Genomic DNA, 65,220 nt, shown 5'->3' on the forward strand with positions numbered 1-65,220 from the left:
GAAAGCAGAGGCTTTCACAGTTGAGAGGAGTTCTTTGCAAGGTATTTTTTTTTTCTATTTGCTGAATCTGGTAAGGCCTCAGACTCTGCCTCTCCTGACTGCATGTAACTGATATGCTTGTGGCTTAGCACATGTGCAGTGCAATTCAAACTGCTATTTGGGCCTGCCTTGCGCCAGCCCAGGAGGGTCGCAAACATGCTGTAAGGCAAGTTTGTACCGCCTCATGTGTCGGCTAGGCAGGCACGCAGAGGCTGACATAAGCCTCTGCGCCGAAGGAGGCACTGAGCCTTGCGCTGGCCGAGGTGGTGGGCAGAGAGGAAGCGGGAGGGAGGTGTTCCGGGGTGGGGGGAAGGTGGGGGGAAGGTGAGCGGTGGGTGGCCCTGGGTCTGGGTGGGTGGGGAGCGGGAGGCAGGACTGGGACCCAGCAGTTATGCTGGATCTGGACCCCCGTTCCTGAATAGCGTGGAGTGGCTTCAAGCCTCTTTGCTCTCTTTGGACTTGTGTCACCTCAGGAGGTGGCGCAAGTCTGAGGAGACCCATTGGGGCCAGGGTAGCTTACCCAGAGGTAAGGGGAAAAATTTCTCCTTACCTTTGGCTGAGCCACTTTGGGCACCTATCCTGCAATGGATACAGCACAAGCCTCTTGGCTTGCGTGTACCAGCACAAGATAGGATTGTGCCCTTATGGTAGCGTAAACTTCCATGTATAAAGTCTTCTCCATGAGATGCATGAAGTGAATGATCAGTAGGCCTGTGTGTCTGTAGATAAAGATGGGGGGGGGGGGTTTGAAAGCAGCAGAAACAAATGTCAGAGTAAATGCCAAAGAACTAGATTTGTGATGACCCTGAAGTAGAGCAAAATGAGCATGCTGACAATTCACTATTAGTGATACTAACCTCCTGGCAATGATAAATTAATTTAAATATGATAAAAATCCATTATCTTAAGTGAGACATGCAGCAATGGTACTGCTATAAATTCTAATTCCACTGATTCTTGCTCTAAATGTCCTTTGATATTTTTCTGTTGAAGAATGCCACTTTAAGGTCTGCACAGAAAGTCCTGGTTGAGTTAAAATGTTCTCTTACCAGTTTCCAGATGTTGCCATCTCTGAAAATATTTGTCTGTTAAGGAACTGCAAACTTGCACAGGTGTTTACAAGATCAGAACAAAAGAAAACAAAGATGAAGATTCCTAAATGTATGTTCCTGTATGCATCCAATAAATACAAACTGAAATTTTTTTTAAATCCTGACAAAGATGAAGTAGGAAGGGTGGGGAAAACTACTTGTTTGGAAAGAGCTGCAAAATAATCCCTGTGACCTTTGCTAGTGTCAGATGACAATGCTGTAAGGGCAGTATCTGTTTTGTGTGGTGCTTGTGATGTTTTACGCTAAAAACAACACCATCCTTTGTGATAGTAAGGGACACATTTAACAAGGACAATCCCTGTATTTTGCTACCGACCTCTGTTTAACCATTGCCCCTGTTTTGCCTTTTGGGGAAATGCTGAGGGTGCCTTCAAAAAAATCATGACAGTAAAAATATACAGATCAAGCTTTTGCAACAGTAAAAAACATTTTTAAAGTAAGTAAATGTGGTTCCTGCCATTAAAAAAAAAAAAAGGCAATTCAGTATTTTATAGCACCAATACTAAAAGTCTTCATTCAAGCATGTATTTCCAGCCAGCATCATACAAATCCAATGGGTTATGAAAGATATATAAAACACATCACTGAAATTAACTGAAATTAAAGCCCAATCCTATGTAGCACTGGTGGAACAAGCATTCCGCTACTGCTACCTGCCTTATGGCAGTTGTAAAACACTTCCAGCAGTGTGCAAAGTAATGTGCTGCTTGAGTGCTGGCATGAAGGCCAGAGCATTCGGCCACCCACCAAAGCAGGTAAGACAATGTTGGAGGCAGGACAGGGTGGGGGAGGCAGATCAGTGCAGCAGTGGGATGGCGGAAGGGTGGATCGGGTCCAGGAAGGGGACAGGTTTGGTGGCAGTGGCAGAAAACAAACCCTAGCCCCCTTCACAGACCCAATCCTGTGGCACAGATCTGCTCAGATCTGTGCCAGTGAATTCTCTAGCACATGTCCAAGCAGACCCCTCCATGCTATGTAGGCTTACCTTCAGGTAATGAATGTTTGATCATTTATAGTTCACTAGCTTATACACCAAGATAATAAGCCTTTCAAGAATTTTGTAACTAAATTGCTGTAGGTGTCATTTTTCAAGTTCCCTTCCCTCAGGGTATCTGGAATTTAAATTTCAAACAGCACTTGGAAGTGAGACATATGGCACTTCTGGCTAGAGGAGTCTGCATAGGATTGCAGCCTAAGTAGGGGAGAGGGTGGGGGAGCTGTTTCTTATCTCTAGTACCTTGTATGTAAATGTGTAGCTCATAAACACTAAGAATGCATTCCTAAGCATGCCTACCTGGAAGTAAGCCACACTGAAATATTAACAGGAGTTGCTTCTGAGTAAATTCAGGATTGCACTGTATGAAACTACCTAGTGCAAAACCAACCACTTTATATGCTGCTCCATTAGATGATGTTGCCTCATATGCAACACCTTATATGGAGTTGAGTTAATTTTGAATATTTGATACCATAGTTTACAAGAACTATTTTTGGTCATTTCTTCAGCCAAAAGAACAAACAGGCTTTTATGTGACTTTGAAATCTATCCAGGACAGGCTATTGGAGAGCAAATCAATACAGTAGGAAGAGCCTCCAGCAATGTCTCATTGTGGATATAGGGCTCACTAGAGATCCTTCGACTGTGAGAACATGTGCCCAGTGGCATAGCTAAGGGGGTGCAGGGGATACCAGTTGCTTTGGGCATCAAGCTTTGGGGGGGGGGGCAACAAGCTGAGCTTCACACTAGTGACCAAAATTGTAAAAATCTTGGTATGTATGAATAATACCATCATGTTATATATCATTGGAAAGGTAATTTAATGCAGAATGCAATGAAACAAATTTGGAATATTTGTATTCTATCAAAAGTTATGGCCAATTAACCAGAAAATGAAAACACCACTGCCTTATGGAACAAAAAGTGGATTTGCTTAACTCAAAACGGACCTATGAGACTGATTGTTCTGCATGCCAATAGGATGTTATTATGATACAGCATAGAACTAATAACTTTTTATTTGTTTACTTAATTAATTAAATTTGATTTTGTCATGGAGGGCAAGCTACAAAATCTTCTTTGACCCCAGGCAGCAGATAGATGCCTTAGCTATGTCACTGACCAGGGAGAGGCAGCAGAGCAAATGGGTGGTGAGCTGCTGGGGGGAGCAGGTGGGTTCCAATTTTCACTTTTTAAAAAGCCGGGCTTGACGTCACTTCTGGTTGTGACATCATTTCCGGGACAACATTTTGAGCTTGGCACCGGGCTACACGATCACTAGCTACACCCCTGCATGTGCCCAATCCTATCAAACTTCCCAGTGCTGGTGCAGCCATGCCAACAGGGTTTGCACTGCATCCTGCAGTTGGGGGGTAGTCACGAAGGCCTCCTCAAGGTAAGGAAAGTTTTTTCCCTTGCTCAGGGCTGCATTGAAGCTGCATCAAGCTGGAAATTTGGATAGGATTGGGCCTTCAAAGTGTTACAAGTATATGAAAGCCTCCCTTTTTTCAACAGTGAAATAACAAAGTATGGACTTGTATTCTGTCGTATATGGTTAATATCTTTCACATCATATATATTTGGTCACTATGGGCATACTCTGACTTAGAGATGAAATTGCTCCCTGCTTTGAAATATTTGGGAGTCTCGACTCCTCTATCATAAGATGGCTCAAGATATTTTGTCACACTAGGCACGTGAAAATGTTGCCACTCTCTCCAACCTCCAAAGGCATAGAAATGATTCATTTAATTATTGAGAATAACAAGTATGTAGTGCACGTACAAGAAGCAATTTTCTATTTAAAAATGAAAGCATCAATGTGTCTGACTCGGGTTCTAAGCTTTTTGCTTGTTCAAAACGGGAAGGGCCATAGCTCAGTGGCAGAGCACATCAGAGGTTTCAAATTAAATCCCTGGCCAGTTGGGTCTCCTCACAGGTGTGTGTTTTAAGTTTTAATAGACAATGGGAGATCAGTCACATATTTTTTTCTATCACATGTAGTTTGTCAAACTCTGCAACATTTACAGCGCAGTATTCACTACCACAAGACTAAGCATGTGCAATAGGTTTGAAAGCCTACACAGATTGCACATTAAAGCTTGTTTTCTGATTGACACCCTTCGTACATGCTTTTATTAAAACTCATGATTAATCTTCCTTCATCACTTACGCACCTCCATAATCTGTATGAAATTAGGAATAACTGCCTGTGCATTTAGCAGTTACTAAAGTGAGTTGGACTAGTAGGAACCCCCACTTCTCCAGTAATGGGCATTAATGGGCACATCTAGGAGAGAGTTCATTATTTCAGATTCTGACTGTGGGCCAGATGAGACAGTCATTTGTTCATGTGTCTCATCCATTAATGTGCAAAGCAAGGACATGTAATTTTACCATCAATAGGGGTATGTGAATGAGGCACCATCTTTCTTTTCATGCTTTTCATCTGAGCAGTCTGTCAGCTGAACTCCTTTGTTTCCTCAGCCTGGCTCTGATACCAGAAATGAGCAAGACTAGGGTATGAGTGCCTGGAGCAATGGAGCATGTGGAGGCAAACTGGTGAGGGTTCCATTCCCCACATCCCTTGCATCTTGTTAGATGCACACTCAGTAGATGAACAAGGCAGACGTATGTGAATGAACAGAAATGGCTGCCAATGTCATGTCTAATTTAGCCCACAGTATAACAGTGTGTGGCTAGGGATATGAAACAATCTAGACCAGTGGTTCCCAAACTGGTGGGTCGCGTCCCGCCACTTCGTGTAACACTTCCCCCATCCCTTTAAGGGGCGGAGGAAGGGGAGGGAGGAAGCAACACGATCCCCAGGATCGCATTGCTTAGGGGGGGTGACGGGGGGGTGCTTGCGCCTTATTTTGCATGATGCTGGGCTGCAGCAACAACAACAACAACAACAACAGTATTTATATACCGCTTTTCAACAAAAAGTTCACAAAGCGGTTTACAGAGAAAATCAAATATCTAATGGCCCCCTGTCCCAAAAGGGCTCACAATCTAAAAAGATGCAACACCAGCAGGCAGCCACTAGAAAAGACACTGCTGGGGTGAGGTGGGCAAGTTACTCTCCCCCTGCTAAATAAAAGAGGAGCACCCACTTCAAAAAGTGCCTCTTACCCAGTTAGCAGGGCTTGGAACCTGCAAAAGAAGCAGGCACAAAGCACTTCCGTTTTGTAGGAGGTGCTTTGCGCCCACTTCTTTTGCAGGTTCCAAGTGTCAGGGAGAACTGTGAAGGGCTGCCTGCACCTCCTGCAGCCTGCTGCAGCCCAGCATCATGCAAAGTAAGGCACAAGCACCCCCCTCACCCCCCCTTCGCGACTCGATCCTGGGGATTGCGTTGCTGCCCTAGCCCCTCCCACACAAGAACTTACTGAGGGAGTAAAGCTCCCTCAAAGTTTGAGAAACCCTGATCTAGACTAAAACCTCTTGGCTTGAGATTTAGTGCTCATTCCACATGAACTTCCATTAAGGGCCAAAGTGTGCATTGCATTAGCTCTTTGTGTTTGGAGCTCCGTATGTAAGTTTGTTTTACAAAAAGCAGTCACAGGATGCAGTATTTTAGAGCAAAGCCAATGAAGTGAGGGGGGATCCATTCCTTTCCTTTTGCATCGCAGACTCAATCAAGATCCTCCAATCTGCCACTGAAGGAAAAACATATAGGCAAATTTCAGCCCATACATTAAGCAGGAGGTAATCTCTGGAGGGTGGGGTGACACCTTGCCTGAAGAAGCTAAGCAGGATCAATTGCTTGAATGGGAGACCAAGAGGTCACTGGTTTGTCTGTGAAGAGGGGTGGAGGAATAAGGTGACCCAAAAAATGGATAACATCCATGAGAAGCTGGTCTGAAGCTTGGTTGCAGCTGCCTGCAAGTGCTTAGAAAGAACAAGAACTGGCAGCCAAGATGATGACTGCACTATGAAGGGAAACACTTGGACAAATTGGGGTTCTATGAGATTGTCTCAAGGAATTGTAAAAATCTCATAAAAATTGACTTATGTTCAGCCTGCTTATGTGAACCACCTGGAGTCTATTGAGAAAGGCGATATATAAATAATGTGATAAATAAATGTATTGGCCCCTCTGCATTTTAGCAGCTTCAGGGGGACGGTTTGGATCAGGTCAGTGGCACAGGGGAAAGGATTCATCTCCCCTTCTCCTTGCACTGTGGCCCTGGTTGAAATCTGGCTCCCCATGGCTGTTCTTTGAAGAAAAGATGTATGGTGGGAGTTCCAAACATGAAGCTTCAAAATAACATGTAGTTTGGTCCTAAGGAATAGCTAAGCTACTTGATGTGATCTGGAGCATGCAACCGATTATCACAGCTCATCATCAATTCCTTTGCCTCCCGAACTCCATGGCTCATAACATATGGGGGGAAGAGAGCCCATTCTCCCTAATAGTAATCCTCAGGAAGTATTTGAATTAGCAGAGGCATCAGTCCCTCCATCCTTTCCAATTTCCAGGAAAAAAAGGGAAGAGCAGAATAATACCTTATTCCTGGTAACCCTGTAAAATAGCTGCGGAACTTATTTTCCCTAGGATGATGATGATGGGATTGGAGAGAGTCAATTACTGCACACATTTTTACTTAAAAATTGTTCTTCTCTGCTTTTCCATTCATATGTCTGCGGGGGGGGGGGGATTTCTTGCAGGGCCAGCTGCCACCAATGGCGTCGCTAGGGGGTGCAGGGGGTGCGGGCCGCACCGGGTGAATCGCAAGGGGGGTGACACGCACTGGGAGGGTGTGCTAAAATCGCCGTGGTTAGGAGTAATACCATCATGTTATATACTGTTGGATGCAGAATTTCCAGCAGAATGCAATGCAAAAGTGGGAGTGAAATATCTCCTTTCTATCAAAAGTTATTGGCAAAAAACCAGAAAACAAAAAATGCATGGAGCCCAATAGAAAGTGAAACCAAGCCTATTGCGCATTTACTCATGAGTAGGTGAAGGTGCCTTAGTCTGTCTGAAAGGGCAGGCTGAGAGGAATCCAAAACACCAGAATGGTTCTGATCCAATGAATGTAGCCCCCAAAAAGCACCTCCCTCCCTCCAAGCTGACAAATGTATTGAGCCCTATGGAAAGCGAAACTAAGCCACATAGTTGCATTTACTCACGAGTAAGCAAATGTGCCTTGGCTCCTGGGCAGGTCAGGCAAAGGGAAATGTGAGGCCACCAGAATAGTCCTGATTTGATGCAACTGGAGCTCAACAAATGCTCCAGAAGGCACCCCCCCCCCCCCCCGCAAAAAAGAATGAAACAGAAGCTTGACAGGGTAGGGTGAATTTTTTTCTGTTTTAGACTGCAATCCTATCTACACTTTCCTGGAAGTAAGCCCCACTGACTATAATGGGACTTACTTCTGAGTTGACAGGCATAGGATTGGGCTTTCAGACTTATAAAACCAGGTGGGTCCTGATAATGATATGCTTGAAATATAAGAACTTAAATTGAACTGGGTACAGGGTAGGGGTGAAAATCTTACTGATTCTTTTGGGGGGGGGTGTTATTGCAGGCAGGCTACAGAGAAAATTCACTTGGTGGAACAGGGTTGGCTTTCCCTTATTTATTGATTTTACTTTAATTTATTTATATTTATTTATTTTAATTTGCTTTATGATGGGTCCTGGACAGATTGTCATTCTAAGAAGTGGGTCCCAGTGCTAAAAGTTTGAGAACTGCTCCAATAAGATGTTAGTAAGTTGACACCCTGGGGGGGGGGGAGGTGACACCACTAGTGACCAAAATCATTAAAATCAGAGTTTGGAGGAATAATACCATCATGTTATATATCAATCAATGTGTAATTTCATGCAGAATGAGATGAAATGAACTACGTTGAAATATCTTTATTCTATCAAAAGGTACAGCCAAAAAACCAGTGGGAGCGGGGCAATGGTAGATCACCACACCCACCACCTGGAGTGTTGCCCCGCCTACTGCATGGGGGTGACGTGCTGGCCTCCTGCACCAGGTGACATGAATCCTAGTGACGCCACTGGCTACCACCCTCCTTCCTTCCATTCACCAGTTCTAGGCCACTACCATCCTATGTTCCTCTGCATACCATCCCAAATGCTTTCAGTTATGACTGGTGGGGTCTGAGGGAGGGTTTCTTTCAGGGTCAGACAGTTTCCTCAGTTCATCCACTCCAGCCCTCAATCTCTTCCCCTCCCCCCAGCTTCTCTGTACATCTAAGCTGGAGGGAGATTGTAGGCTAGAACCTACAGCCCCTTCTTCCTAGTGCACAGAATGGAGGCTTGGCGCAAACACATGCCCTGAATTGCAAGGACTGTATAGGAATCATCAAGTCAGCTCAGCTGAGACTTTGTGACTTGATGCCTCCTGGTGATATTGCCAAGCTGGTATTGGGGTGTCCCCCTCCCTTGATTTTCAGGATCTGGAAGGTCTTGTTGCAAAACAAGACAAGTGTGTGCATTACTGTCACATCTTCCATAATGAATAAAATACTACATCCTTTACAAAGGGAAAGAATGTGCAGTGTAGTCATAGGGCGAAAATGGCAGCAGTGTGTGTGGATGTTCTCCTTGTATGGAATACTATGAAATGGTTCCAAGTTTCATTCAACTTGGGACCTCCAGTACTGAATAGTTTGTTGATACAGGTGGGATCTTGGTTTCCGCAGGGGTCCGTTCTCGGACCCCCTGCATATGCAGAATTTCTCAGATAATCAAATCCACAATCGCCCTCTTAAGTCCTCTGAAGGAGACTGAAGTTGTGCTCCGGTCCCCTCTGGAGGGCTTTTTGAAGCCCACAGAGGCAGCATACATCCGCCCGCTACCTCTGCGTGCTTCAGAATGGCTGTTTCTGGCCAAAAGATGCTACTTCTTGTTTCCCAAGGGAAACTAACGTGACGTTTTTATGCTATATAAGGCATTCGGAGACCCAGGGTAGCCCCTGGAAGCACAAACATCCAGTTTCCTTCGGGAAACCGGAAGTAGCATTTTTTGGTCAGAATCGGCCATTCTGAAGCCCACAGAGGCAGCGGGCAGATGCCTGCTGCCTCTGCTGGCTTCTGCAAGCCCTTTGGACGCAACAGGAGTGCAGTTCCAATTGTCTCTGGAGGGCTCAGGTGGAGCCAAATCTGGCTCCATGCAGATCTGGGGGACCCGCATTGAATCAGATCCGCGGATGCAAAATCCACAGATATGGAGGCCCCACCTGTAGTTCCTTAACATTGCCCCAACATCTCAATTTTTAATTTTTTTCATCTCACGGCATACTGACAAGGCACTAAAATTGTCAAGGCACACCATCAGTCTTTTGACAATTGACAAGGCACACTGTGCTTCTAGTGGGGGGCTCACATTCCCCAAAGCCCCTACTAATAAATGACCCTTGCCCAAATGGCAGTGGCACACCTGCAGACCATTCATGGCACACCATGACACAGTAATTGAAAAACACTTCCCTATCATGTGACTGACAGCCTGATTAGGGTTTAGCTTGTTCAGTATCTTCCCATTTGCTGGCAGCTTTTTTGCTCCATCAATCTCAGCAGGTCTGTAGCAAACAGCGGGTGAATAGCACATCACCCAGACTGTCTCTGGGATGTAATGGATGAGGAACCCAAGAAGCCATTGGCACTACAGGTTTGGGGAAGATAAATAACAGAAAAATAGTGGCTATCCATCACAACTGGCACTCAAGGACACGCGGTAGCTACCAAAGTAGAGGAACAAGATCCTTCAGGGCAGAAAACAAATAAGCAACAAGGTAAATTCTTACCCTGGTCCAAGGAGGATCAATCACACCTTCATTAGACAGGGGGCTGTAGTGTAGCAGTTCTGGAACTTTCTAGGAAAACATAGCCTCAGATTTGAAAACTCTGCCCTCTCAATCTAGATTTGGCAGACCGACTTTGACCAGAGGATGCTATCTGAGACCAAGTCATCGATCCATTCTCAGTACTGTCAAACACAGTAATGTTTACTCTAACAGAAGCTCTCCAGGATTTTCAGGCATGGGACCTTTCCCACCCCTAGCCGCGGCTGCTAAGAAACAAATTGGGAACCTTCTACATGCAACAAGACAGGCTATCTGCCACTGATCTATAGTCCAACACCCAGATTCCCCTCAGTCAAATTTGGGCTTTCCTGGAGCCTCCTGAAAATGGTAGCTGGGGGAAGGAGACCAACAAAAAAGAAAAGAGGCTGGCATGCCTTTGCCCCCTCCCCTGTAGTTCAAGCATTGGTGGGGCTGTCAACTGCTTGAATTGCTTTTTGTTTAACCCATTTCTGCCCAGCCCACAGGTGTACACATTGGACCCCTGTTGCATATACACAACGGTGGGCAGAAATGGCTTTAAAAATTGTTTACATTCATATGCTGCCACAGACAATGATCAGGGTGCCCTTTGGGGAGGATCAAAAAAGAAGATGGTCAGAATTAAGTGTGGGATAGTGCTTAATAAGCAAAATTTACCACCCATTGCTAGAAAGTAGCAACATCTTTAAAAGGTGCTTCTTCCATCACGTTCTGGAATGTTGAATGTGGGATAGGCCCTTTGATAATAATTTCCAAACTTTTGATGCGTCACCCTGCTGTGTTGCTAGAAATAAACGAATTATGAGTTTGCTTTATACTGAGGCAGACACTTTGCCAGTTGTACACAACTCTGCAGAATTTCAGGCTGGGGTTCTTCCCTGTTCTAAGCGGAGATATCAGGGACCTTCCCTGTATAAAGTATGCACTCTACCAGAATGCTACAGATCATGAACATGCTACAGTTCAAGAGGACTGTGAGTCCCAAGTACCTACCCTACAGAGGTGCATACCTGTTGCATCTCTGCTCCAGTAGCCTTCCCTCTTTCCTCTTAGACTGCTGGAAGTGGATTATTCTGTCATGCATCAGATGCATTTAAATCATTCAGTTTAGAGACACAGCAGAATTGCTTGACTTGAGAGGAGGATGCCTGCTGCATGACTCACTTTAAGCTCACCTTTTAATGTGCGTGTACACTAAGAACTGTAACTCATGTGGAAGCAAAGGGAGTCGGCTTCTCTGAGATTAGGTAATACACTTTCACAGTTTAAATTTAAACCCCTTGAGAAGTGAGATGGTGGTGTGCCCCTATTCAGGGGAAGTCCATCCATGTGGTGAGGTGATGTGAGTTGAATCAGCAGCAGATTAGGGGGGGGGGCCAGAGGGCAGTAGATTCTGTGTGTCCCTCATCTTGAGTCTGCTATTGCTGAGTTAGAACCTAATCCTGAGCTCTTACTGCTGGTCCTCCACTGGCACTAAGTGTCGCAAACGTGTCTTAAGGCATGTCTGCAGCCCTCAGTGTCAGTCCAGCACCAGTGCTAACACAGCGCTGGTGGAACACCACTGCTTCACTGCTCTGTAACCACCCAAACTGCCGGGTGACAGAGAGGTAGGTGGGAGCGTGGGGGGAGGAGGTGTTCTGGGGCAGGAGGAGGGCAGGGAGGTAGCTTGCCAGGGGGAGGGGGCAAGGTGAGTGGGAGGGGACAGGAGGAGCTCCACTCTGCTGCATCCAGCACCTCCATGTCAGGCTATGGGCCCAACATGGAGGTTCTTGATTCTATGGCAGCCCAAGGGTTGCTGCAGAATCAAGTAGTAGTAGTAGTAGTAGTAGTAGTAGTAGTAGTAGTAGTAGTAGTAATAAACTTTATTTGTATCCCGCCCTTCTCCCTAAAAGGGACCCAGGGCGGCTCACAACATATAAAAACAGTTTTAAAAGCATGATTTAACAAGATAAAAACATATTAAAAACACATTAACAGAGGCCATAAAAACAGTAGTCAGAATAAAGTCAGAATAAAAAGAGCATAAAACAGCAAGTCATAGAGGAATCCAGCCTGTAAACAGAAACTAAAAGTAGCCATTGTGGGGCTACTTGCCTTACCTGGGGGAAAGGGACAAAAGTCCCCTTCCACCGAGGAGCCAGCGGTGGCTACTCTGTTGCATGCAGGATGCTGCAGCTGCTGTTTTGGTGCCGCAGCAGTCTAAGCGCAACGGACAGCTCAGGATTCGGCTGTGAGATGCTTAAGATCCTGCCACACATATCTGTATTTTAGCCAAGAAGATATGCATACCTTATTTTTACATGTCCTTGTTTTTCATGACCTAATTTAGGTAAGTGTCCTGCCAACTCTTCACATACCTCATTTCTTCACTCCATTTAATACTATAGAAAGCAAGGGATAGAGGTAAAGTGGTTTGTAGTTGAAGAATGAAATAATGCTTGAATGAAATCATTTTCATTTTATTGTGGTTTGGCTTCCATTAAGCAAATATTATAGATACATTCTTCTGCTTGTGACCAGTACTTCAATTTTCAAGGTGAATCCTCCATGCTGTGTTCATTTAATTAGGACCAATTTGAAGAGGCAGGAGAAAGAATATGTACCTATGGAAAGCTTTGAGTGACTGTTGAAATTGGATACTAACCTTATCGAAATAAAGTAATATAATTGACACATGGTATTGAGAATAAAAAATGTCTCTAATGGAGTTTAAAAACTTACTGGTACTCATTTCTCTAGTACTTCTCGCTGAAGAAACTCACGATTCCAAGTTTATCCATCTACACTCTCTGTGGTTCAAGTTATTTTTCATGTGTTCAGGCAGTGCAAGCCCAGAGGCGTAGTCTTGTTCAGGAGCCTAAAACATTAAAGAACTGTGTGACATCTGCACCAAATGTGAAAATAATGCGTAGAATTTCTATGGTGCTTTTGATTGTTTAAAGCACTTCATATGTGCTATCTTGCAGTTCTTACAACACCCATGCAAGGTAGGTAAATAGTAGTACCATAACTCTATTTTGCAAGGGGGGAGGGTAGACAGATATAAATATGGACTTTCCTGATATTTCCTAGTTCATAGCTATTTAGCTGGTGCAAATCCGGAAAGCCCAGTGTAACACCAGGAAGGCCAGGAAGGGTGTTAGGATATGGCAGAGGAGGTCTCCACTGATTCCACCTCTCCTGGGCCAAATCTGTGCATCTCAGCCTTCCTCAGCCCAGAAATGCCCTCTCCCTGCCACCCTACCCTGTCCCTGCATCACCTAGCGCAAGCCTACCTGCTCTGGCTGACACTGCTCCTAGATGCAGCACTGGCAGGCTGGTGCAGGCCTTTGAGCCAGTGATGCTGGCTCACGAGTACTATAGTTGCAAATGTTCTTTACGGCACATTTGTGACACTCAGCTGGCACAGCAACAGCTGTGCCAGCTCAGGCCAACGTTAGGATCGCGCTATCAGCCACTATATCAGTCTGGAATCAGGATATGGTTCTGACAACCAGATCCTTAGCATCTTCCTCTTTGTGCCACTGTAGCAACTCATCAGTATAAGGAGGTTCTGGTCTTGGATACTACTACTATAGCTGACCAGAAGCAGGTACTGCAGCTTGGTGACTCAGTGGCTGATACATAACAGAAAGGACCAATGAGGTTTCACCTCATCCTGGCCATCCCCAGATTCTGCCCCATTTTCTTCAGTCTGAAGAAAGAAAGAATACTGGAAGCTGTTGGGGGAGACATTTACATGGAATATCATACCATACACCCATTTTTGCTACCTTGGAATTTGTGAAGGAAGAGCAAGGTATAAATGTTAAAAAGAAATGGAAGAAATCCATCCCTGTGCAAAGAAAGAAAATGAACAAAACCTTTGTAAATCCAGAGGTGTGTGTTTTTCTTGCTTTTGTCAATTTACATAGCATAATGACAGTATGGATTTTTCTCGTGCAAAGTGTGAAGGAACATCCTCCATTCATGGGCACAGTGGATCCTGTCAACTGACAGGGACAAAGTTGATTAATTGGGCAATTAGCTGTAGAAGGAAACCTTTTAATCTAACTGTCTCCAGTACTGCATATTAATTGCAGCATGAACATCTCTAAGTCAAGGTAGCAGAAGCTGCCTAGAAGTCCCCAGCGCTCTTATAAGAGGAAGCAACTTCATAGGATGGGAATAAAGGAGCAAAGTGTTAAAGAGATTGTGCGGCTGCTTTTTGATCTTGCAAATAATGTATTTTCATCTTAAGGCATGTCTGCAGACATCTTAAGGCATGTCTGCAGCCCTCAGTGTCAGTCCAGCACCAGTACTACCACAGCGCCGGTGGAACGCCACTGCTTCACTGCTCTGTAGCCGTAAACGACCGTATACTGCTCTGTAGCATAAACAAGAGCAGAAGAAGCACTCTAAAAATGAAGCCAGTTTTTGTCTGAGTTTAGAACTGACTTGGACTCTAGAACTGATTTGGGGAGAAAGGAGTAACGTTTCTTTTCTAGGAGTGGAACATATATTTCCTGCATTCAGAGACCCAAGTTCAGTCTGAGGCATTCCCAATTTAAAACTGGGCCAATGGTATGAAGCAAATTTCTGTGTTCTACAACCCCGTTATGCACGCTCAATATATACATTAATTTGTTCTGTGATTCATTCCATGAAAGGAAAGGGATTTGTGTGTTTGAATTTTTATGAAGGATGGATGGAATGGCAAATTTGATACCAAAAGAAAATACCACCTTCTGCCAGTATGCTCATGCATACATCATTTCAACAGTTAGGGGGAAAAAAGATACAGAAATAGTTGCACCAACCTTATGTTACCAATAGCTGTTGAATCAAGAGCATGAATGGGAAGTGGATAAACCACTTCTGAAATGGATCCTGCCTACGTACAGGCTGTACTTGAACAAGACATAGCCAAATATATTTTTAAAGTGAATCTATCAAGATTGTTATTAGACCATGTCCTCTTTTGCTCCCATTGCTGTGACCTGCTTGCATGCAGAGAAATTTACAGCGCCTGTAGGACAAAGAGGTCAATGGAAAACCCAAAACATTCGTTTCAACCCTTAGATTGAATTCCACATGAACCCAGTTTGTTCAGATTGGGTTCAGATTGGTCAGATTGGGGTCAGTATGAAGGAGCTGCAGAAGCATGGATGGGAGTGCCTACATGCAAAGAAGTTACCACTTGGGGATCCCTACGGGATAATACATGAGGTTAATAGATGAGGATTTTTCCCCCTAGGGTTTTTCCCATGAATAGAATGTGTAGCAGCCATTATATATTCGTCCTTCTGTGAATGCAACTGATGGCTTTTGATGTTTCTAAATGGCCTGGGATGTTTTGCCTGTTACTTTCAACCACCTTCTGGTGGGGTGGGGTAGGACTGATATTGTGTGGGAGGAGACAGAGTATTCCACAGTGAAGGGCAGGGATGGGAAAGAAGGCAAATAGGAGTTGGAGAATGCCTCCAGAGTTTCAAACCTCAACTTTGATCCCCCTGGCTGAACGCCCCATGATTTGCTCGGTTAAGAGGTAGAAAATCTACACTCATATTGCATTTGCTGGATTGGGCCTTATGTCTTGTTGCTCAAATAGCAGAGTCCTGCAGCACCAAAGCATGGCATAACTTAGAAACCTCATTGAATTATAGCAGCTGGATGTGATGTGTGAGGCTTAAAAAAAAAAAACAACCCAAACAAAATGCAAGAAACAGCAAGGGATGGACAACATATTATATAAAGCATATTATAGGTCCTTGCACATGGTTTCCCCAGGCTCTGAACCAGCTGGGACCATGATGTCTTGGGTCAAAGAGGGGTTTCCTGCTTCTGGTCAGGGCTAATGGAGGAGCCACTGCTCAACAGTATTGTTGGGAGAGCTGTGGAGAGAATCTTAGCTCCTGACAATATTTGTGTTTCGGGGGAACAGCCATAAACTGCAAGGAAAAAGTTTATGGCAGACAAGGCATCAGGACCCTGGACAGAACACAATGAAGCGGGTGATAAGGCTACAGCCAACAAACAGGTTATTTAGAGCAGTATGCTTCAACCCTCCAATAGGGGGTTGCAAAGCCTCATTAGGGGAGTCAACCTTTCAAAGCCTGTGCAAGAGAGGGCTTCGATCCAGTCCGGTAATGGCACTGCCTTATCAAAACTGAGTTCTTGATATAATTCTGCACGGCTTCTTTTTGCTGTCTTCCTCCATAGCTCCTACGGCTAACCCTGCTCAGGCTGCTACCTCACAGGGTTGTTGTGCAGGCACAAGAGGTAGGGGGGAAAGGGGCAGGCAGGGGCGGGGAGGGTGGCTTGGGTCCCAGGAGGGAGGTGGGTTCACCTCTGGGTCCTCAGTCTAATACTTTGTTTATTTGTTGGGGTTCTGGCGCAAAAAGGTTGAAGACCATTGGTTTAGAGCAGCGTTTCTCAAACTGTGGGTCAGGACCCACTAGGTGGGTCGCGATGTCTTGTTGGTCACCATTGGTCACCATTTCCAATGGTGGGACCCCATTCATTTCAATAGTTTATTTTTCATATCTTAGACTTGATGCTACCGTGATATGGGACTGCATTTGGAGAAATGTTACAGACCTGTACTTTTAAGAAGCTACTATGTATATTCTTTTAACAATGATAGTCAATGGGACTTACTCCTGGGTAAGTGTGGGTAGGATTGCAGACTAAGATTGTTAAAAATTTTTCCTGCTTGATGATGTCCCTTCCAGGCAGGACATCATTTCCAGTGGGTCCTGACAGATTCTCATTCTAAAAAGTGGGTACTGGTGCTAATTGTGTAAGAACTAGTAGTTTGGAGCTTTGCTCTAACTGTGGTTACAAGCCTCATGGGAACTGAAACACTACTATAGAATGTGTAGTCTCGATCTTGCCTCCTTGGAAATCATCTCTGACTGGGTAGCATTTTGATTCTAAGGTATGTGCCAGTGATGCTAGTACCATGATGTACCCGACATTGTCACTGGCATGCAAGGATGTTGTCAGAGAGACACTCCCAAGATTGAGTGACAAAGTGTGGTCATTAGGCATTCCCCCCAATCATCTGTGGTAGTTTTAGCGTGAAAAATTTCCTTACCCGCTGTTTTCTGAGATGACCCAGAGAGAGTTTCCACCAGTCTTAGGGTTCTCAGTCTCCCATCCAGGACTCCTCCATGCAAAAATTTTTGACTTAGGTGTACTCCAGACCAGCACCACTGCAATGCCAGATGCAAGCCCCAAACCTGCTCAACTAATCCCAAATTGTGTTCAGTTAGCAAATCTTGTTGATGCTTCTGAAGGCAATAGTATCAAGTTGCCATGCTCAATATTTCATATTCTGTTTTTCTGAACTTAACAATGTAACATTTTTTCTTTGTTTGAATCAGCCCTGAATTTTTGCAAGAAAAGAAGCTATTAGAATTTGCTCCCCCAAATTAATTTCTGCTCTAAGGGCTCTGTTTTCTGTACTGGCTGCCATCAGAGACAGGGCTTAGAAGGCAACTGGTCTGCTTCCTTTTCACTGTTATTATGTTTGTGTGAGGCTGATAGAGACTAGGATGGCAACAGGCATTCAAATGGAGATAATCATAAAGAGAGTTTTGAATTCCCACCTCCAAAGTGGGTGAATGGTTTCAAGTGGGATGAAGTTCAGAGATGCAATTTTCTTGGATGTGATAGCTTTTTGGAGAACTGCCTATTCTAGGGCATGCCGGAGGAGAGGCTGCTGTTTTCAACTTGGTCTTAAGTAATTTTCAGGAGCTAATTCCAGAAGCCTTCAGAAATGACTCATTTAATATCAGAGACCACAGATTAATCAGGTTCAACATTCCAGAGGGAGGGAAGGAACTGTGAAGCAACATCATTAAACAGTAGGGCACGGGTGCTTTCTGAAAAGGTGGCAAGCCGTATGGCCCCTGATGTCAAAGAGAAGTGTGAAGCCCAGAAGATGCGTAGGAAGACCATCAAAATACATAGAATTCTGGAACAGACCAAAGGCCGTCATGTCCAAAATCACTGCCCCCTCCACCCACCAGCCCTGCGGTGGTTACCTTACACCAACCAAACCATACTATTTCATTAGCAGAGAGTAATTTGCCCTACAGAGAGGGTGCTGGCAAGGCAACAAATTTCAAAACAGACATTCCTGAACCCAAGCACGGCTGTCAGATTCTGAGACACTCATTCAAGGAGGACTACTTAAAATGTAACAAACATTTCTCCATGGGAAGCATTTTCCCATAGGAATTAGCGCAGCACACTCATGTAGATCATCATGTGTACCAATCCCATCCAAGTGTATATTGCTGTCTGTGAATGTGCTGTGCATTCCCAGAGAACAAGCATCCAGTTGTGACTCATTAGCCCTTTAAAGACATTTTTATCCTTGCATAATGAACACGCAGAGGGTGTAGGCAGCTCCCCCATCCCCATGTACTCAAAGTCATTGTACTATTTGAAAAGAGCCTCTTGTGCAATAAAAGCTACAAGCGTTTGCTTGCCAGTGCCCACTCGCATTTGGGGGCAGCAATAGGCCTTATCTTGAGGGTGCTGAGCAACTTAAAAAAAAGTTTCCTTCTTTTTTTTTTTTTTTTAATTTGCCACCACCTCTGACTGCAGGGATAGAAGTTTCATTTTCAGTGTCCTCTGGCCACCATCCTGGTTTTACAACAGTGCCCCCAGTGTAGTATTACTGCTGAATCATTCGCTGAGCATTGAAATCATTTTCCCTATTATTTGCCTGCTTTTCCCATTTTGGACCCTTTCGGACCCCAGGAGGCTTCTGAGATACCTCCGCATCCTGAGAAGGCTGTTCAGCCATCATGATGAAAGACCTGGTGCGCCCTGGGATACTTTCCTGAAATCCTTTTGAAATTGACACCATGGCAGAAAAACTACATGACCCAGCAACCAGGTGGTTTTGTGGATTTGCTTATGTTTTAAAAAAAAAAAAAAAAAAATTAAATAGCAGCCATGGGGTGATTTGGATTGGGATCACAGTGTGCAGGTCGGGGATTTTAGGTTTATCCACTCTGTTGTGGTCCCAATGGCACCCCCGACACTGCTGTTTGTTCAGCAAGGGAAGCTGCTATTAGTGCCAATGGCCTGAATACTTCTATCCCAGCCCTAATGCAGATTTGAGGGCATGATCTCTGTTGGGGCCATGGCATGGTATGCACTGCAGATCCAATCCTATTCAGGAGCCTCCTCAGCTGCTGTTGAACTTAAACACACAAATTATGCATTTAACATTAACATGCAGTTGGGCCCTTAGTTCTACCAGTATTGATATCATTGGACCGCATGGACCTCATAAGATCTGTGTTATCTATGCCCCTAGTTTTGCTCATTCTCCTCCGCTTTCTTTCTTGCAGGTCCCCATTGTAGTGCCTTAGTGGACCTGATTGGAACATGTTGGCCTCGCAGTGCTGCAGGGCAGCTGGTGGCTCGTCCCTGTCCTGAGTATTTCGCCGGAGTGCGATATAACACCACAAGTAAGTCAAGGGAGGGCTGAGGGACCTGGAGCAAGGTGGGTAGGGAAGAGTCTCTATCAGCCTCTCTGAATGAAAAGCCAAAGCTAACCAAAGGCTGATAGAGCCAGAATGACTGGAAGACAGGAACGTGTGCTGCATCAGGGTTTGAACAGGGAACTTTGTGGACAAACTTAGGGCACAATCCAAACCTGCGCTGGAGCAGGCAAACCAGGAGGCTTGCGCTGCATCCAACGCAGGTTTGTTGGATGCAGCGGCTCAGCCAGAGGCAAGGGGAAGCTCTACCCCTTACCCCTGGGTAAGGGCTGCTGGCCCCAATGGGTCTCCTTGGACCTGCACCACAGAGGTGGAGCAAGTCTGAGGAGAGTGGAGTGGCTTGAAGCTGCTCCATTCTCCCCAGGAAAGGGGGTTGGGATCCGGCATAACTGCTGGGTCCCAGCCCCGCCCCCAGCTCCCTGTGCACCCGCCCCCAGGGCCACCCATCACCCACCCTCCCTCACCCAGAAATGCCCCCTCCCACCTTCTCCACGCCCCCCCACGCCTACCTTCGCCGCTTGTGTCAGTGTGGGTGTGCTGACATAAGCGGTGGTGAGGAAGTGGTGGTGAGCTTTTGCTGGCCTCCGTGCATCGGCGCATCTAGATGCAGCTTCCTCCCACGGAGGCGCAAACATGCTTTACGACAGATTTGCGACCCTCCCGGGGCACCTATGGTGGCCTAAGTGCCAGTTAGGATTGCGCTCTTAGTGGATAAACTTAATTGGATAAACTCAGGGCTTTTTTTCTAATGGAACATGGGGGGACGGAGTTCCGGCACCTTTTTGCAGGGGCCCCTCCCCTTCAGAGGCATTCCGGGGGGGGGGGAGAAAAACAGAGGCATTCGCTGGGTAGGTGCTGGCACTGCCTCTACTGGGACTGACTTCTGAGGAGACAGCCATAGGCTTTGGCTCTGAGGCTGCAGTCCTCTCCACACCTTCCTGGGAGGAAGCCCCACTGCCTCTAATGGGACTGACTTCTGAGGAGACATGCATAGGATTGGGCCCTGAGGCTGCCATCCTATCCACAGTAAACCCTATTCACTAAAGTGGACTTCTGAGTAGACATGCATAGGATTGGGCTCTTAGGCTGCAATCCTAGGCACTTTCCTGGGAGTAAGCTCCATTGACTAGAATGAGACTTACTTCAGAGTAGACATACCTAGGATTGGGCTCTTAATCCTGGCAGAGATATGTATCTGCACCCATTTTCACTTGCTAAGGGCAGGTGAAAAGGGATTCTACGTGTGTACAACGTGCTGTCCAGCCTTGCCAGAGATCCTCCTCATCCTTCCCCCACAAGCATGCCCTCCGCCAGCCAGCATTTGCAGCTCCTCTCCAGCAATGCACAGCAGCTGCTCAGGGCAGCAGAGAACATACAATTGCATGCCAAGCGCCTTCCCAAAGACACAGAGTATTCGGATACCTAAATTAAACCATATTTAATCACTTGTTTGCAAACGTAGCTGTTTCTATGTGCACCTAAGGACCCCTCTCGTGTAAGAATTCCTTTTTTGTTCTTACTCCCACAGTTGCTTAGAGTAATTTTACTACATGGAACTCATGTAAGCCATTTTTCAGAATCCATTCACTGCTTCCTCTCCTCGAAGTAGTGCCACACTACATACTACACGCTACAAGTGCACCTGTACAGTATTTTTCCCCTTTCATAGAAAAAGTAGCTAGGGGGAAGGGGATGTGGAGATTGACAGTCCAATCCTATGCATGTCTACTCAGAAGTAAGTTCATCTTTAGGGGGGAAGCACATAAAAAAGATTTTATTTCTCCAATAAAAAATGGTTTAAAAATAAATAAATAAATAAATAAATAAATAAATAAATAAATAAATAAATAAATAAAAGATTAACAAGTTGTGAGTTCCTGCACCTTTTCTTTTACAAAAAAAGCACTGGATAAACTTATATAGGACCATGTGTGTTCAGGACTCAAAAGGTAAAAGGGATGCGCAGCCTCAGGATTTGTGATTGCCCTGCTTAGTATAAATTCTGGAGGCAGACTTTTTGCTGTTGCCAAAGCAGTCCTTCTGCCTACTGCCTTGCAGACTGGAAGTCAATTTGGTCAATTGCTCTGTGAATCATAGAGTTCATAGATTTGGGTTCATTCACTTAGGCGCAATCCTGAGGCGCCCTTGGGCCAGCGCTAGTCCCTTGCACTGGTCCAGGAGGGTTGCAAACATGCCATGGCATATTTGCGCCCCCTCGTGAGTCAGTTAGGCTGGTGCATGGAAGTGCGCTGGCCCGTGGAGGCTGAATTCAGCCTCTGAGCCAACGGAGGAACCGAGCCTTGCATCAGATGAGCTCAGTCGAAGCAAGACTCTGGAGTGGGCGGGGATGAGGTGGGAGAGAGGTGTTCCAGGGTGTGGGGAGGGCAGGTGGTGGTCGGCCCCGGGAGTGGGCGGGCAGGAAGAGGGAGATGGGGCTGGGACCTGGCAGTAATGCTGGATCTCAACCCTGTTCCCTGTGCAGTGCAGAGTGGCTTCAAACCACTCCACTCTCCTCGGACTTGCACCACCTCAGGAGGTGGCGCAAGTCCAAGGAGACCTGTAGGGGCTGCAGTGGCTTACCCAGGGGTAAGGGGAAGAGTTTCCCCTTACCTTTGGCTGAGCCACTGTGGAGCCCTATCTTGCACTGGATACAGCGCAAGCCTCCTTGCTTGCCTGTTTTAGTGCAAGATAGGATTGTACCCTTACTACTACAGCCTAGTTGTCCCTCTGACACCCTCACCCACCCACCCCACTCATGTACAGGACAAAAATCTTAAGAAGCATTAGAACTATGTGAAATTCTGGAATATCCTTCCTTGGAACAATTGTCAGAAAAATTGACATTCAATGACTCTGACACTGGATGCTTTGGTTGTGGCCTGGTGGGGTGGAGAGAAGTCCCCCCTCCTGCATGTGAGTTTGGCATTGTTCAAATTATTATTTTTATCTTCCATCATGGAACTAAAGATCATATACATGGAGTTCCCAAATGGTCTCCCATCCAGACACTGACCACAACAAGATTTGCTTAGCTTCAGTAAGGTGACTATATCATGTGCCATCAGACAAGTAGCATCACTAAAGGGGGGTGTGGGGGGTGCTGATTGTACCGGGTGACCCCAAAATTTGGGAAACCTTTTGGAAAATTTGTATTTATGAGTAGTATCATCATTGGAAAAGTAATTTCATGCAGAATGTAATGAACTGTTGAATTATCTGTATTCTATTAGAAGTTATAGCCAAAACACAACCAGAAAAGGAAAACACGACTGCCTTATGTAACACAAAGTGGATTTCCCTCACCAAAAACTGACCAATGAGTCTGGTTGTTGCAATAGCCAATGAGGTGTTGTTATAACACGGTGAGGAACCAATAAGGTGTTAGAATGAGTCAGCTCTCATTTCTGTGTATCAGAGTAATACTAGAACTCTTACCCAGTTGTGAGAGACATCAACTTAGCCACTAATTTTTTGTTGGTTATTGATTTGTTTGGTGACCTGTATTGTTTTAATTTACTAAAATTAAGAAATAAAGTAAACGGAGGTGACACCAACCCTAGAGATCCCAATGCATTTAGGATGTGCATATGATATTGTAATTTATTATGTATGGTCTGGTATGCGAAGAGGTTCATCATGAGGGTGAGGCAATGAGCTCTTGCACTGAGTGACACAAATTCTCTGCATCAGACCATGCCCTAGGATTTTCTCTTTTCTCTGGGACAGCAAGGACTATTATATATGGGGATTGGATGTTGGCTAACATGGAAATGCACTGAGTGAGCTATCACTTGGGATGGTTTGTTGAGCTCAAGCTCTGGGACTGATTAATCATCCAGGCAGTGTTTACACTTTACATAATGGGAAACTATATCCATTACACCAATATAAAACAACATGCCCATGTGGCAACTTAAAGGCAAATGTATTTATTATGGTATAAACTTTAATGGGTTAGACTTTACCTTGTGAAATGCATAAAGTGGTCTCCTATTTGTAGGTGTTTCTATATATGGGGGAGAGGAGTACACACACACACACACACACACACACACGAGTCTGATGGATTTCCATTTCAGACAGCTAAATCCAGTGCCTTCCATAGTGATAAATTCAAGCAAGGTATAGACATATTAGAGCCCAATCCTGAGCCCAATCTGTAAGGCATGTCTGTGAGGCTTACCGCTGGGCTAGCCCCCGTGCTAGCCCAGCGCTGGCCAGCACTGGACTAGTGCCGGGCGGGTGCCCATCCTCTGCTGCTCAGTGGTCTCACGGACCGCCAAGCTGTGGCACGGTAAGCGGGGGCGAGGAGGAGGTGTTCCAGGGAGGAGGAGGCAGGCGGAGGGTGGGCGAGAGGCAGGAAGCAGGTCCGGTAGAGCTCCACTCCACCGGATCCTGTCCGTTCGTGCAGGGCTCAGCACCCTACATGAATGCCTTTACCACCTACCTTTTGGTCAGTGGTAAAGTGAGTAGCCCCACTGCGGGGTTGCTTTCCTTACCCGGGAGAAGGGGACGAAAGTTCTTGGCACGGCTGCAGCCATGCACCCCGGGCAGCTCAGGATTGCAGCTCAGGATTGCAGTAAAAACTCTGTGCAGTTTTTACATGGTCAATATTTCATTTCTCTTAGTTTCCTTTGATTCGAGGTATGCAGGAGTAGTGCACCTAAATGCATGTACTTGATGCAAAGATCCACTGGCCAGGCAAGCTATATTTTTCTTCTGAACTGTGTAATCCCTCCCTCCAATTCATGGAGTTCAACCCTCCGAATTTGAACAGAAATCTATTTATGCTTTAAATGTAAATTGAGTTTTCACATCTCCAAAATGTAGACACACACACACACACACACACACACACCCTGAATTCTCTGAAAACCTAAAATCTGTAGTCAGTGCTTGCATTCCGATTAAGGAGGATTTTGACCAGGAATCAGCAAGTGAAGTCCTCACCAACCTCCATGTGATTGGTTTTGGATTATTTCAATATGTGAAGGCACTGAGGGCTCCAGTTGGTTGGGCTCAGAGGAAGCACACTGTTGCCTGACAGGGGCACAGAGCATATCATTGAAAAGCTCATTTCTATAGGCTAGTTAGTTCAAATAAGGAAGGGGTTGATTCTCTTGTACAGTCACTGTATTTTTCTCTGAGATGGATCACCGCAATTCTGGTCTCTTTCGAGTAGTTTCCTTCTTGTTACCAACTTCTTTAAATAAAGTCCACGTCTTTCTCTACCTTTCTTTTCCAGACAATGTGTACAGAGAATGCTTTGCTAATGGCAGCTGGGCAGCCCGTGTCAATTACACCCTTTGTCAAGAGATTCTCAATGAGGAGGTACAGACTCTTGTAAATGTCAATTTGCCCATGTTTATGTGTGGATTGCTAGTAACCACAGCAATCCTGAGTACCCCAAGAGAGGGGGAAATTGTCCAAGGCATTCTCTCTAGGTTCTCCATCACAAATTGGAACCAGTGTCACATATGGTTGTGGTTACTCTCAAAGGACTCTGGGAATTTTGTGTGTTGTTAGAGAACTTGTCCGCCACATTTCTTTCATTTCTAGAGTTGACTGACCCAAATTCTTATTAACTGAATATTTCTTTAACGTATAAACTGTTTTTATCATGACATTTAATCATGGGCCCTCAAGACAATTCACAAGTGGGAAAGGGCAGTCATTTCAGATGAATTTGCCTAGGAAGGAGACCTTCCTGATGGATCATGCCTCATAGGTCAGATATGATTGACTTCGAGTCTGCCCCGAATCTGCCACTTCATCATGCCTTGCAGTAGGGTCATCCCTGGCCTATTGTCACCTTCTAAATCAAGCTGCTTTTAAGTTGGGCCCCTGCTCTCAAGCCTGCCACACTTTCCAGGTGGGAGGCATCAAAGAATCTGCAAGCATCACCATAACAGCAACTTGTGGCTGGTGCAAAGGCTTTTCAGTCTCTGTTAGTAGTGGAGGGGGTAGGAAGAAGGTGTGTAAAGAATGCTCATTGTGTGGCCATTATCTGGAAAATCCCAGAAGGCTCTCACTTAATTAGAATTTAGCAAAGGTTCCTGGAAACATGATAAATCCGCAGTGGCAATTAAATTTGGTTGTCTCTAGGGGCAGGAAGAAGTGGGGGAGGGGATTGGGTAGAAGTCACAGGAGAGAACAGCTGGCTAATTAAATTAGTAAACTGCCCTGCTGGGAGACTCACATCCAGTCTGTGAATTAACAGTTAATGGGGAGAGAAATGGCTGTTCCTTTGCAAGAAGACCGCAGTATCTTAAACAGGAGAGGGCTGCAAATTATTCTTCTCATGTAGCTTTTCACATTTCTGAGGATCCCTTTTTCCACGCAGCCCACCTCCCAGAATTTTTGGGTGGCAAGTCTGCACTGCTACATAGTCCGTTCCTGCTGGCTTTCCCTTTTTGCTGTATCACGCTTCTCCTTTCGGTTCCAAATGCCTCTTTTTGCAATACTCGTTGATCTTCTTCCCTAACTATAATCAGGACGCACAGAGTCATTTTTGAACCTTCTGCCAAGCAATTTGACTAGAATTAGGGGATCGCCCAATAAAACTGATTGGCGAATCAGTTTGTCAGTGAATTCAGGACTGACAAAAGCAAGTCCTTCCCACTATGTGTAATTAACATGCGACATTCATCACCATAGGAGATGGGAATGGTCTTTAGCTTAGCAAGAAGGTAGGGCTCCAAGGGTAAGTCGTTCATTATAAAAGATTGTCTTTATAACCCTCAGAAAAGAGAGGATAAATGGAGAGGGTGTGATTGCATTTTTTAAGTGGCCTGCTGGCTAATATAAAGATGTGAGAGAGATAATTTAGTGGAACTACAGAGAGAACAGGGAACAGGAACACATCCAAGCTCTGGAGCAGATTTCAGCTGTATAGTGGTATATGCTTTCGCCTGGAGGGGACAATTAGTGGAACAGAACAGTGTGGTTTTTTAAATCTCTGGAGCAGTAGTTCTCAAACTTTAAGGGAGCATTACTCCCTCAGTAAGTTCTTGCGGGGGAGGGGCAAGGGCAACACATCCCTAGGGCAACACTGGGGATCATGTCGCTAAGGGGGGCGAGGGGGGGTGCTTGTGACTTATTTTTTACAATGTAGGGCTGCAGCAGGCTGCAGGAGGTGCAGGGAGCCCTGCGCAACCTGACACTTGAAACCTGCAATGGAAGCGGGCGCAAAGTACTTCCGGTTTGCAGGAGGTGCTTTGCGCCCACTTTGATTGCAGATTCCAAGCATCGGGAGTGCTGCGGAGGGCTGCACAGTGCTCCCTGCACCTCCTGCAGCCCTACATTGTAAAAAGTAAGTCACAAGCACTCCCCCTCGCCTCCCTTAGCGACGCGATCCTGGGGATCGCGTCACTGCTTCCCTCCCCTTAAAGGGACGGGGACGGGGGAAGTGTTACATGAACTGGTGGGTCGCGACCCACCATTTTGAGAACCACTGCTCTGGAGAATTGGGTATACTGAAGGTACTGCAGAATCATAGCACAAGCATTTGCAGTGATATGACCAAAGCTGAATACCATGGATAGCACTAACTAAGTATGCATAATCAGTTCATTATGAATTAGCAGTCATTAGAATTTCCCTTTTCCATGCCCAGCCGCTACTACACAGCCAATGGTCTTGCAAGAAAGCTCTTACCTTTATGATTCTTTGAGATCAGAGGAAAAGACTTACAGTCATACCTTTCACAATGCTGCTTTTTTTAAAGCACTGATTCGTTACAGCACATGCTGTCCTGGAGGAACTGGCGGCCATTCTAACCAATGGGAGCAGTGCATTCTGGGCGAATCAGCACCTGTTTCCTCCCCATTAGATCAACATTTTCTCCAGTAGCCCTGCTTAATGCTGCACTTGACTTTCAAGGAACAGACCCCCCACGTGCTATTGAAGGTGTTGCTGTAGTTTGGGGCTTTGCTCTGTGGTCTGAAAGTTTGCTTTCTTTGCACCCCTGATGGCTAAAGTGACTTTTCTCATGTATAGAGTAGCCAACCAGCAAGTTGACCAGTAAACCCATGCACCACTGCCTGCTATTGGGATCTGAAAAATCAGTAAAATCTAAATTCTAGCAGGCTCCACTCATGTTCCACGAGGTTCTGTCCTGCCTCTTTCAGATTGTCAGGTTCTTCTCTGGCTCCTGTGGCCTTGGCCGCACCTAGAGGACCAGCATTTTTTTTTTTAATTGACAACTCTGCTCTCCACTCCACATTGTGTCATTTGGAAATGAGTTCCATCTGCCCCTTTCAAGCACATACTCCTTGGCTGCAAAGCACTTTTCTGTGTCTTTTCTTCCTTTAGAAGAGAAGTAAGCTGCACTATCATGTTGCTGTTGTCATCAACTACCTCGGGCACTGCATCTCCCTGGGTGCCTTGCTGGCTGCTTTTGTCCTCTTTATGCGCCTAAGGTGAGCAAGCCTGAAGTTCATGGGGGAGGTTCACAAGCTCATCTCAACACAGATGGAAGTGCTTGACATGGGCAGGATCTTGTCTTGAGGGAGGGGTGCATGTGTATATTCTTTGGGGTCTCACTCCATCCTGAACAGTCTCTCTCCTTCAGGAGTATTCGGTGCCTGCGAAATATTATCCACTGGAACCTGATCGCTGCCTTCATTTTACGGAACGCCACATGGTTCGTGGTGCAGCTTACCATGAATCCAGAAGTGCAGGAGAGCAATGGAGTAGGTTTAACTGAGCAGGGTCCCAACTGTGGCACTGATTATGATGTCTGCAGTTTGGCCTGCGAGTCTGCTATAATTTATTTAATCATATTGTTATTGTTAAGAATACTTACTGTATATGCCACTATACAACAAGAGTAGTTCACAAAGCAGTTTACATAGTCAATTCTGAAATTAAAAGGAGGAACGTTGTGCCTCCTCCCCAGTTCTTTAAGGCCTCTGTCGCTGTTGAAAGACACACCTAGAAAACCTGTGTCTGGGGGCCAAACTAGATTTGGTGTTGCACATGTAATTGAACCTATCAGGGCCTTATAATAGCAGATCTTGCAATCCAACACTGTTAAGCCCCAAAATGACAGCATGACAGTTGCTACATCATTCTATGCTGGCAGCAACACACCAGCCAAAAATGACCAGAGGCCGCATACGGGCACCACTGGTCCACAGAACCTTCTCTGGCCACTGGAGCAGTTAGGCTGGCAATGGGGCAATTTCAGAGAAGATCGAGGTAGGATTGGTCCAGGCCAGGGGCTATTTGGAGGCAGGAGGGGGAGGGTCTCAGCAGCAGCTGTGCATACAGCATGCTTTCCATCAGCAGCACTGCATGGCCTGGGCTGACGGGATAGCATTGGGTCTTAGCCATGCAGAAATGACAGGGCAGTCTTGCTCATATAAAGTAGAAGCGGGCATCGTTGTGGATACAATTTGGCTATCTGATTGGGTGCTTCCTAGTATTTCTCCTAACACTGGACCTGTTGCTCCCCTGGTAGCCCTGGTGTCGTCTTATCACAGCCGCCTACAATTACTTCCATGTCACCAACTTCTTCTGGATGTTTGGGGAGGGCTGTTACCTTCACACAGCCATTGTCCTCACTTATTCTACTGACAAGCTGCGGAAATGGATGTTCATCTGCATTGGCTGGTGTGAGTACCGAGGACAAGTTGGGTGGGTGGGTGTAGAATATCTATGCAGAGTAGGCAGCAGGTAGTGAATCTCTCCCTGGGATTTGTCCTCAGTCTCTTCCTGCTGGCAAATAGGAGGGAGATTTATGGTACATACTACATACATACTCAGACTACATACCCAGAGTAGCGTGGTAGGACAGAGAAAGATACAGTCAAGCTCATATTATAGCCTCACTAGTTTCCAGTTACAGATATATAATATGCAGCTACTCAGTGGCAAGGGAAAGGAACTTTGCACATGCTCAAGGGGGCTCCTCACTATTGTTATCACTTCACAAATTCCAGGGCTTAGTTCTAGCATTGAAAGGAAGTTTAACTTGGCCCTCAGCAATTGCTCAGAAGCATTCTTTCTCTATCATGTCCATATTTCCATTGCTAAGACGCCGCATTGTAAAGAAATTCTGGGACTGAGTCACGGTTAACCCATTTTTCCCCAGTCCACAGGTGTACACATTTGGTCCCTGTTGTGTATATGCAACATTGGACAGAAATGGCTTTTTTAAGGTTTGCTGACAGTAAGTCCAGCAACTTTGTAATACACTCGGAGGCCCTGACTCCTGCTCTGGTATTGCAGACAGGTTCTTAGCCTGAACTGCAGTGATACTAAGATTGCAGCTGAAGTGCAGTGACCCCTGCATTCTGCATATGTTCAAGGGCACTGTCATTTTTATTGTCACATAATATATTCCAGAGCTGGACACAGCAATCAGATTCGAGGGGCTGAACTCGGGAAACAACTATTGGCATTCCTGCTTATGGATAAGGTTTATAATTTGAAGATGAGGTGAACCCAAATGTCCTTTTCCCTTCCTCCTTCTATTCCCTGGTCCTCCAGTTGCTGGGTCATTCATTCACCCAATGCAGCCACTGAGATCTCTCTTTGCTTTCATTCACAGGCATCCCTTTCCCCATCATCATTGCTTGGGCCATAGGGAAACTCTACTATGACAACGAAAAGTAAGTCAGCCCCATCATCCCACCCCCACTTCTGCTGCTATGGCAATAACTTCCATAGCAAGTTTCTGCTGCCTTCAGAGTGGGTGCTATAGAAGGCTTTGAGGGCGGAGGGCGGGATGCTCGGCTGGCATCCAAGAAACCGTAGTTGCTTAGCAAACAGGAACAGGCTGGGATGTTTTTGGCAAGCTGGGTAGAAAGTGGGAGCAGTCCTGTAACAGACTCTTGCTCATGCACTGACGCCTGCCCCTTCCCCTGTGCATCCTTGCTGGCAAAGCTATCAAGTGGCAACCTTGCCGCACAAAATATGTGAATGTTTGCATTTTAGTATTGCCTGTAGGTTATGGGACTTAGAAAGAATGGCTTCAAGGTTTTGTTTGTGTTGTCAAGCTTCACATGAGCCAGGAGAACACAGTTCAAATTTTTCCTTAGTCATGAAGCTCTCTGAAGCCAGTTGGTGGTGGTGTCACTAGGCACCGGATAGAAGAGGGCTTCTATATGAAGTTGTGCAGAAGAGGGAATTTCAGCAGGTACGGCTCATCCTGATGGAGCACTGTAGGGAGAAGAAGCTGCACCTGGCAAAACGTCTTGTACAGGAGGTCTATCTTAACTCCTACTACTCAGCACAGTCTACCTCCAAGGAGCAATGAACTGCAGAGCATTCTGTACACCAAGAAAGATTGTCTCCTTTTGACCAGCATGACTTGAGCTGTGTCTTGTTCTGAATGTCCATGATTGGATGGGCAAGTGTGAAATTTCCGTCCTGGTAGGAATCAGCAGAGTGTACAGATGCAAAGAAGGACAGCAAAACTCCTGTACCTTCAAGATACAGGACATTTGGCAGGCACTGCTTATCTTGCAGGAGGAGAGGAAATGGGGATCAAAGTTGCACTGAGGACCATATACTGTATATAGGAGAAAACCAATTTTCTTAATCCTTAGAGTAATCCTATGAAGTGGGTGAAGCTGAGAATGGCTAGCCCAAGTAGCACTATAGCTCAGTAGCAGAGCTTTTGCCTTGCATGCAGAAGATCCCACATTCATCTGGCATCTGTAATTAAATGGATCTTAAGCAGCAGAGCTAGGAAGGGGGGGAAAAAATCCTGCCTCTGATAATGGAAAATTTCTGCCAATTGAAAAAGGCTGCCGTAATGGTCAGACTCTATTTCTTATGGAAATATTGGATTTTCAGAGAGTGCATTTCCAATACAGCTGTTAAACAGCTGCTGCCTGGTGTGATGATTTGGCCACTCACCTGCCACAAGCGGAAATTTTGTTGCAGGAGAAATGTGAATCTCACTGCCTTTAGATTAGTGGTTCCCAAAGTCCTACTCGGATGCTGGGAACACGTTAAGTCTTGGTGGGAGTGGGTCCAGGGGCTGGGGGGGGGGGGTGTCCCGACAGTGCCACACTTCAGGAAACCAGTGGCTTTTTCCCTTACCTGGAGAGTTGAGCTGGCCTTGGGGAGGGTTTGGGAGGCCTGCAGCCCCCTCTCTGAACCTCTGCGATTGAAATTGTGCTGATCGGTGATAGGAGTGCGGGTTTTCATGAGAAGCTTTAATCCACTTCCGCTATATTTCTACTACAGCTTTAATGCACTTTCCAATGCACTTCTATTCCCCCAAAGCATTCTTGGGGGGCTGTAGCTTGTTACCAAATCTGAGAGCTGTTGGAGCCATCCTTAGCAAACTACAGTCTCTAAAATACATTGGGGCAACAGAAGAGCACTGAAAGTGGATCATAGCTATAGCGGAAGTGCAGCCCTGGATAGGCTGAGATTGAGGTACCAAATTTATTTTATAATACATTTGTTCTGTACTGTATAGTTTGTTTTGTCATGGTCTGGGCCCCCTGGAGGGCTGGGCCCTGGGAATTTCCCTTGCCCCATCCTCCCCTCTCCTCAGGCCTGGGTCCTATCCAATTCCTTCCTCACTGTTTTTAAGAGAAATGGAAAGAGATAGGAGATCCAACTGCAGCCCTCCAACATCTCTTTGAGTTTGGCTCTCAGAAGTGGGTTGGGTTGAGCTTGCAGAGATGAAGGGAAGGGGTGGGGTTTTTGTACGTTAAGTATAGTGTAGTGTAGTGTATGCAAACTGTGGGGCATAGCTGATGGAACAGGAAGGTGGGAGGCCCCATCCAGTTCAACCAGGCTGGAACTTAATGAAAAGTGTCTAAGGTGGCTTCCCCCCATCCTTGATCCTGCTTTCCCAGGGACTTGATAATGGAGGGCTTAGCAGCTCCCTGACAAGTTAATTCCATAGTCATTAATTCTACAGGCAAACAGGATCGATTTCAGTCAGCCGCATTCACCTTAATTGTCATCAGTGGTTTTTCACTGCCATGCTACGTCCTAGCTATGGTAATGGCTGAAACCGTGCTCTTATTTTGGGTTACAAGACCCTTCTAAAGTGCTCCTTGTTGGATTAAAAGGCTCTATTCCCTGTGAAAGACAGGCCCCCTTTCCTGCCTTTCACAGCAACTGCTTTTCCAAAGGCAGATTGGTTTTTAAAATGAGTGGTGCTGGGGGTCAGGCCTGCCAAGAGGTCATGTGTTCTGACCTGAAAGCCCTTCCCCCTAATTCTACAGACGTTGGTGCTTATTATTAGCAAAGGCCAATCTGCAGGTGATAAGAGATGCTCTCTCTTTTTATTGTTATTCACATGTCTGAGAGCTGTGCCCCAGGATCAGGAATGAATTTGAGGGTGGAACTCTGACTTAGCTTCTGCCATGGATAAAAGCAAGGCCTCACCATATTTTTCTTTCACTTTGATTTGCAGGTGCTGGTTTGGAAAACGTGCAGGAATTTACACCGACTACATCTACCAAGGTCCCATGATACTGGTGCTGTTGGTAAGAGTGGGTGCCCCTCCTGCACGCCCTGCAGGGTGCATTTGTGGTTAGGATGACCAAAGGTGGAGGAGGACGGGGCTCTAGTGCCTTTTAATAGTTAAATAGATAAGGGAGTTTAGGCCAGTGCAAGACATCAGGAAGGGGAAATTAAATGGGCACCTACTGAAATTACCTCTTCTATCGAACAATGAAAAGTGCAGAAGCCCTGTAATGTTCTGATGTTGTCCTCTGCAAAAGGGCAACAGAAGTGGTTATCTTTCTTTTTGGCCAAACTAGATGCATAATGGGAAGCACCTGAAGTATCTCCCAACCATTTTGTCTCCCCACTTGCAAGAGAAAAGATACCGCATCCACATATATTTTTCCCAGTAGAGAGAAAAGCTGCTCATGGAGGGCAATTTTTAGCAAGCAGATGGTGGTCTGGGAGAGGGTTAAGCAGCCTCTGCCCCATGATGTCAAGAACTGTCAGTTTTGGAGCCCTTTCCCCTCATTAAAATGTTTTAAGTTCCCTTTGTCATATCCAATATGGTTTTCTTTTCTTTATTTCACCTATTCCCTGCTAACTGGGAAAGAGACACCTTCTAAAGTAGTTCTCCTCATATATTTAGCTGGGGGAGAGCAATTGTCCCTCTTTACCCCAGCATGGTGTCTTTTCCAGTGGCTGTTGCTGGGGTCTCATCTGCATTATTTTAGATTGTGAGCCCCTGGGGAACAGGGAACATTTATTGATTTATTTTGCTATGTAAACTACTTTGTGAACTATGGTACCTTTTACCTTTTGTTGAAAACAATATCAATATTTGTATTAAGAATTACTTAACATTCCTCCACTTTTCTTCTCCTCCCACTCTCCTGGTGTACTTCTATCTCTCTCTTATGCACACACACACTGTATCAATTGAATACAGCACAATTCACACATGCTCCATGTTCCCCAGCAAGCCTGTTAATAATGTTCTTTGAGGAGCAGAATAACTGCTGCCTTATTATTACCTAGGCCCCATCTGTCCTGCAGCCTTGCCCAGTGCAGAGACCTGGGGAGAAAGTGGGAAGTGATTGTATCATTAGAAGCTGTACTGTGCAGAATGAAATAAGGCTGCCAATCTTGCCCTCTGTGAAGCTTTGTTGCTACATCTCTGAAGCTGGATACCAAATTGTGCTTGGAATTAGTGTTTATAAACTGATGGAGGTACAAGGGGGGAAAAGGGGGCAGAAGGTCGATATATACTACCTGTGTGAGCACTGAAATCATGGCAGCCCATACCTAGATATACTTTCAATCCAAGGCAGATTTGAGCCTATTCTTCCAAAGTGTCTCCAACAAAGAAGATTAGGATATCTTCTATCTACCTTGTTATCCCTGCAGGGTCCTGCATTCTTCTGTCCTGCATATCCTCACCCTGCATTCCAAAGTCATATTGGAAAGGCCATCTTTAATTGGTTGTAATAATAGAAGGTTTCATTTTAATGACTAGCAAGCCAGTGTACCAGGCACTTCTGAGTGACTTATGGCATTACTATAGAACTGAGAAAGGACCATTTCATATTTAGATGCCATCCATTTCCATCTGTCTTGTGATGGCAATTGCCCTCCCAAAAGACAACTGAAAGTTTATCATTGTGGAGTGAATGGAAACTTTTAGGAGTGGTCATAATAGGTTCTTTGCTGATGTAAAGTGGCTGGCTCTACCAATGGTGTGGAAATGTACTCACCAACAAGGGAAATGCTAGAGCAGTGAGTTGCTTCCCATGTCAGTCAGTCCTCAGTCTTGCCTCTCCTCTCATGTATCAGTCATGTAACTGTCCAATTTAAAACATATGAATATGCATTCATCCTTCACCCCACCAAAAAAAAAAAATTCAATAATATTTTAAAAACCAGATTCAGTCCTGCTTTAGGGGCTGGGAGGTAATTGACCTCCCTGGGTGTGTTCATGATGTCAAAGGCACTAGCCAATAGGTACCCATCACAACCTGCTCTTCCTGCTCTGAATAACACTGAAGACCTGAATCACATTTACTTCCTTCTTCTGGCATCTCCTCAGGCCATGTTTTGAGATCAGCAATAACACTGACAAGCCACCTCCACCACTCTTAAATATTATATATGTCTTTGCTCATAGCCACATAAGCCATAACAAGAGGTTTAAATAAATTCAGAACATCACAAATGAATTGCCTCAAAGACATTTGATTTCACCAGCAGATCAATCAATCACAGTAGCCTTAACAAACTCTGCTGTGACAGGAAATTTAGTCCTCTTGTCTGTAGGCCAGTCAGAAACCCTGACTTGAAAAAGGAGATAGCCATTCAATTCATATGAAAGATACAGTCCAAGAGTTAAGGAACTAGATGGGGCTCCTACATCACTATTCTCACTGAAACATATCCACAATACCAGAGCTATCACTAGGGTTTGTGTCATTGTGTCACCCCGTGATGAACCTGTTCCTGTACCAGACCATACAGAATAAATTAAAATATCATATGCACAGCCTAAATGCAGTGGCATCACTAGAGTTGGTGTAACCCCAATTAACTCTATTTTTTATTATGTAACAGTACAGTTCACCCAACAAATCAGAAACCAACAAAAATCCAGTGGCCAACTTGATGACACTTACACAACTGAATAGAGAGTTCTACTATTAATTCTGATCCATGGAAATGAGAGCTGACTCATACTAACACCTTACTGATTCCCTGCTGTGTCATAACAGCACCTCATTGGCTCTCAGGACTATCAACCTCATTGATCAGTTCTGAGTTAAGAAAATTCACATTTTGTTACATAATGCAGTTGCATTTTACTTTTCTGATTATTTGGCTATAACTTTTATAGACTACAGATCTTTCAGCGCTGTTTGTTTCATTGCATTCTGTGTGGAATCACATATCAAATGATATACAACATTATGGTATTCAAAAATACCGAAATTTTCACCATTTTGGCCAATAGCGGTATCACCCCACCCGGAGTGCATCACCCAGTGCAGTTCACACACATATACCTGCACATCCTCCTAGCAATACTACTGAACAATACCTTAATCCACTTTTTCCCTAACTTATCAGAGCCATGGGAGGCATAGCCTGAAACCTTTTCTTGGTTTACTCATCTCCAGTTCTGTAAAACAGTATTCTCTCTTACAAGGTTTACAATAGTGAAGGAAGGGTAAAAAAAAATTAGCTGATCATCTTATAGCAAGATAGTAATGAATTTCAAGTTTCTCTATCCTCTTTTTTAAATTTGCATTTTAGCAGCTGCTGGATCCTGCTGAATTCAGGGGGTGAAAACACAAAAAATAATTAAAGATACGGTGAACAGTCAAGAATTCTGAAACAGCTGGCTGCCCTCCGTAATTTTATCTCTTAAGCATAATCTGAACATTCTAATACGCTCCATGCTCTTGATCAGTAAATAGTCTAACCTTCCTTTCGTCTCATAAAGGGATCTGGAGTATTTCAGAGGAGGCATAGACATGAACTGAGTTTATTTTGCACCAGTTCTTGAATGTGGATATCACTAAAACTCTGCACATTTCTGCTCCCCTATAACCCTGATCTTTCTAGTTTAACCCTAAAGGCTATGAAAGCTGGCAGGATTATTTGAGATAAATGTTCTGTGTCAGGTGACAACATAGTCATCTCCCAATAAATGAGGGAACAGCGCCTCCTAGTGGCAAGCACAGCAGCAGGCAAAAGCTGGTATTTTAGCATTTCTCTTTCTGAAGGCATTCTGCAAACCTTTGCTAAAAAAAGTACATTTTTCTCAACACCTTGAAAATGTGTTTTTAATGTTTATAAAAAGAAGAGCGTATTTTTTCCAGTTTATCATACAGATCCAGTGCTCTCAGATAACAGAAACTGGTCAGCATTTCAAAATTTAAGATATATAAATATATTCAGATTATTCTCTACCCTTATAGCATGTACTCAAAGCAGAAGAGAGTCATCCAGCAATAAGCAAGTAAATGCATTTAGACTGTCCCCAGATGGCAGATGTCTGTAGATGAGCTGTAATGACCAATCAGGACAGTAAGAAATGCCTCAGAAAAAAGCTGGTGGATACCTCATTCCCACAGGATGCCCTGCACTCAGCAGGCAAAACCAAATCAGTATGCAGCCTTTGTTGGGTTTTGTCAGCCATGTGGACTGATGGGGGGAAGAAGCAGAACATGATGCTCTTGTGCATCTGGTCTGTGGGATCCAATGCATTAGAAAAGGAGCACTTTTTGATCATTGCATGTTCAATGAGCCATAGGTTAGAGGTGTTTGTTTCTAATAAGAACATAAGAACAGCCCCACTGGATCAGGCCATAGGCCCATCTAGTCCAGCTTCCTGTATCTCACAGTGGCCCACCAAATGCCCCAGGGAGCACACCAGATAACAAAAGACCTCATCCTGGTGCCCTCCCTTGCATCTGGCATTCTGACATAGCCCATTTCTAAAATCAGGAGGTTGCGCATACACATCATGGCTTGTACCCCGTAATGGATTTTTCCTCCAGAAACTTGTCCAATCCCCTTTTAAAGGCGTCTAGGCTAGAAGCCAGCACCACATCCTGTGGCAAGGAGTTCCACAGACCGACCACGCGCTGAGTAAAGAAATATTTTCTTTTGTCTGTCCTAACCCGCCCAACACTCAATTTTAGTGGATGTCCCCTGGTTCTGGTATTATGTGAGAGTGTAAAGAGCATCTCCCTATCCACTCTGTCCATCCCCTGCATAATTTTGTATGTCTCAATCATGTCCCCCCTCAGGCGTCTCTTTTCTAGGCTGAAGAGGCCCAAACGCTGTAGCCTTTCCTCATAAGGAAGGTGCTCCAGCCCCGTAATCATCTTATTCGCTCTCTTTTGCACCTTTTCCATTTCCACTATGTCTTTTTTGAGATGCGGCGACCAGAACTGGACACAATACTCCAGGTGTGGCCTTACCATAGATTTGTACAATGGCATTATAATACTAGCCATTTTGTTCTCAATACCCTTCCTAATGATCCCAAGCATAGAATTGGCCTTCTTCACTGCCGCCACACATTGGGTCGACACTTTCATCGACCTGTCCACCACCACCCCAAGATCTCTCTCCTGATCTGTCACAGACAGCTCAGAACCCATCAGCCTATATCTAAAGTTTTGATTTTTTGCCCCAATGTGCATGACTTTACACTTACTGACACTGAAGCGCATCTGCCATTTTGCTGCCCATTCTGCCAGTCTGGAGAGATCCTTCTGGAGCTCCTCACAATCACTTCTGGTCTTCACCACTCGGAAAAGTTTGAATAGGATAGGATTGAACTAGTGAATAGGATAGGATTACCCTACTGACTTACTGAACACAATGGGCTTACTTCTGAGTAAGGTAAATAACACTGTTTTCAAATACCTCTAACCATAGGATAACAGGCTCCAATACACACCAGCTGTTGGTATACATAGTGATAAAATAAGGGCCTGGACCTTCATAGTTCATAATTCCTCCACCCAGCTCCTCCTTCTCATCACAACAGCCCTGTGAGGTAGGTTAAGCTGAGTGACTGGCTCCAGGGTGACCACTGTGGCTGAGCACAGATTTGAACCTAGATCATATTCCAGCATTCTAATTATGATGCCACAACTGCATTCGTGTTTGGATCCATTTGGATGTTATGGCTCATCACATGAGGATAAACAGGGAGGGACATGTCCATTAGGCTGTGTTACTCAGGGGAAAACTAAGAATGTAAATGTATAAGTTGACAGCACATCACAAATCATAAATAGTGTTTGACATGTTAAGGAAAACTGTGTGACCAGCAGTTTATATGTGAAATCCTGAATGTTCTTCCTAATGCGTCTAAATGGCTCCAACCTGTGTGAAGCATGAAATGCATGATATATATTAAACTGGTGTTAGTCACTGGTCCTTTCACACCATCTGTTAATCTGCTTTCTGTATCTGTTCCAGATCAACTTTATCTTTTTATTCAATATTGTCAGAATCCTGATGACAAAGCTTCGGGCCTCAACCACCTCAGAGACAATACAATACAGGTATCAGCTTGTGAGCTTGTGATCTGGGATGGGGCGGTTCATGCGCTAAAATACAATTCTGATTCCACAGTCAGCCATTAAGCAACCTTTCACATCTTTCTTTTGCATCATTTGTTTTGTACTGATGCCCCCCTTCTATCACAGAAAGTCTTGCTCAACCTGTGGTTTTTAGAGCACAGGATCCCTGTTGGGAAAAAAATAGGATAACTCTGATGTCACAGACGAGGCTCAGGACCAGCCAGAAGTCAGCACCAGCACCTGATCTGAACAACACAACTCGGCCCTTTCAAATATATTTTACAGTAAAAACGTGAAATGCATCAGAACTAGTTTCAACTAATACAAATTGCTTATGTCCTGAGCCTTTTGGGAGTTTCTGGTTCCAAGCAGTGCAAACACAAAGGTCCGGAGTGTCTTCAAAGGTTCTAGAATCTGCAAAGACACTCCAGACCTTTTCCTTCTGACTGATTGGAACATGAATCTCCCAAGACACTTGGGAGTTTCTGGTTTTTACTAGTTGGAACACATAGAGACAGATTTGAGGTTCTGACGGTAACATATTCAAAAAGAAGTGCCTCCCCTACTGAGTAACCTCGAGCAGTCTTCATCTGAAACATCTGAAACAATGGCTACAAATTTTCAAGGCAGTGACTGTTGTGGCTTTTTAAAATTAAGTGGCAGATGGGCTTCTCTTGTTTTGAAGGTAGGTGGTTGGGTGAGCACGAGAAAGTGACTGCAGTTAGGGCAGAATAATTGCATCATTTCTAAACTGAGAAAGCCAGCCCTAAACCTTGTGAATGGGATGTTCTTTTCTTCCTCCCTCCATAATTCCAAACTGCGTTTGGAGCTGGCTATGCTTGTAGTGAAGGAAAGGAGTTTTGTACTTACAGTAGTTCCCTTTATTATTGGTTTCATGTGGTCCATGAAAAGGTGAACCCTGTATCTCTCCCCCCCCCCCTTAATTAAATAACAACTGCCATGGGGACTGGAGGGGACCAAAATCAGAATGACAGCAAACAGGGAAAAGGTTAAAGGTTCTGTCTGCTCCCACTGTGATCTTGATCCTGTCCTCTGCCCCGTAACTGCTATTTATCAAAGCAAAAACAAACACACCGAGCTACAAACCATGATTAATGTTCATTCTAGTGTGGCTCTGGTATAGAAAACTGGGCTAAGGCTTGGCTTGAATTCATGCCAGAGCTATACATGCAGCAGAAGTGGATGGCAGAGCATCTGAAGTGGTAGAAAGGACTGTATTGCATCAGACTGCAAGTGTGCATGCCATTTTTTGTTTCTCCTATAGAAGATTCCCTGCAAGCAGAAAAGTAGCACAGCAGGGTAGAGGTTTTACTCATCCTCATTCCTGCTGTGTTAGTTTTCTGCTTGCAGGCATGTTTTTATATAAGGAAACATTAAAACATTGTAATGCAGGTCAAAGTAGCATAGCTCTTTCTGTTATCTTTTGGAATCTACTCTGCTGCATGTATAGATCCAGTCTGAGACCTTGGCAAGGGTGCACAGAGGTGATAATCTGCTCCAGGAGAAAGTTCATTCATAAGTTTGTTGTTGAAAGCTGTTAGGTTGGACTGGATGGTAACACTTTTCCTTTTCTTCCAGAAAAGCTGTAAAGGCCACTCTTGTGCTTCTTCCTTTACTGGGCATTACCTACATGCTGTTCTTTGTCAACCCTGGTGAAGATGAAATATCCCAAATTGTTTTCATCTACTTCAACTCTCTCTTGGAGTCCTTCCAGGTATAAAAAGTCCACACAGAAACCTGAGAATGTGGGGCAGGGTGGAAGGTTCAAAGGTTTCCCCATGCAGAATTCTCTGTAATCTGCTTGCAATAATTGAACTTATATTCCCTTAATTTGAAACAAACTAAAAACATCTGGTTTTGAATTTGTGGAAATGACTGTGCATCCACACTGGCATCCGCAAGGACCCTTCACTCTTTTTACCCTCCTCTTCCCCCCACCCCAGAGCCCTAGCCCTAGTTTTCCAAACTAACTGACAGTCTGTTAGCACCTGTTCCTACTCACACTCGGCTCAGGAGTCTGTTTTCCAAGCCAGTGATGAGCATGGAAATGTGCAAAATAAGAGTCAAGTGTGCTGCTAAGCATGTGTAGCATCTTGTTCCCTACTGTGTTAACCTCAGTCTTACCTCCCACACATCTTGGATTATGAAGCCAGGTTTACAGCTCAAAGGCTTGAGCCTTGGCACTTAAAAAAAGTTACCCATCAGATGTGCTACATAGGAAATGCAGGCAGAAAGATGTGACTCTTCTCTCACCTAACACTTGACTGACTCTGGGTTCTTCTTTCTTCCCCAATCAGGGCTTTTTTGTCTCTGTCTTCTACTGTTTCCTGAACAGCGAGGTAAGCTAGTGCTGGGTATGAGAGGAGGATAGTGACAGAGCCCTGCTGGCCGCCATCTTGCATGCTGACAATAGGGCATCCATTGTGTGGTCTTTCAAAAATCAGACCAGGGAGTGGGGCGGGGAGGCAATTATTATGGGCAGAGACCAATTGCCTATGGATGGAGGGTAAGAAACCCCAAGCTTAGTGCAACAGAAGGATGGCAAAACGTGAGCTTTTTCATGCCAGCAAGTCTAAGGATTTTCTTCTGTTAAAATCGTCTCTTCTGTTAAAATCTTCCTCAAAACAAAAATTTAAAATGTTCTAACATTTGATATTCAAATTTCAAAAATTCATCCAAATTTTGAAACTCGTTAGCAATTGGTAACAAAAGAGTTTCAGCACCGCACCAAAGTACAATGACCAGGATTCTTTGGAGGCATAACATTTTAACCAGGTATAAAACTGGTATAACAAAGATACTATATATGCCCCAAGAGCCAAGTCAGCTGTGCTCCTCTCTGATTGTCCTCTGATTATCCTGACAGGCTTGTATCACCTCAGAATGCATGCAGGGGACCCATGGTTGCAAACGAGGTTCCCACATCAAAACATTTCTGCATGTGAAAAGCTAACACCTCCGCGATATTCTCTTTTGTTGTGCAATTATCATGTGGTCCATTTTTCAAGCTTCACGTTGCTTTTTCCTCTCTTCTGCTTTATGGTGTCCACTTGGATGTATAAGCGGCAGTAGAAACTTGACGATTTTTTTTTTAAAAGCTCAGAATGACACCCTTTAAAAAAATTATACATTTCTCCTTGGTGATCATTCAGGGGTGGTATTTATCCCAGATTACTTAGCCCGGGGGGGGGGGATGTGCTGCTATGTGTTTGATTGTTGTACTCCTGTGGCTTTCATCATTGCAGCTACTGAAAATCTTTCATCTTTACAACACCTCCTACTACTGTGAGCAAAGAAGCCCCATGTGCTGGAAGGCTTCCTCTAGCACAGCTGTCTGGTGTGCCAGGATTATCGTTCCAGATGCAGTGTGGCTGTGGCAAAGCCATACTATTCCACCCTACGGCCACCATTCATCGCACCCAGTTGTCACAGAGACTCGCGCCTGGCAGCCTCTTCCGATGCATAGTGCCACAGAAGGTTCTGGTGCCCCAATTTCCCAGGGGGAAGCAGCTGCCTGGCACGAGGCTCTGTGACAACCAGGCACAACAGAGGACAGAACAGTTAGGCCTCGCCACCGCCTCACCAGGAAGATAATGCCTGTGCGCCATATCCGGCTTGTGGTTCGGAGGCCCATGTTAGCAAAAAGATTAAAAACACAAGAGCCTTATTCGCCCTCAAATCTGGCACCCTTTCCAGAGAGGCAACGGATTGCAGTGTGGTGGGCTACCCTTTTTAATATCCCGTGATGCATCTCCCCAGGTGCGCTCTGCAGTACGGAAGAGGTGGCATCGGTGGCAGGACAAACACTCCATCCGTGCCCGGGTGGCAAGGGCCATGTCCATTCCCACATCGCCGACACGCGTCAGCTTCCACAGCATCAAGCAGTCGACAGCCCTCTGAAGATCACGGGCCAAATGCTTCGGTCCAGCTGTGGGGACAAGGCACAGATTGCTGACTGCAAAGCGAGGAATTCCATTCCCAACAGCTGTGCCTCAGAAAAGACCCCAGAGATACTTGGCCACTTTTTTATAGGCCTCTTAGGTGCAAGGCCATGCGCACTGGAAGTGTTTCCCTCAGCTAGAAATGCGAGTCTCGGCAGGATCCATTGGCTCTGAAACGACAAGCTCAAGAGGCCTACAGAAACTGCAACTCAGCCTTCCCATAGAAGGTCTGGCGTAAGTCACTGTCTCGTGCTGTGCCAATTTGGAGCTCTTCGCTCAGGTTCAAGAGATGGGTACCGTAAGTGATGTGGAAAAAGCAAAGAAAGTCAGATAAATCACCTTTAAAAGTACAGACCTCACCCCTAGATTTGGATCATCCGCTGGAGTCGGTAGGCAGCAATCCAGTTTTAGCCAAATTAAAAGAATGCTTCTCTGCCACAAGGCACTGAGTTGCCCATTTAGTATAAATCACTTTTTAAAAAAGGATTTCATAAATTCATGAAATATTTATCACTGGTTAATATCCATAACAGCCAAAAGCACAAACTTCATATTCAGGTCATCTGACTACCTGAGGCTGGGGATTTAAACAAAGTAGGTGGAAATCACCATCATGTTCTGCTTGTGAACATCCCCAGGACATTTGATCACTACTGGTGAACAGAATGTTGAGCTAGATCCAGCAGTGCCATTCTGATGTTCTTCCTCATTCATCTTATCAGCAGTTGCCAAACAGGAGATAGGACCTTGTGGATTCTCTTCCTTAGCAAGGCAACCAAACCCACCAGCTCTGCGGTTCACTCAACAGCTGTGTGGGTCTGCTTCTGTAGCAAGGATGTTCCCACTATCATGTTCCTGCTCCCACGAAATTCCCTTAAACCCAAAAATGGAGTGGGATATTAATGCATTTGTTTTGGTATCTCTTAATAAAGAAAAATGTTATCCCAATCCTGTTTGCACCTTTATATTTTACAAGAATTATACACGAAAATGAATCTATAGGTCATTCCCCATCTAGGGGACTCTAGCCAGCACTGTGTGTATTCTGCCATAGCACCATACGTCTATAGAAACTAGAACTGCACACAAAAGCCAAGGTCTGTGTGTGTGTGTGTGTGTGTGTTTGTGTGTGTGTGTGTGTGTGTGTGTGTTAAAGCAAGCTTCTAGTTCCTATGTCTTCCCCATGATTAGAAAGCAATATAGGTAGTATAGCAAAATTTTATACACAAAAATTTGTGTAATCTATAAGGGACTCAGCTTGATGCAGAAATCTTATGCTGAACAGAGCATATCCTGCACCAGGTTTTGGGCCAAAACCCCTGTCAACGTGCCTATTCTTGAACAAACACCACATCTAACTTGACAGGGACAGCGTGTTCACTATCTTGGCTTCATGGCAGATGGGCAGCAATGAACCATTGACACAAGGATTCCAGACCGGTCAGGAGATAAGGACTTTTCCAGCTAGATTGCAGCGATACTTACTCCCCATCACCTGCCCCCCTAAATGGTCATTTAAAACTCTGCATAAGTTACAGCCCACCAAGCCAAAAAACATCTCTCAATGGTCTCTTTTCCCTTCCAGCCTGAAATTGCAAATAAAGGTGAGTTAGGAAGCAGGGAAAGTGTCAAGCAAGCTACAACATACAGCTAGTGAGATGCATTCTATCTTGCTAGTGGGTAGGACACAGATTGTGTCAGCGTGGAATATTTTAATCATTTGTCATGCCACTGAAATACTGTGGCATTTCATCTGATTGAATGCAAACTCCTTCTGGTGCTTCCTACTGACCGATAGTTTTGCAGGAAGAAACACTTGCAGAAACATGACAAAAAGGGAGTGATTCACACCCAATCCATTAACAATCTTAGTTCCAACACCTGTACTTTCAAATGCTGCTGATCCTCTACCTACAAACCTTGCCACACTATTGCCAACATCATGCCATGTCATGCTAACTCCCCAAGCTCGGCAGCTCAGCACCCACTTTCTTACGATATGAGTCAGCCCCCGGCTCTAAGAGCTAACATAAGCAACAGCCCTCTGCTAGAACAATTCCTGCATTCTTTCGCCCTCACAGATCAGAGGTAAGGGTGTGCTACACCAGGCCAACCTCTTCCAGAACGAATGGAAACCAGGGTGGGAAAACTTGAATCTGAGTTCCCATCACTTATCAATCCATTTTTCTGTCTTACTCAGGGCCACTCTCCTGTGACAGTTCCCACCATGCTTTATCAGCGTGGCCATTTTTTGGACTACTAGGGATGTGCATTGCAGGTCAGGTGGAACACATGAAAAGTGCCCCAATTCAAGAATGTGTCAATTTCCCCACTGTGAGTCAAAAGAGAGATGGATTTTGCAAAACGAGCTTGAGCAACCTGTTCTCACCCAACCCAACCTGCTTGCCCAAGCCCATATTTTTGAAGCACAGATATCTTCCCTTTGGGGATAAGGGAATGCAAAATATTCCAGGTGACTCATTTATCGTATTCGTAGTTTTGGATTCATCATTTTTTTTTCTGTGTTGGTTGAAGAAACACCATGCAACGTTTTGGTAAAACAAAATTCTACTGTATTAGTCCTAAATCAGATATTATTAATCCCCTCCCTATTCTAGAGCCCAGACCAAACCACAAGGTTCTGTGGCTCCATTCCCTTGATCCCACCCCTAGTGATAAAGCACCAGTCCAAAAGATACCAGGAATGTACAAGCAACTGGAGAAATAACACTGGTCTGGTGAACAACAGTATGTAAGAGGTGCAGGCTAAGAGGTCTATGCCCCTACTCAGCAGTCACCATCTCATTAGAGCTAGCTAAAAACATCAGCAGCTGTTGAAAACAAACTTCTTCCCACCCTCCACCCCAAAGCATTCCAGTCCAAAACTCCGACTGAAGCAGGGACCTCCTGTTTTTCCTCCCCTCTTTCTCAGAAGCTATTGGTGAAGGAAGCACTGTAGCTCCTTTTTGAAGGCACTGGCCATCTTGCCTCAGGTTCAGCAAGAGCCAAGTTTGAATCCTGCCACCACCCACTGCCCCATTTTTGATACTGCAAGGATCAGTGCCTGTCGTTCTTCTGGCTTGTTTCCCCAAATGTGGTCCTGGGTCTTCCGGTTCCTGGGCCTTGTGATAATCTTGTCTACTAAGAAAAGAGAAGCGTGAGCAGTGCTGGATGCCCAAAGCCACACACAACTCACTCACCCTTGTAAGCAACAGCCAGTGTTCTTTTTGTGTACATGGATATGGACCCAACCACATAATGCCATTTTGTCTCCAGAAGTGGGTGCTGAGTACCTAGAAGAGGTTCAACTGGTTCAACTCATCCCAAAAAAGGAAACAAAGGCAGTCAGATAAGGGGAGATCACTGGCTAAGAAGATTGCATGGGACAATGGTTGGTGGGCAAGAATTAATGCATTGGAGGCAGAGGACACTGATAGGGTTTACAAAACAGGGGAGGTGCGAGCAAAGGCTAGGTGATTGAGTGGCTGGTGATGGCAAGAGAACAGATATCCTTGTGTGTGCCCAGGAAATGCATGCCTGTGATTACACTGTGGTTTGGCAAACAATGATGCTGACTGTGTCTGTCACTGCAGTCAGTTTGGGCTGCTTCTCCCCAATCTGAAAAGACAGGCTCCCTGACCCTTCCCCCCCCCCCAACTTAACAATGTGTCCAACTTGATCATGCTGATTGGTACTAAACAGCACAATTAAGACTCCAGGTCATATTGCCAACATCCCACCTGGGGCCTACGGCTGCCCATCTATTCCTCACCTCATCCATACACCAGAGGTGCTACATAAAGGCAAGCAGGAGGCCACAAGTAGAAGACTTTAAAACCCCGAGGTTTCCCAGCAGACAAAGACAGGGCCCCAAAATGTAAACCACTCCAACACCCTATCAGAACCTGGAGCCGCTGCAGCTAGGCTCCACCCATGACATGGAGGTTCAGTTGGTCATGTTCAGTCGGTGCCCACTGGTCATGAGAAACAGGCGATGGGCAGGGATGCAGGAAAGCTACCACATGATCAGAGAGAGCTGGAACAAAAGGGAAAGCGGGCAGAGGAGGACACAGCCCAGGGCAGACCTAAGGAGGCAGCACCCACAGACCCTCGGGCTGCTGAGAAGACTGTGGGCCCAGCTGATGGTGGGTTGGTGTGGAGGTGTGAGTTGGTGTGGGGGAGTGACTCCAGAGCATCAGCCACCCCCCCATGTTCAGGCTGTTGATGGTCAAGGGGAGGCACAGTGTCTGTGGCAGCGGTGGGAGGCAAATGGGCACTCTGAGGACGAGAGGCAGTGGAAGGGGCAGGCACCCCGCCATGGGTGCGCTGGTGCCGTTTGAGATGAGCCCGGCGAGCAAAGCGTTTCCCGCAGGCAGTGCAGGGGTAGGGACGTTCCCCAGTGTGAGCCCGCTGATGGATGAGGAGCTCCGAGCGCTGCAGGAAGCGTTTAGCGCAGAAGGAGCAGGCGTGCGGGCGCTCACCACGATGCATGCGCCTGTGTTTGCTGAGGTTGGAGCTGACACTGAAACGGCGGCCACACTCTGTGCAGACGTAAGGCTGCTCCCCAGAATGGGAGCGCACGTGGATGGTGAGGTCAGAGCGCTGCAGGAAGCGCTTCCCACACTCTCCGCAGCCGTAGGGGCGTTCCCCAGAGTGCAGCCGTCGGTGTTTGCTGAGCGCCGAGCGCTGGGTGAACCGCCTCCCGCACTCCCCACAGGAGTAGGGCCGGTCAGGTTCTGGGGGTGGGGATGGGGGTGGAGGAGGCGTTGCAAGGCCTCCCCCACACTCCACGCAGCGTCGGGACCGCCGGTGGCGCTCCAGGTGACAGCCCCAGCGGAAACGCCGACCACAGTCGCGGCACTGGTGAGGTTTTTCTGCGGCATGGCGCTGCTGATGCCGTTCCAAGTTGGCAAGAATTCGGAATCTTTTGCCACACTCTTCACACGCGTGGGGCTTTCGGGAAGGGACTGAAGCAGAGTTCACCGGCAGGGGCTGGCTGGAGTTCAGTGGCTCTACAGAGGTCAGAGGTGTGACAGGAGAAGATGCGGCCACAGAGTTCAAGAGAGGAGCCAAGGCAGCATTTGGAGGTGAGCCAGATCCTGGTGGTGGGGTGACAATGGTTCTCCGGCATGGCCCACAGCGGTGGGGCTTCTCTCCTGCAGGTGGACGACGGCGTCTCTGGGTACAGCGTGGCGGTTTCTGCCACCCTAAGAACTGGGCTCTTTCACTAAAAGGTGGCCAGACTCTGCCACTATCATGAGAGTCGCGGATCATACTGTGGAGCAGATTGCAGCTGATGCTCTCCCTGGACTCTGGCCCTGCCCCCCATCTTGTCCCCAGAGGACTCTGCTGCTGGGCAAGGCTGTTCTTACACTCTCTGGCATCCCTGTAAACAGTCTTCCCTGAACTGGGATGCTTTTGCCCTGCTCCCAGCCCTGGACGCAAGAGGGGCACCTGCAGTTCCTTTTCAGGCGGCTTTCTGGACAGGACTGTCGGTCCTTCCACATTCCCAACGTCTAGTTCCTGTGGGATCTCCAAGCTGTTCTGCCCACCTGTTCCATCACCTGCTGGAACAAAAATGTGAACGATCTTTACATCTGTAGAGTAAAGCACAGGAATATCTAAAAGAGAGATAGACTTCCCTGCTCCATATTGTCAAGAGGGCGAAATAGGTCAGCCTCGTAGACTGTGGGGGAAGGGGACCAGGGTGGGAGCTAAGTGGTCAAACACATGCTTTGTATTCAGAGGGTCCAGATTCAGTGCTTGCATCTCCAAGAAGATATCTCAAGTAGCAAAGAACTCTGGCTGACTCCTTGAAGAGCTGCTACCAGCCAGGTTAAGGTAGGTGGGCTAAATGGACCAATGGTCTAACTCAGGGGTCTCCAAACATTTTGGCCAGGGGGCCGCATCAAATATCTGGCACGGTGTTGAGGGCCGGAAAAAAAAATTTAAATATAAAATTTATATAAATAAATTAGAGATAGAACTTAGATGAGGGAATAAATGAATGAATGGGCTCATTCATTCAAATTCTCTAGCCCTTAGAACACCCTCCAGATGCAACCAGAGCACAGTTCCAATCATGTTCGGCCAAGTGGGCCAGAGGCTTTCAGGGGACAAGCCGTGGGCCAGACTGAGGTTGGCTGCTGGCCGCATCTGGCCCCCAGGCCGGGCTTTGGAGACTCATGGTCTAACTCAAGCTAAGACAGCACCTTAGGGAGGAAGAAGGCAGGTTCGTATTATGCTGAGGTTGAGCACTTTGGGTCTTAGCAGATTAATGACAAATATATTTGTCACTAGCTGCAGCTTTTGTACAATTTTCTGAACTCTTTCAGAGCCTCATGAATAGCCGCTTTGAATGCCCTTTGGGAGATAAAGCTGAATATAAATAAATAAATAAATAAATAAATAAATAAATAAATAAATAATGGCGCGCACACCTCCCCCCCTGACCCCTCACATCACAGGAGCAGGCAGCAAATAATAAGTTACATTTTCATTCTGGATTAATATTTGGACTCTGCTTGCCCTGTGTTAAAAGATCCAAATTCTACTTCAAAGAAATCCAAATAATACAACTTGAATAAATGGCATTGCCGAAAAAGCATTTGGAGATCTGCAAAGCAAGAGCCACAGTGAGGTGTGAAGCAGGAACAGAGGTTTGAGGAAGCAGGGGGTTGAGGGAAGGAGGTCTCCATGGAGAAAGGATGAGCCAAGAAAAGCATAGGAATGTCTAGAAGTGTCCAAACTGTTGGCATCCTTCAGTCTCGGAAGACTATGGTATCGCGCTCTGAATGGTGGTTCTGGAACAGAGTGTTCTCTCCAGGGCACAAAGCCTGGGTAGAGTAAATAGGGAGGATAGACTGTTACCCATGCAGCAAATCCCCCCCTCCACATCGCTGAAATGGTCCAATGGAAAGGCAGAAGCCAATATGGTTGGTTCCAGCGGCGTCACAGGAGTTGCCAGAATGTGACTGTGTCCAGCCAAACTATGCAGAGAGAAAGGAGGCCTTGAGCAGCTAATGGTGACGGTGGGGTTCATGGGCATGGAGTCCAAAGGAGAGACTGGTTCTAAATACCATATCATGCTTTGAAATGACTACCCAAACCTTGGGCTGCAGATCTGAGCATCTGAGCCATGCAAAATCTGATGCTCCTGGCTATCTTACAAAAGACTGCCAGACCTCAGCACCCTTTTCCTCCAGCAATGCCTTTACCTCCATGACGAGGACTCCTGGCCACTCTTTTGCGCTTCCTGACCCTTCCCTGCTGCTCCTGCTCCTTCACCAGCTCTCTCAGCATCTTCTCCACTTGAGCCTTGCCTACAGTCTGCAGGATCACCCCGAGCTGCCTCCGGAAATCTGGCAAGATTCCTTCTTCGCTTGAGTCAGTGGTTGCTGCTGCTGCTGCTTGGCCCTGCAAAGGTGCTAGCTGTCCTTGTTCTGGTTCCATGTCTAAACCTGGGTAGAAAAGAAGAGGAAAGAATGAAAGGAATGCCTGTCTTTGCTGGGAGCTCATGGCCTTGGTGGGCCACACAGTGAACCTGTTACCCTGGGCAGGAGCTAATCTATATGGCTCTGGGGTCAGCTCTGTAAAATTCTGCAGGAAGAGAAACCTGATTCTGCCATAAGAACAGTTTATGCGAATTGACCAAACATGACTATCTTTACATCTTTTCCTTTTAAAAACTGCTTTGAAGTTTTAAGAACAAAGGGTTTGGTGTTGCTGATTTGAGAGACTTCTGGGGTCCTGCTGATTAACCTTCATTACTAGATCCACTGGTTAAGAAAGAACTGCAGCTAATTTACTGGGTCAGCAACACCGCAGACCAGAATCCAGAATCATGACATCGGAGAGAGCGAACTCCATACCATTGTCTGTTACAGCAGTGTTTCTCAAACTGGGGGTCGGAACCCACGAGGTGGGTCGTGAGCCAATTTCAGGTGGGTCCCCATTCATTTCAATATTTTATTTTTAATATATTAGACTTGATGCTACCATGGTACGTGACTGCATTTGGGGAAATATTACAGAACTATACTTTTAGCAAGCTACTATGTTGTTGGCATCCTTCAGTCTCGGAAGACTATGGTGTCACGCTCTGAATGGTCGTTCTGGAACAGAGTGCCCTCTCCAGTGCACGAAGCCTGGGTAAAGTAGGTATGGAGGATAGGCTGTTACCCATGCAGCAAATCCCCCCTCTCCACGTCGCTGAAATGGTCCAGTGGAAAGGCAGAGGCCAATACGGTTGGTTCCAGCGGCGTCACAGGAGTTGCCAGAACGTGACTGTGTTCAGCCATGAACTGCCTCAGGGACTCCGGCTCCGGATTTTGCCTGGAGGTTGACTCCTGAAGCCTCTTCCATAACTGGATGTAGCCACAAGGCAGTGGAGGTTTGGGATCAGAGTTTTCCTTCTCTCAGATGAGCTGCCTTCCCAGGCTGACGAGTCCCATCTACCCGGTGGCTGTTTAGTCGCCTCTTACGACAAGTACAGCCAAACTGAGGGCCTATTCTTATCCCCAGCCCCCAGGGGAAAGCTACTATGTATATTCTTTTAATAATGATAGTAAATGGGACTTACTCCTGGGTAAGTGTGGGTAGGATGGCAGACTAGGATTGTGAAAAATTTTCCTGCTTGATGTCATGACCACATTTCTACTTCCGGTCATGACATCATTTCCAGTCGGTCCTGACAGATTCTCATTCTTAAAAGTGGGTCCCGGTGCTAAATGTGTGAGAACCACTGTGTTACAGCACTCCTCAATCAGCTATACTCCCTTGTTTTAGTTCCCAAACTTTTTGGCATCAGGATCCACATAAAAAAAAGTTTCACTTTACCAACCACTCAATGTGGCTATAATGGTGATTGGGCAGCTGTGTTCTGCACAATTAGCAGGTTGTTTAGCCCTTGATGCACCCAGCCTAATCTGCCCTGTCAGTTTTGTGAACCAAAACTGGGTGATGACCCACTGGTGGACCAGTTTGGAACTGTTGGTCTAGACGACATGGCTGAGGATTATTAGGCTCTCCTTCCCTCCCCCCTTTTCTGTCAATCTGTCCTCTCCTCATCACATTCTACCCTACTCCAGATATTTGACCTCTGTAGCTGTGATGCAGGCTAGTTTTTGCCAGAACTCAAATCAGAGTTCCCAATGGTTTATAAATTATGAAGAAGACCCAACATTTCAACATTTATAAACATAGACTTTTAGGAATGTGACAGAAATGCACTCAAATATTAAAATATCTCAGAAAACTGTAATTTTTACTCTCCATACAGATTGGAAAGCAGAGAATTCTAACTCAGGGAAGGACTTAAGTCTAACCCAGCGATTTTCAACCTTTTTCATCTCACGGCACAAGAACAAGGTACTAAAATAGTCAAGGCACACAATCAGGTTTTTGACCATTCACAAGGCACACCATGCTGCCAGTGCTGCTCACATCCCCCACTGGCCTTACTAATAACTGACCTTCCCCCAAATTCCTGTGGCGCACCTGTGGACCTCTCACGGCACACCAGTGTGCCATGGCACAGTGGTTGAAAATGGCCAGTCTAACCCTTTCAGGTGGTTGAAAGTGAGAACAGGGATTCTGTGACCCACCTTCCACTTAGGGAAAAAAAAAAATCTCCATCCCCACAAAGGTCTTACCAGGAGCCAGTCCTCGGCGCCCTCGTGCCTCTGTGAAGGCAGTTATCCGCGGCCAGCTGATGGCAATTTCTTCCGCTAAGAGGAGGAAAGCAGAAGACAGGCTGATAAGCCAACAGAGATGCTTTCCATTAGTTTGACTAGGCAGTGTTCTTTGGATGGGCAGAGAAGGGCAGAGAAGTGGGGAAGGGCAAAGAAGTAAATGGCTTAAAAACCAATGGCTTTCCAAAAAGTATATAGAAACAGATTTCAGGTGTCCCTGCTGCCTCTATGGTACTAGGCACTGCACACTGGAACAAAAGAAAACAGTGCTACAATGCAAGACTCAAGGTGGTACAGAGCCATTTTTAATGTTCATGATATGATATACAGCAGGCCCTCGGTATCTGTGGGGGATCCGTTCCAGGACCACCCGTGGATGCAGAATTCTGAGGATAATTAAATCTGCAGAGGCTGGGGTCCATAAGAACATAAGAACAGCCCCACTGGATCAGGCCATAGGCAGCTTCCTGTATCTCACAGCGGCCCACCAAATGCCCCAGGGAGCACACCAGATAACAAGAGACCTCATCCTGGTGCCCTCCCTTGCATCTGGCATTCTGACATAGCCCATTTCTAAAATCAGGAGGTTGTGGTGCTGCAGGGATTCACCTGTGGGCTGTGCTGGGTCCTCTGGAGGTGGTGCACGGCCTCCAGGACTCCTCGGAAGACCTCCTGGATGAAACCCAGAAGTTACTTCTGATTTGCACTGGCAACTTCTGGTGATATTCAGGAGGTCCTCTAAAGTCCTCCAGCCACAGGCTCAGCATCCGCAGAAGCTGAAATCCATAAAGGCTGAGCCCATGGATAAAGAGGGTAAAACCACTGTAAAGTATTTTACTAGTGTTTTTTAAACTGTGTTCCTCAATGAAAAGCTTAGAGTTTATAACTGCATTCCTTGAAAGTTAGCCTTCCCATCACTAATGATCTTCTGGGCAACATGCAGTCAAAGGGAGACTTTAGGTATGTTTTCAGCTATGTTTTCAGTTGTTGTGGACCATGAAGTCCAAAAGGACCCCCAAAAGCAGGTCTAGAGCACCACATGAACAGTCTGTTTTTTAAAACATGCTACAGAAGCACTTGAAACATGCAAAGTTTCCATGGCAGATGCTCATATTGTTCTTTGGCAGACAAGTAAGCACCGAAAGAGTTTCCTGAAGATAAAGCACTTTATCTTTTAGCGGGTTATTGCAATACATTTGTTCTGTTGGGCTTTTCCTTGCCTCCTAAGATGAGATGCAGTAAAAGAAGCAAACTCCATAAAGAAGCTGAGTTGCACTGAGTGAGGCTGAAGTTTTATCACATTGAGAAACTGGCAAACCTGTGAGTTTACTATGGAAAAGGCTTTGGGTATGTGCACTGAGCATTGTGCCTAAAGCTTAAACTTGGCTGGGCACTTTGGCACCATCAGCCAATAGGGCAAAGCAGGCAGCAGAGCAAATGTAACAGGCAGTAGCCCTGGTTAGTTGAATTTTCCTGTGTGTCCATGAACACATGCACAGAGGATGGGGTGGGGAGGATACAGCAGGTAGTATCTTAGCTTATATTATGAGGCAGGTGTAACATCCTCCTGAGACACAGAACCTGCCTTCCATTTATAAGTGGTGATGTGTCAAGTAACAGTATGGCACAGGGATTTTAGGCAGTGGGAAATCCCTTACCTAGTGAAATCACTGTTTCGTAGCTCTCCTGCATGTCGGCTCACAGAGACAGTCTTGTGCTAGGATTTCTTGATGTCTTCTCCCCCTCATCAAGCAAGGTACCTAACAGCACCTAAATAAAACAGAATGGAAAGCTCATTTGCATCATGTGAAACATGTATTTGGTAACACAGTCATCTTGGCAATTAGCTCTGTACAGCAATGGGGTGAAGTGGGAGACAGAAGGAAAAGAAAAGAAAAATGAGGTTCTGTGAGATAAGCTGTGTCACACTGCATGTTTTCAGGGGAAAATAAGTATCTTTGGCTTAGCATAATTTTGCAGGTAGCCTCTCCTGAGTCCTCTTAAGATATAATGAGTCAACTGCAGCCTGAGTGCTAAGATCTATGCAGGAATTATTAATCCTAGCATTTATTACAGTATGCATTTTAGAGTTTTCTAACAGCTATACAACAATACCAGCAATGCATACAACAATCTGGTAACATAGGTCAGTATTATTACTGTATTGCAGACAGTGGAACTGAGGCTGGGAAGTAGTGGTCACTTGCTTAAGGCCAACCACTTGTGGCCAAGGGTGGGATACAGATTAAATAACAAACCCATCTGTGAAAGAAGCCACTGATTCCCTGTGGGTTGTGTACAGAGCAATACAGAAAGAGATTTTGAAGTGTAAGCTGAAAGAATCAATTTGCAAGCTGTGTCAGTGTTATTTATGTGGTACTGAGATATCCTTGAGAAAGAACTGGGAACCTGCCTGCAATTACCAAAGCCCAATTCTGTCCAACTTTCCAGCACTGATGCAGCCCTGAAGTAAGGAAACATTCCTCCAACTTCGGGAGGCCGCTTGGACTCCCCTGCGCACCAGAAGATGCAGTGCATGACCCTTTAACATGGCTGCATCAGCACTGGAAAGTTGGACAGGACTAGGTCCTAAGATCACGCCACCCATCTTCACCTATAGTTCGTAGTTATCTAATCAGTTGTTGACTGCTGTAGGAATCACCATCTATGAAAGTCTGCATTTTCCTTCCTTTGATAGATCTGAGTCACAGCAACCAAACAGGGCTAAAAAGTATTTGAAAAATAAACCACACCACAAAATACTGATGCCTAGAAAAACAAGAGAACATTGCAACAAAACATTGGACTAGTTGAAGAGTGTAATGCTACCCAAGCCAAGTGTATGACACTTTATTGGCAGTTGTTAGTGCTGTTAGTGCTGGGGGACTTCAATGTGCATGCCGAGGCCCCTGCGTCAGGTGCAGCTCAGGATTTCATGGCCGCCGTGACAACCATGGGCCTGTCCCAGAAGATCTCGGCCCCGACACATACTGCAGGACACGTGCTGGACCTGGTGTTTACAGCTGGGCACGGGGGCAGTGATCTGGACGTAGAGGAGATCAAGATCACTCCGTTGTCATGGACAGATCACTTCCTGGTAAGGTTTAGGCTTGTTGCGACTTCCTACCTCCGCAGAGGCGGGGGACCGTTTTCTATGGTCCGCCCCCGGAGGCTAATGGATCCTGAAGGTTTCCTGAGGGCTCTGGGGGATTTCCCCACTGCCAAGACTGGCGTCTTATCTGAGGCCCTGGTTGACCTCTGGAATGGGGAAATGACCAGGGCAGTGGATGAGATTGCTCCGGAGCGACCTCTGCCACGTCGCAGACTCGGAGCGGCTCCTTGGTTCACTGAGGAGCTGCGAAGGATGAAGCGGCAGGGCAGGCGTCTAGAGCGACGGTGGCAGAAAACTTGGGATGAATCCGATCGGACACGGAGTAGAGCCCATTACAGAGCCTATTCCGTGGCGGTGGTAGCAGCGAAGAGATCGTTCTTCTCTGCTACCATTGCGTCGGCTGACAACCGTCCGGCAGAGCTGTTCCGTGTGGTGCGGGGGCCTCCTCCATCAGGCCCCCCCAGTAGACCAGGAGGAATACAAGGTCAGCCGCTGTGACGTGTTTGCGCAACATTTTGCAGATAAAATCGATCGTATTCGTCACAACTTGGATGCCACATTGACAGTGTCTGACGATGACCCCTTGGCAACTGCTTGTCCTGTGTTGTGGGATTCTTTTCAGCTTGTACAGCCTGAGGATGTGGACAGACACCTTTGGAGTGTGAGGCCATCTGCCTGCCTGCTCGACCCTTGCCCAGCTTGGTTGATAAGAGCTGCCCAGGGTGGGCTGGCTGAGTGGACAGGGAGGGTGGTCAACTCTTCCTTGATGGAGGGGACGTTACCACTCGCTTTGAAACGGGCGGTGGTTTGCCCCCTCCTGAAGAAGCCCTCCCTGGATTCCACTGTGTTGGATAACTACCGGCCAGTCTCCAACATCCCGTTTCTGGACAAGGTAATTGAGCGGGTGGTGGCGTCCCAACTCCAGAGGGTCTTGGATGAAGCAGATTATCTGGATCCTTTTCAATCTGGCTTCAGGCCGGGCTTTGGGACAGAAACCGCCTTGGTCGCCTTGGTGGATGACCTACGCCGGGGACTGGACAGGGGGAGTGCGTCCCTGTTGGTCCTGCTGGACCTCTCAGCGGCTTTCGATACCATCGACCACGGTATCCTTCTGGGCCGATTGGCCAAATTGGGAGCTGGAGACACTGTTTTGCGGTGGTTCCGCTCCTACTTGGAGGGTCGGTCCCAGATGGTGGTGCTGGGGGATGCCTGTTCGACACCCTGGCCCTTGAGATACGGGGTGCCACAGGGCTCAATTCTGTCCCCCATGCTATTTAACATCTACATGAAACCGCTGGGAGAGGTCATCCGGGGGTTTGTGGGGTGTGGGGTGCCATCAATATGCTGATGACACCCAGCTCTATCTCTCCTTTCCTCCAGACTCCAGAGTGGCGGTTGAGGGCCTGGAGGCAGTGAGGATCTGGATGGGGGCTAACAAGCTGAAATTAAATCCGGATAAGACAGAGGCTCTCCTGGTTCGGAAATCCTTGATGCAGGTGCTGGACTATCGGCTTGCGCTGAATGGGGTTGCACTCCCTCTGAAGGAGCAGGTCCGCAGCTTGGGGGTCCACCTGGACTCGCAGCTGCTCCTGGATTCCCAGGTGGTGGCTGTGGCAAGGGGGGCCTTCGCTCAGCTTCGGCTGGTGCGCCAGCTGCGGCCGTACTTGGATCGTGCAGACCTGGCCACGGTGATCCATGCCTCAGTGACATCGAGATTAGATTACTGTAACGCGCTCTATGTGGGGCTGCCCTTGAAGACGGTTCGGAAACTGCAACTAGTGCAGAATGCGGCGGCCCGCGTGGTTACTGGAGGTAGGCAGTTCGACTCTGTCAGTCTGCTTCTCCAGCGGCTGCACTGGCTGCCCATTCGTTTCCGGGCCCAATTCAAGGTGCTGGTATTGACCTTTAAAGCCCTATACTGCTCTGGACCAGGGTATCTTAGAGATCGCCTGCTCCCGTACAATCCGGCTCGCCCTCTCAGGTCATCAGAGAAGGCCTTTTTACAAGTGCCGCCGCCTAGGGAGGTACGTGGGGCGGCTGCAAGAAATAGGGCCTTCTCAGTAGTGGCACCAACGCTATGGAACTCCCTTCCCCTTGACTTAAGAATGGCTCCCTCTCTTGAGACCTTTCGGCAAGGCCTGAAGACCCTTCTGTTTAAACAGGCCTTCTGCGTTCTCGGCCTTTTAACATCTTTTTAACATCTTTTAATATTTTTTACAGGCCTGATTCTTTTATGACTTGCTGCTGCTCTATGCTCTTTTTACCTATTTTTTTCTCTGACTGCTGTTTTTTTATGATGTGTTAATATGTTTTTATTTGTTTTTAAATTATGTTTTTAATATGTTGTAAGCCGCCTTGAGTCCCTTCGGGGAGAAAGGCGGGGTAAAAATAAAGTTATTATTATTATTGTTGTTGTTGACATTTATGGCAGAGACAGTAAGTATCTGTTGCATAAGAAATAAGGCCTCTTTGCACATTATGCTTTTTAGGTATATTTGTATTTTTTTTTTTAAGTATACACCTCTCTGTTGAGTCGCAACCCCGGTTTGCAGTTGTGGAATGTATGGAACTGACTAATTTCTAGGCAGCTGTCAGGCTTTACATTCCTGTGTATATTTTTAGTTCCCAGTTCAAACTCTTCGAAGTCCAAGAAGGAATGGTCAGCGGAGAAAAAAACTACAAGTCTATGCCAAAGAAATAAAAACACACACATTATGAATAAAATTCCAGAGAGCTGCCTGTGTTTGTCTATTCTAGCAAAAGCGACCCAGTGTCAAGCTGCACTTTAAAAATGAACAATATTATTATGGCATGAGCTTTTTACAGGTTAGAACCCAATTCCTCAGATGCATGAAATGTGATTCTCAATGACCCAAGCAAGAGCTAAGCACATCTACAGGTGTCGACATTCAAGAAATATTGTACATGTATGATGCAGTATGGAAATAACCATCCACACTATGTGAACAAGGAACGCATACTGTGCAGGCTGCACGTTAAAGGCTGTGACCACAGGAAGAGAGAGCAGTTGGGACCCAGTGGAAGCCAGAAATTATGGGATGGAAACTGTTTGGGGGAAGTGATGAGTATTTGTGGAAAAACTGAGCAGGGCACAGACAAGTGGGTAAGTTTACAAAAGGCTGCAATCCTAAACACACTTACTAGTGGGTAGGTTTTCAAAAGGCTGCAATCCTAAACACACTTACTAGGGTGTAATTTTACAAAAGGCTGCAATCCTAAACACACTTACTAGTGGGTGGGTTTACAAAAGGCTGCAATCCTAAGCACACTTACTAGTGGGTAATTTTACAAAAGGCTGCAATCCTAAACACACTTACTAGTGGGCAAGTTTACAAAAGGCTGCAACCTAAACACACTTACTAGTGGGTGGGTTTACAAAAGGCTGCAACCTAAACACACTTACTAGTGGGTGGGTTTACAAAAGGCCGCAATCCTAAGCACACTTACTAGTGGGTAAGTTTTCAAAAGGCTGCAATCCTAAACACACTTACTAGTGGGTAAATTTACAAAAGGCTGCAATCCTAAACACACTTACTAGTGGGTGGGTTTACAAAAGGCCGCAATCCTAAGCACACTTACTAGTGGGTAAGTTTACAAAAGGTTGCAATCCTAAACACACTTACTAGTGGGTGGGTTTACAAAAGGCTGCAATCCTAAACACACTTACTAGTGGGTAAGTTTACAAAAGGCAGCAATCCTAAACACACTTATTAATGGGTGGGTTTACAAAAGGCCGCAATCCTAAACACACTTGCTAGGGTGTAATCCCCACTGAACTCAGTGGGACTTATTTCTGAGTAAACATGTTTAGGATTACACTAAAAAGGCAACTTACTGCAAAGAGCCGGATTCTTCCTTTCTTCCTCCTACCTCCACCCCATCAGACTGACCCTCCCCATCAGACTAACCCATCCCCCAGGCCCATTGTAAGGCCACCATCTGCGAAGACTGCAAAAAAAAGTCCAGGCCGAGAAGGGGGGAAAGGGTTGCACTGCAAGGATATCACCGCTTCCAGCCCTACCCTGGGTTCATCCATGTCCAGCACAGCAGCCTCTATTGTTTCCTCCCTGGGAATCGGACCTTGCAAAGGCAGCGGAGGAGGGGGGGGGGAAGATAGCAGAGACTAGGGCGCTTTTTGCGCGCACACCCCCTTAATCCCAGATCCTTTACCTGCAGCTCTCTCCAGGGACCTGCAGCGTTGGAGTGGTGATGGAGCGCTCACCACCTCTTGCAGGGATGGAAAGTGGTGGGGAGGGGGCCTTAGGGGGGGAAGCCACTGTAAGCTGCAAAACCCAGGAAGCTCAATGCCACATCCTGGCTGGAGCCAAGAAAGAAAGAGGGAAAAGAGAAAGACCTCCTCGCTTCCCCTGCAGCAGCCAAGCGAGCCCTCTTGTGGCGGACGAGCTTCATGCGCATACCAGGGACCCAGTGCTCACCCAGGGTGCCCCCCCCTTCTGATCTGTTGCAAAGAGTGTGTTTTTGTTTTGCTTTGGTTAAAAACTCATCAAAGCACGAAACGCCCTCCTTTTTGGTGTCAAAATGTCCAAATCAAAACTCAGAACAGCACCTTCTGGTGCTTTGAGATGTTTGCCAGAAATTAAAACAGATTATTTTTCCATTTAGAAATAATACTGTGGCTGCATCTGCTGGCACTATATCTCCTGTATCAGGGATCTTCAACCTTGGGGTCGGCACCCCGGAAGACTCAGTTGTGGGGTTGGAAGAGTTAGGACAGACAAAAGAAAATATTTCTTTACCCAGCATGTGATTAGTCTGTGGAACTCCTTGCCACGGGAAGTGGTGATGGCATCTCACCTAGATGCCTTTAAGAGGGGATTGGACAAATTTCTGGAGGAAAAGTCCATCACGGGTTACAAGTTATGATAGGTATGTGCAAGCTCCTGGTTTTAGAGGTAGGCCACCTCAGAATGCCAGATGCAAGGGAGGGCACCAGGGCGCAGATTGTGTCTTGCTGTTTTTTGTGCTCCCTGAAGCATATGGTGGGCCACTGAGATACAGGAAGCTGAACTAGATGGGCCTTTGACCTGATTCATTGGGGCTCCTCCAGTGTTCTTATGTGGTTGACGACCACTGGACTAGAGCACCACCAGATCTGGTACCAGGAGATGGTGTCCCAGTCCTGCTCAGAGTAATTGGGTGAAAATAGCTTTCACTAGCACTGGGTGAGCTTCATGATAACTTTTCAGTTCTCTCTAATATTTGATTACAGTGAACAGTGCTGGGAAGGTATTAAGGGGTTGGGGAGAGGAAGGCAATGGGGTGGTGGTGGTGGTGGATAGGGTCCTAGGAGGGTGGCGGGATCGACAGTGGGGTCCCAGTCTCATTGTTTGTTTGTTTGTTTGTTTGTTGGGACAGTGGCATGAAAAAGATTGAAGACCACTGATCTATACCACCTACCTAGTACATTTTTAAAGCAATTATAATTTATAATTTACTAAAATGCACCCTTGGAATAAAAACATGTAACATGACAATTTGCTATTTTAATCAAGAAATTCTGGGTGGGGGAATCACCAAAAAAAAAAGCGCGCGCGCATGCACGCACACACACACACACACACACCCTAGTTGTAAATTAAAGCCTGATCTATACATAACAGCAAAATGATAAGATACTGTAGTACAGTAACGGTGTTCAACCTTTTTCATCTCACAATGACACAATGAAAAGGCACTAAAATGGTGAAGGCACACCATCAGTGTTTTAAGGATATATATTATCATTTAAAAAACCCAAGTATTAAGATATAGAAATACCACAAACAAAACACATAATTAGCACAAGCTTACATGGACCACCAGGGGGCAGTGCCATGTACCAAACAGGAAGTGCTTTTGCTTGTGGTTTGTTGTCCTCAGTGTCTCTGAACATGTCAGAAGTGCATTTGCCTCCCCCCTCCCTTGGATGCTACTTGTTCCCATGCAGAAAAAGCACAGGACAACCAAGTGTCCTCATCCTCCGTGGGAGCCAAATTCTGGATGTCCACATTCCGGAATTCTGGGATCCAGTTCAGTGGCATAGCCAACAATTTTGGAGCCCAAGGCAGAGCTAAAAATGATGCCCCAGAAGTGACATCACAACCTAAAGTGATGTCACTTTGGGGCTTTTCAAAAAAGTAAAAAAAGATGAGGGAATAAAACCATCTCCTCTCCCCAGCAGCTTGCTGCCCTCTGCCTCTGCCACTTCTCCCCAGCCCCCCTCCCGCTTGCTCCTGCTTGTCCCCAAGCCCTGGAGTAAGAGGCGGCAGCTGTCCAAAGCTGTGCTCACCACTCTGCTGCCTCTTGCAAAACATGTTGGACTTCTTCTTCTGGACAGGAAAAACAGCGGTGCTTTTTTCACGAGCTGCTGGCGGTGAAAACAGTCTCTAACCTCTGCCACCTCTTGTTCTGCCACTTCCCCCCCCTTACACCAGTCACCTCCTGCTCAAACCCCCAAAGCCCCCAGTCACCTGCTCAAGCCCAGAGTAAGAGGCAATGAGTGACTGTGTTCGCTGCCACCACCGCTTTATTACTACTTCCTGGTTTTTTTCTTTTGAAATTTTGCGCCCCTAAGACTTTTGTGCCCAGGGCAGCCACCCCTGTGGCCCTACCCACGCTATGCCACTGGTCCAGTTCGTTTCCTGACAGGACGAGAGAGCGAGGAGCTTCCTCCTGATTGTGAACAGGCTGGAAAGGATAGGCAGGGCTGACTCTCTCTGGCTACTGATTGGTCAACATGCCCATGTCAGGAAAAAATTTAGAGTTCATTATAATAGCCCTTTTAGAAGTACTTTTTTTTTTTTTAAAGAAGCACTTAGTCCCTCTGGGATTTTTCTTTTAAAAAAACAACTCATAAGTAGCAGCTACAAGGTGACCCAATCCAGAGCAGGTGTGCAGCATGGGGGACAGGGCCTTAACCCTTTCCCTGCAGCATGGTCTCAAGTTGAATTTGCTGTCTGTGGTCCTGATTTGTCATAGGGATGGGCACTGGTGTTGAAGTCAAGGGAAATATCTTTCCTAGCAGCCATCAGCACCAGATGTACGAAGAGAGTGGCTGGAGGTGCCAGGCTGCAAGGAGATGTCTGAGAGGCTGCCCCAAGATGTTTAAATTTCTTTTTCAAGGAGCAAATATATTTCTTTTAAACTTTTTCAATTGTTGAGTGACTTGATTATATATACAAAATTACAATATACAAATGTAAACATAAAAACTTACAAAGTGTGTGTATCCATACACACACACACATACACACACACACACACACACACACACAAGTTCAATAAAATAAAATGTTCACTGCCTGCTCTTCTTCTCTAGCTATTATTATTAATTCCATGTCATGACTGTTACTGAAAATAATTTTCTCATGGGGGGGTCCCTGTTGCCCAAAGACCTGGGTAAGCTGCTGATCAGCAGCCCATCAGATCGGGATCATGATAAGTCCCTAGTCCTCCACACAAAAGTTCCAATCTGAATCCTTATTTCTGAGCACTTGTTGCTTTCAGGGTGATGCTTATCTCATTCTTGGGTTTTGTGACTTTTGATGTTCTGCAGAAGGAACTGAATGAAAGAGAAAGGGAAAACAACTGATCTGCTTTGTGCTACTTGGTGATGGGAAAAGGGTTTGGTGGTCTTGCAGGCTTTTAAATCATAATCTGCTTTTTAACCTGTTCAATTATTCTCTCAGGAAGAAGTAGCTGTTAACCAGCCAGAATGTCTGTGGCCAGGTATTGTTTTCTGAGCAAGAGGGCTGTGTTAAGAGCCTGGAATTTGGTGCTGAGAATGAGCCCGGCACTGGAGCAGGCTCTGAGACAATGCTTAGCCAGTTTGTCTGGAGTAGACCAAAGAGGGATAACATGTAAATGCCAAAAAAGCTCCTCGAATGGGAGCTTCAACTGGGGCCCTATAGCTAAGCTACTGGAGAAGGGGAGCTAAGGTGTAAGGGTGGGCAAGATGACTCAGGGTCCAATCCTATCCAATTTTCCAGCCCCCGTACAACCACAGTACAGCCCCTTGGTAAGGGAACAAATGTTTCCATACCTTAAGGAGGCCTCTGTGACTGCTGCCCCACTACAAGATGCAGTGCATGCCCCATTAGCACTGTTGCACCAGCACTGGAAAATTGGATAGGATTGGGCCCTGAGTCATCTTGCCCACCCTCCCTCTTCATCATTGGGTGGTCAGGTGACTCACTCCCCATCTTGAGAAGTGGGAAAGACAAAGGCAATGTGAGCTGACAGATTCTGGAAGAGGCCTTAAAATTTGGGGTGTGCTCTGAGTGAGACTGCAATGCAGCCACAGACATGCTTAGGAGACACAAGCAGCTGATGTGACTCGCAGGATCATGTGCTATTAACTCCATCCAGATGATCAAATGTATTTTTGTAAATACTGCAAGGCAAGCAAAGACACTGTAAGTCTCAAGTCTCACTCCTGTAAAGGGAACCTGCTTTTCCATACAGTGCTGCATCCCTTGGACTTTTCACAACTCGGAAAAGTACAATGAAAGGACTTCATCCACTTACTCATTTCATGCAAAGTATTGTGAAAAAAATGTTGGTGTTGTGTAGTGTTTCATTTACTTTCAGCACATCTGCCTGCCCTGCCATCAGTAATATCTTCTCTCAGTAGTGACAATCCAAGAGGCCTCTTTACACTTGTTAAGAGTTCATGATGGAATAACACACCAGATCTGAAAAACGGCTGACTGAAGAATAAAACCGGTACTACTCTCTGTCAAACTCCTCCAATGGCCTTTTGATATAAATGACCCTCCCCCAAACTCCCACGGTACACCTGTGGACCATTTGCAGCACATCATTGCGCCACAGCATAGTGGTTGAAAATCAATGCTGTAGAACGGACTTCTGACATTTTACATTGCAGGTGGGGGAGTGTGTGTGCCATTTTCAAGTGCTGTCCCACATAGTAATAGCAACAAGGGTGAAAACACAGGAATTGCATTGCTGGTCTTGCTGCCAGGAGGTGTGGGCAGGGTGACCAGATGTCCTCTTTTTCCAGGACATATCCTCTTTTTAAGCCTTGTGTCCTGGAAAAGAACTTAAATGACCTCCTTTTCCCTGTGAGCAGGTCCCTGCAGGCAGTGCATAGCCTTCTTATAATTAATAAATTACATGTAATACAGTTTTAAATTTAGTAATGAGTAATATAGTGTTTAAAGTAACCACATGAAATCAATATATGACTGTTTTTAGCTTTTATTTTGTCATGTTCTGCATTTTTCTTAGATGTCCTACATTTTTGGGTGCCTTGTCCTCTTCTATGGTTACGACATCTGGTCACCCTGGGTGTGGGGGTCCTGCATGTACTAGCGGGCACCATTTCAAGTTCCACCAGTGGTACAACTACCACAGGTTCAAGTACCATTGGTTGAGAAACACTGCTGTCACATGTTCCTCTGCACATTTGTTTGCACAGAAGCAAACTCCACAGA

At 46.0% G+C, this 65,220-nt stretch overlaps 2 protein-coding genes across 2 annotated transcripts; one reads left to right on the forward strand and one right to left on the reverse strand.

The window, feature by feature from the left end:
• Window positions 1-28,124: 28,124 nt before the first annotated feature.
• CRHR1 (corticotropin releasing hormone receptor 1) lies at window positions 28,125-42,899 on the forward strand. Its single transcript, XM_066627542.1, has 8 exons — window positions 28,125-28,154; window positions 28,925-29,078; window positions 30,017-30,077; window positions 32,852-32,924; window positions 38,875-38,960; window positions 40,578-40,713; window positions 41,297-41,338; window positions 42,759-42,899. The coding sequence occupies exons 1-8, from the start codon at window positions 28,125-28,127 to the stop codon at window positions 42,897-42,899; spliced, it is 723 nt and encodes a 240-aa protein (XP_066483639.1).
• Window positions 42,900-43,458: 559 nt separating this feature from the next.
• Window positions 43,459-60,079, reverse strand: LOC136651640 (zinc finger protein 260-like). The gene is made up of 5 exons (XM_066628225.1): window positions 59,936-60,079; window positions 54,291-54,402; window positions 52,594-52,668; window positions 50,158-50,400; window positions 43,459-48,504 (listed from the first exon to the last, which is right to left on the reverse strand). The coding sequence occupies exons 2-5, from the start codon at window positions 54,322-54,324 to the stop codon at window positions 46,967-46,969; spliced, it is 1,890 nt and encodes a 629-aa protein (XP_066484322.1). The 5' UTR covers window positions 54,325-54,402; window positions 59,936-60,079; the 3' UTR covers window positions 43,459-46,966.
• Between the last annotated feature and the right edge of the window lie 5,141 nt (window positions 60,080-65,220).

This window comes from Tiliqua scincoides, chromosome 5 (genome assembly GCF_035046505.1).
Source record: "Tiliqua scincoides isolate rTilSci1 chromosome 5, rTilSci1.hap2, whole genome shotgun sequence".
Taxonomy (NCBI): Eukaryota; Metazoa; Chordata; class Lepidosauria; order Squamata; family Scincidae; genus Tiliqua; species Tiliqua scincoides.

Coding starts and splice junctions, on each gene's coding strand:
- CRHR1 (XM_066627542.1), top strand. CDS start 28,125: ATGAATCCAGAAGTGCAGGAGAGCAATGGA. Junction 29,079..30,016: donor GTTCATCTGCATTGGCTGGT/GTGAGTACCGAG, acceptor TTTCATTCACAG/GCATCCCTTTCCCCATCATC. Junction 32,925..38,874: donor CCATGATACTGGTGCTGTTG/GTAAGAGTGGGT, acceptor TATCTGTTCCAG/ATCAACTTTATCTTTTTATT.
- LOC136651640 (XM_066628225.1), bottom strand. CDS start 54,324: ATGCAGGAGAGCTACGAAACAGTGATTTCACTAG. Junction 50,401..52,593: donor GCGCCGAGGACTGGCTCCTG/GTAAGACCTTTG, acceptor TTTTCTACCCAG/GTTTAGACATGGAACCAGAA. Junction 48,505..50,157: donor CAGGAGTCCTCGTCATGGAG/GTAAAGGCATTG, acceptor TTGTTCCAGCAG/GTGATGGAACAGGTGGGCAG.